We start from the raw sequence: 60,948 nt of genomic DNA, 5'->3' as shown, positions 1-60,948 counted from the left end.
GACGGCTAAACGTTGACATAATAAATGAATTTATTTTCACACTTAATTGATTTTGTTTTTTATGCTGTCCAATTAATCATTTTTTATTTTAGTAGCAGTTGATAGCAACTTAATGCACATTTATCGAGACTGTGCGAATTCGTGTGTATAAACAGAATCACGCCAATGTCAAGCACACGGCTTTTTTTCTCCGTGAGTAGATAAAGTTATTATGAAGTTGACATTTTATCACGCATATTTTGTTAAGTATAAGTCAGGGACTCGGTCAAATTTGGGATTGAAAGCTTATGTGATTCAAAGAGATTGTGGGAAATGGAATCTACTAATTTTTGGACCGGATTCTATCATTTCTTCAGTATAAATGGTCGAAAGTCAGTGTAACAAAAATATCAAAATAACGGAAAGATTCAACCGCTTTTTCTTGGATTTTAGATCATTTTCTGCTCATATATCTAAGATTTGCTGTTATTTGGTCTTCAATTGATCGATCTTTTATGTGCTTTTAACTCTAAGTTAGACTAAATTAAGTTCATAGTTATTTCGATTTCGTGGAGTCCGGACTCCCAAAACGACCAAGTCCATTGAAGTCTGAACTCCATTTTTTAGAGTCCAGACTCCAAAAAAAGGTGTTTGCCAATTCTAGTTAGGTACTTACTTCCTGGAACCATGTAACTATTTGATGACAAATCTTCTGCATTCCTAATTCACATAATTTTGATTCAATTCTGATCGTAGTCCTGCCAATTCTGGAGATCTTAAGAGTCCTGCCAATTTTATTCGAAATTTTGCAGTCCATACACATGAACATCCACCACCTTAAATTGTCATTAAACATTAAATATGTTCCCAAAAGCATCAACATTCCCAACGACAATCCACAGACTAACAGTTTATGCCTGAGTTTATCAAATTCATCAATCAGTCTGATGCAAAAAAACTAAAGTAAATACCTATACAGTCAAATTCTTGATTGCACAATTTATAAAACTATCAGACAGATAAAGTGACAATCACCCCATCTTCCCCAAAAAGCATCACAATTAAAAACTAGCTTCACCAAAAAAAAGCCCAATTCGCAATCAAAAAAGCTGACAATTGCGCAATAAATCAGAAAAAATGTGAACTATTTCGAGTACCAATAATATTATCAAGCTTGCCGAGAGCAAAAAAGGAGAAAAGTTTTCTCTTTAAAGTGGCACTTGGCATTTAATATCAAAATAAGTTGAGTGCACCTACTCGAATTAAATGTGAACGATGCTTATGCTTATTTTTGTCGTGTGTGCTCGAATTTCATGCGACAATGTGAGTTGAGATAAATATTTGCAATGCGGATACAGTGATGGAGTCAGGAGTTTTAGGGGACCTGAAAGAGAAAGTTTGTGTCTAAATTATGGGTTTTTGGACAGTCAAATGCATTTTATTGTCAGTTTTAAGGCGCATTAGCTGAGTGACTCTAATTCGCCATCATACTCATCCTCTCCTTGCTCCACAGTAGGCTGAAACTATCCTTTGAAGCAGTCTTGGCAGGATTTTGGAAATCCGGACTCCAAGTGTCCAAACGGAGCCTCCGCTGGAGTCCAGACTGCAAAAAAGAAGAATTTCGAACTACATGATGTCCAGATTCCACTTATTTTGGTGGCGCCTCAACATTATAAGCCTTCCAACAATGCTTTCAAGCTACACAACATTCAATTGTTGTGCAAAAACAATATTCCGATCAAGTACATCACTGTCAAACGCTCTTAAACACTAATCTTCAAATCAAACATCTCAATTTACGATTGTATCATAATGCACAATGCATTAGTTATAAGACTTGTGAATTAAGATGCAACTAGTGTCTTTGACTCATGTCTAAAATTGAAATTCTAATCATTTCTTAACACGCAATAAAGTCAATGAAGGTGTCTCAATTAGTTTATAGCTTGCAATAAGAACATTCAACAAACTATTAATCAACAATTTTCTGATGGGAATATGCATGAAGAAATTTATTGCTTGCGGTCACGAAATCCGTATGAAATTTATGTACATAACAAGAATGAGAGTCTGACTGGAGTTACATTGGTGTGTAATATTATAATTATAGATGTAATGAACAGTGTCTGTCTCCCTGTGAACAGAATTTTTTCTTATGTATTGATTTATTCATCTACAATTAGCAATTAACACTTATTTATCAGCAGCTAGTGCTAATAATTTATTATTAATAAGCTATTGCTGTCGATTAAACATGATTTATGGATGCAAGTTCAATTTTTTTTATATTTTCGGGAACATAGTTTCTGCTCATATTGGAAATAGTTACTTTAGATTGTGAAAAAATTTAATTAAATATGGAAATGTAAATAAATCAGCGTGACTATGTCCATTAATCATTATAATATGATAAGTTGCTTGGCATAATAATTAGTAGAAACTTGACTTACATTTTTATTATAATTATGTAAATTTACATTGACAACTTCATTAAGAATTTTGTAAGTATGACTTCCTTGTTTGTTAAACTGGGTATGTGGCACAATTTTTGCATTTTTTAGAGATTTTGACCTAATTCGGACAAGTTTTTCATGGCTTTTAGGTGATGGTCAAATAATGTCCAAGGGACAATTATTAAGGTACTTAATAAAACGCCCTTATGGCAACTACCTGTTTGCCAGCAATCGAGTGAGTCCGGACAAATCGTCAAATATTTTCAGATTTTTAGACCGCAACTTAGAAGCTTCGAATCCACAATTTGAAAATAAATCCAACCCAATCAATCGTCACATGTAGAAATGTTGTCACGATGATGACAAGGCTTAGAATCAAGTGGCAAATTCCCAAAAGACTGGCACTTGGTTCTAAGTATGCAATCACCTCGTTGTCTTGATGACAACATTTGAATATGTACCAATCGGGCTAGAAATTTGTTCCTTTTTTGGTAGAACAACTAAATTTAATTAGTCCTGCTTATACTTTTACAAACACTCTTTGTGGACCAAGCATCTGGCTTTGGTTTAGGATTTAATTATGTCAATAAGATACTCTAACCTGAAAATCACAAAATGTTCGTAGATTACAGCTATTTCGCCATATTGACAGTTTGCTGCATTATGTCACTTGAGCTAACATTGCGATAATACAGCTCTGAATCAATGTTTACCCAAATGCACATTAATAACCATCATTTCATACTTAATCACAAAACTATAAATCAAATTCCATCAAATCAGAAACCAAAGCAACCAGTCTAATCAGCAAAGCAATTAACACCATCTCGAAGAAGTACAGAAATATCTCATTAATGAAGATATATTTCTCATTACCTTTTGCTCTCAACCCACACACAAAAATAAAAACTTATTTTCAACGTGTCGCACACTTGACCGTCTGCAAGGTGAATAACCAGCCATCAACCTACCCAATCAGCAATTATTCAACTTTATTGAGCATTAACAACAGCAGAAAGATAAATAATTTAATATAAAATGTACACAAAAGAATTCCCAAACAGAAGTTCATCTAACTTTTTCGTTCGTGTCTTGCCAAAATAATTAGAATTTAGTTTTACGGACCAAAATTTTCCTCTTAATCTAATTTTACTTGATCGAGCTATAGTTATTTCCCAATAGTGTAATTTGTTAAGAATTAATCCAAAAAAGTTCTCAATTTCAATCTTTTATGGATAAATTAAATTTTCTTCATCATCAAGAAACTTTATCAAGCTTTTTCCATCATCTAATGATGAAGAAACGATAAAAATAAATTAAAAATTGAAAATATTGATGCAGAGGTGGGAACTAAGTCATATTGATGTATTGGGTTTTATGAAGGAGTTTTTGAATTTTGGCTTCAATTCTTGACAGCAAATAGACACCTCATTTCTAGGGTTTGTTCCAAATATCGATCGAAAATGCAGACCTGTAGCATTGAACGGATTATAAGATGTATCATGAAATTGCTAAAACGCAGGAAATTCAGGTCTGCGCTTCTTAGCCGAACTCTCCTAAGATGAAGTCAATTACATTTATGGAATTATTGACAAGGTATTTGGGTCTAATTTGGTATGTACCACGAAGATCGAAGATTTGAAACCTATCATTCGAAAATGTGCGTTTTTTTAAGTAGCTAAGATACATTAATGGTTCGAGATAAAGGTAAAATTGAAGCTCTTGGCAGCATTGGATTCTGCAATGGTTCAGATACTTGAATTTGAAGATACTTTGAAATTATGAGTAGAATATTGATAGAATGGGCCTGAGCAGAAAAGTAGCCAAAAGAAAAAGGGGATGTAGTTGTAATTGCTGCTCTGCTTGTTCCTATACGGTTGTACGTCAAGTGATTTTTTTTTTTTGCAAACACTACATTTCTCTTTTACGTTCTAAAACAATGCCTGAATTAATACTATCAATAGCATAATCATACATAATTAGCAAGAAGAATCACATCAAAAATATGCCAACTTTCATGACAACATTTCTTACATCCAACAACTCTGCAATCACAATTTGATGGAAAATGCACACAGAAAAAAAAGCAAATCTTCTGATATTGATAGGCAATCAAAATCAGACGATCAATGTGGTTTTAAACAAAAAATAAGAAGAAACTAAGAGCTTTAGAAATGCACAGCGGGGAGTTGAATGGAAAAATCCTCTTCCTACTCATTGCATCTGTTTCTGTATAAAAGAAGGAAAAACCCTCGATTTCTCGTCTATTAATTAAATGCCAATTAATTTTTAATTTCATTGCAGCGAAGTGTCTCAAGTGCTTTAATATTAATTATATTTTGTCGCTTCCCATCCTCTACATGCTGTTCCTCCTTTTCAAAAGGCTCAACATGTTTGAAAAACAATTTTTTTCGTCATTTTTTACAAGAGTGGATGAGTGGCATCATCATAGAACTTTTTAAAAAGAAGAAACTTTGTTTTTATTCTTCTTTTCTTGTCATGGAGTAATTCAATGCTTAGTTGCTAATGAAAAGAGATCCTGAGAGGTTTCACTTGTAAGTAAGATAGGTTAATAAAGTTTCCAAGTTTTTTTGCCTCAAGAACATGAAAAAAAGAAAATGTTTCTTGTAAAACAAAACTTTTGAGACAGAAGCAGCTATCATGTTGCCATTTTTTTGTGATATATTTGATATCTCATCTGTTTAAGACGTTATAGCTGACAACTGATGGTGGTGGGGTAGATTAAATTTTGTAATTTTATAAAAGTATATAGTAACATCATCATCTTATCAAAGCTGTGATGAGTTCGTTGGTGGAGTCAATTTACTTTAGTTGATGTGATTTTGATATTTTTGAGATAAATTTTTTGAGGAGCTGAATATTCTTTTTTTGAAGAGTTTGGAGTTCAAATGACAGTTTTGATTGAACATTCTTGATCGAAATTTGAGGATTTAAGAAATTTTTGGTTAATTGGAAATTAAATTGTTTTTAAGGAATTTTAAGAACGAATTTCAAATATTTTCAAATAATGCTCTTAAGTAGTAAGGGAAAGTTCAGTGCCATCTTCAGATAGATGCTTTCATTAGGGTACAATCGATTTATTCTAGGTTGAGCAACTAGGCAGAACAGTATTAGCATTGTGTGTATGAAGACATAAATCTCAAAGACATAAAACTTCTGTTTCTTGAAAAATCAATTTTTGTGCAATCATATCATACTTTGTGCTGACAGGGTACCTCAGCTTATATGACGTTTTTTCATTAACAACATGACATGCTTTTGTCCTTGCAACTACGTTTTGCTGCTCGATTATTGAGTTTTAAATACGAGCAAAGCGGAAGACCGAAAATGTCCTGGATTAGATTGATGATAAGTGTTGATAAGGACGCTAGAGTTCTCAATATCCCGAATTGGCAGAAGTTATCGAAAGATAAAATTGTCTACAAACGTTCTTTAAACGCGGTAATGAGCCCCCGTGCGCCAAAGCCAAGAATATAAAGTAAGTAAGTAAAGCATTAATCCCTAGTTTCCAATTCCAATCAGAACTTCTCCCAACAAATTCATAAAGTAATTAATTAATTGTCAATCAAGAGTCAATCTACATATCTGAATTAAGCAACGCAGAACACTTGCAATTCCATAAATGCAAAAAAATATTAAAATTTATTTCAAATTATCAGCATTTAAAATTCACTGAAATCACTCACAGCCACTTTACTAATTGTCAACAAATAAACACATTTAAATGCATTGAAAAGTGCTCTGACAATTAATTAATTGCCTTTGCTTACTCCATACAAAAAATAGTCATTTATTTTTTACCTATGAAGTTTGCTAGACAATAAAATGGAAATTTATAGCTCTAAAGTGCTCATTAAATGGAACAATTTATCGATTCGCATGCGACTAAAATCACATAAATTCATCGTCGACGAAAAAAAAGTAAAAAATTGTCTTCTTATCATCGTTAATTTATCAATGAAGTCGCACTGAATTTAATAAATTTTCATAAACGACATACAGCACAAAAAAAGTTTTTTTTCATTGCCATTTTCGAGTATTGCTATTTTAATGTCTATGCTTTTTATATCTTTTCTTTTTATCTATTTACATTGTCATTAGACTTTTTTTTAATGTCTGCAAAAGTTTGTTTTTTGTTCATTCTCAGTCTCGCGAAGGTGGTTGAGTGGGATTGTTCGTGAGTAATGTCTGTCAAAAAATTGGGGGATTTTGAGCTAAGGTGCTTGAAATGGAGAGAAACGGAACTAGAAGTCTTTTCATTAGAGGCTAAAAAATTGAAGAATTTTGTCCAAAAAGGAGTAGATTGATGGTACTTCCTTTCTAAATATCTCAAAATACTGAACATCCAATATTAATTTATATTAAAGCCTGTCTAAGTCTACAGCAATGGTGAATTTGAAACTAGATGTAAATACTCTTTTTGCCAATCAGACCTCTGAGATCTAGAGCCGCTTGAGAGTCGATTGCTAACATTAGGTACCAAATTATTGAGACATTCCACCACTGAGCAACTCTTTGACATTACTACCTGTGGCCTTCAAAAGGAGGCTATGTTTAAATTTCCAATCTTCATAAGATTCAAAAAGGACAAGACATATAATCTTTCATCCGGATGAAATTTTTGTATGGAGATGAAGGATTCTTTCATCCGGATGAAACGTGTGTCAATGCCTTGAATTTCCTTAAAAATCTCAATTCTCACAGACATCATTTACAATCACCCCCCTTTTATGTAAACATACGAAAAATAATAAATTTGATATGATTTAACTTAAATTTTGCGGTGCTTTTCTTGGTTGCGACAGGTTCATAATTCACAATCTCGTTAATGCTTAGAGATTGCAAGCGATTTCGGTGGGGTAGGTAAAGCGCGATGACAGCATTTAATAAATATTATTGAAATTTTCGCTGATTTCGTGGATGCGATAATAGATTGTGATTTATTGTGAGCCTGATTTTGTGATATGACTTTGTTGGGTAATTTGTATAAATAAATCATTTTTGAGCTTTGTTGCTTAAGTTTTAGAAAATTATGAATGTTTGAAATGACCTTTGGGGTCTTGTGGATATTGAGCAATGCTAGAGTTGCATTAAGGACTTTTCATGTGTACGATATGCCGAAATGTGTCATAATTACTTACTTCGTTGGATGTAGAGTTCAACTGTGATCAAAGAACCTCCCTCAAATGACGCGTAAAGCTGGCTATATTACTGGCTTCCATCTGCCAATTAACAATAGAGTCTCTATGGACAGATTCCTTCCAGGAGTTCATTGGTTGACCTGGAACTCTTTTACCATCCACAAAGTCGAATTTAAAGACCTTGTTTAATGGTGTTCCTAAAAGTGTGTCGTGGTCTGAGAAAATGGACCAATATTGAACCAGACAGAATTCTACCATTATTTCCTTGATGATCTTACAAAAAACACCAAATTCAGACCTAATTAACTCCATTCATTCCTTTTTCATTCCAACTCCATCCTTCACCGCCACTCATTTACTCCAGACGCACCAGACATTCAGAACTTTCACACATCCATAAAGATAATTATTCAATCCTTCAACATAATTACCAAAATAACACAAAATTTAATTTTTTTTTCCTTTGAGACAACTTTATAGCTGAAAAGTCATAGTCATAATAATATGTAGGCATAATGCCAACAAAAAAAATCTCTAATTTGTCCTCATCATCATTGCAATCATCATCGTATGTTTTTTATGCACTAGAGTGTGAAATTGTTTTCACAAAAAAAAGGAAGAGATTCCTCCTTACTCATTTCTCTCCGTTGAGATACCTCGCATCATTTGTTCATAACATTTAATTATAGTCTGCATGATGCAAAGTCTGAACATTTTTTTTTCCTCATTTGCATACCTTTTTGTTCCATCCAAGCGTTATGTTGTTTTATTTCTCATCAGCTTTCATGCTTGTATACATTTTTTCATGCATACTATTTTTCACTGCATGTTGAGTGAGAATGTGAGAATGAGCATTAACATGAAGACATAAATTTTTTTTTTTTTGTATGTTCACATTTTTTTTAAATTTAATTCAACTTAATAAAAATGAAAGAATAAAAAAATTGTTACATTAGTCGACGATTTTCATTATGTTAAATGTCACAGTGTGTGAATGAAAAAGGTACAGTGTATGATAGGACAAGGAATGTGAAATATTTATTCTCATTATGGGGGTTTTAGTATTGGGTGGCTAGGGATGGTAAATTAGAGGATTGTTAGCAGGTATTTAAGTTTCGATTTAATATTTATTTACTTGTTTTACTTGTCCACCTACTTCACTGGCTGTACAGATTAATAGCGATTGATGACTTCTAATAGATGTCTTCTGAAGCTGACTCTATCGCTGACTTCCACATCCCAATTCAACATTTAATTAAATTAAATATGTGGTTAAATATTGTAATCCAAATTTATGGCCAAAAAAGCAATTTAAAAATCACCGACTAATTCTTGCTTGGAGAGACTATATCAAAAGTTCGATAAAGATCAACTCGAATCAGTCACTTGGGAACTATTTGAAAAGCAAGGCGTAAGATCTTCCAAAAATCCCAGAATCTCAAAGAAATCAACTCATCTTAATAGGATTTTTTTAAGAATATTTTAGGAATTCCCACATCTTACTGGCAAGTTATTGCTATCCCGGAAAGCACATGGTATAATAATATCGGAAAATTCGAACGACTGACCGACATTAATCGGGATTGGGGGCCAGATTCTATGAGATCTCACAAAATCTGACATTATTCTAGACTCTCGTGGTTCAGAGTTGGATTTTATGTCTTTTTAAAGCCGTGTTTCTTTCAATTAAGCAGCATTGCCACCTTGTTCTATTTGATTCGAATTATACAGTCAGCTTCGGTAGGGAGGATGCCAACAGGTGCTTTCATGGTTCAGAAAAACCACTAAAATATCTAAATGCGATCTCTTTGCCTATTAGGGTCTGTGAACAATATTCCAATATGTGATTATAGCCACTGTTCCTAAAACTAGATCCTGTATATATCAAAGTGGTAGACAAACATTTTAGACAAATTCCCATCCCCAGAAATCTTTTTTCATCAAAATCATTTTTTCTTCAAAACCTCTCATTTTACTTACATTTTCAGTCACAAAGCAGAATACTTGTCAACTTTTTTGTTGCAGTACAAAAAAAGAACGCGCTTCTGTCGTTAATTAAAAATATAAAAAGTGCCCTGTTGTATATATGAATATGTACACATAAAAATGATGGTGATGATGATGACGAGAAATGAATGAAGGAAATAAAAAAATCTTTTTATGCGAAATATGAAAAAAAAATTGTGAACATGAAGACATATAATTAAATATGCATTATGTACTCATATAAAATAAATAATAGGGGGATCAGTGTTTGCATGCCCGACTGCCATTCTCTCCTCCTTCGTGATTTTTAATTTGTAGAAAAAGGCGCTTTTTATGTCATATCAATCTTATACCTTTGGCTACATATCATGCAGCTTGTGAACTTTGCATTATTAATGCATGAGTGTACAAGGTGTGGGCACTAGGGAGATGGAGCTTCTGTGTTGAGGTAGGTTGGTTTGTTTGGTCATTGTAGGATTATTTGCTGTTTTAATTAGGGAGACCTGAATACCTTCTTTATTTGAACGTTTTTAAGAACACTTATTTAATTTCTTCGCTAGCGCTACAGATCAATTGTGATCCATGACCCACCTTAGATGTCATCTGAAGCTGATCTTATCGATGAGCTATAGCTTGCCAAAAGAGTTTAAAGTAGAAAAGAAATTGGTTTAAGTTTGCCAAATTTGAAAGTAAGTTTTTAAAGGTCCTTTGATCTAGTCAAAGGCGGCTGTTCTAGAGAGACGTCGGTTTCTAGGGCATCCTAGCGCACCATTCCTTTGAACAATGTCGAGTGCCTTAAAAAACGGATTCCGAATCCTGAAAAACATAGATTATAAATTCCATTTCACGAACATGTTGAGGGTACGTCCAATTTAAATTAAATCCGACTTCATGAGTCAGGAGCGTAGCCAAAAGGAGTTTAAAAATTTAGAATCGACCTCAACTCCCCCTGAGCAAACCTCAGTCGTGTATCTTCCAAATGACAAAATCTCTCTCATTTGAGTCAATTGAGAATATTTCCTAGGCCTGATCCTGAATTTTCATGACAAAAGTTAGTGACTCCATTCTAGTCTCAAGTTCAACAACTCACAAAACTCCCAACTCAAGTGTCCATTCCCACCTGACAATGCAATAAAATATGCACAGGGAAAAATCACATATTTTTTTACATCCATAAAAGTTTTTTTTTTTTTTTGCAAATTAAAATTGAAATGAAATGCTCATACAAATAAAAAAAAGGCACAGCAGCCAACAGCTCGCAATTAAATTTATTTTATTCCAACAGCAATCGCCATTTAATAACAAAAAAAAAAGAGATATGAGTATAAAGGAAAAAGAGTGTTGAAATCTTTCGAATCATCTGCTTTAATGAAACTGTTTGCTGCTCAATGTTGAGCATCACAAAAGGAATGAGAAATGAAATAAAATTACAGATTTTTGAATTGACTTTATTTTGAGGATCTCAGTCGCTTAATGTTGCCTGAGCAAAATTGAAAATACAGCAAAATTTTATTGATTTTTTTTGTGTTTTAAAAATGGATTAAGGAAATGAGATAACGATGAAATGGAAGCTGAAATTTATTTCAGCATATTGCTATAATTACGTACGAAAAATACTGATTATTTTAAGTAACGGGGAATATTTTTTGGGAGGAAATTGAAATTTCGAGTTTGAGATTATCTTGGAATGTTGTAAGTTCTCGGATTAAGATTATTTTTTAAGAATTGCATGTGAATTCCTGCATTGAATTTTAATGCTTTGTATGAATTTTTGTGTAAATTGAATCTTAATGTTCAGTATAATTGATCCGGTGCATTAGTAAATGTCACTAAATAACGGTGTTAAAGACATGTTAAAGATATTTTTATAAGGTGGTTAGCACTTGTAGTTAAGTCATTTGAAGCACATGTAAAGCAAATTCCAATAAGCATTAAAATGATGCTAATAATGGCTCATAAACTAGTGTCTGAATGAACATGATTTGGCCGGGATATTTCTGTGCGACACAAAGCTCCATTTGGCAGCTGTACAGGAGTCAAATTGAGTTCGAGCTCTGGTACGAACTGTGTATGCACTCCATGAGGACTTTTCCTCTTACTTTAGGTAGCTTAGAGTTCTAGTTTTTGAGATAAATTCTAATTGTCTATTGCATGTTGATCTTTTATTGACTTGTCTGACATGGCTACTTAAGAGCTTCGTTTTAAAGTTAGGGATAGTTTTATAACGCGGATAATTATTGAACAGAGTCTGATTGTGAGCTTTTTATAAACTTTATAGGTAAATGTCCTAGTGAGAAGATTGAATTTGAAAACAATGAATCAGGTGAGGCTAATAACTCATTTTGGAAGTTACTTATGGAGCATCTGAAGCATAGTAGTTAATTGTTCGACTGGTGACAAATGATTATAGCTCCAAATCATTTTGAACTCCAACAATAATGTGTCCAAGACCTGGTCAATGTATTATGCTACGACAAATCTTTAAAATCGTTTTCCATATGCTCTCAGGGCACGTCCTGTCTTTTTGGCATTCAAAGGTTAACACAGGGACTTAGCGCTGTCCTAACAACTAAATTGTCCTGCAAATGACAATATCTTAACAACACGATTCCTATCACATTAAGTTATTCAGCTCATAAAGTGAATATTCGATAACTAGCCAAAATTCATCGATAAACATCCAAAGACATAAAACCACTTAGCAATAAAAATTGCCTTAAAATTACCCCTTTCAATTTTTATAAAATTCCCAAATTCCTTGATCTCTAAAAAATGCTGCAAAATTGCGACAGAAAAAATTCTTTCGATAATTTGACAACATTAAATATTTAATAGCACGTAAGCTGGTCCAGTCCCATTAAGCAACATATAATTTGTGCAGCAAATTTAAAAATTTATTCAAATGATCTTGAAATTTCTTCAGCCTGAAGTAGGACCTTCAATTCTCATTTTGGTAACACATATTCACTTGAATAATTTACATATGGCAAAATTGATCAAGAGATAAAAAAAGTTACCAAATTTTTACAAAACCATTTCAGCAACAAAAGCAAGTCTTTATATCTTTAAATTAATTTTCAGCTCCAAAAAGCTCTCATTTACAAATTTGACGTTAAAATATATCTTTCATACACAAATGTCATCGAGCGAACTTTCAAAAAATAAAAAAAAAAAATTAATCTTTAAATCCTTCAGCACACAAAGAAGAAAAGAAGAAAGAAAAAAAAAATGCAAAACAAACATTCAATTAGTGACCGCAAGATTAAATCTACACAACAAATTATAAACAATTAACTCAGCAGAAAAATGCTTTTTTCACACACAATTTAAAGTCATTCATGTCGACAATTTTGGATTCATCCTTCAGATTTTGAGTTGAAGAGAATTTGGGTTTGATTTTGGTTGGTGCGCATTTTTGTAAATTTGGGTTAGTTTTGTTCCATGTACTGGACAGCATTACGTGTTGGCATAGGAATTGCTATATCACCTTGTTAATGCTGTGGTGATGGCATCGTGACGGACGATTTTGACCCATTTTTTGGGCAAAAAATGCTATTTTACCCATCGTGTAGAATAATTTGAGTTTTTGGATAGAATCAGAATTTTCTAGATTTTTCAGGAACTGTGTTCTTCAGACTGTCGTATTCTACGCTTTATTTGAAGCCTATAGCACATACTAGAATTCATATAGACTTCTATAGACTAAACGATGGACTAGTTTGAATTCTCTGAACTAATATGGGCTCTATTTTGCCAGAATGTACATAAATGTATGATCAGCACAAGGCATGAACAAACCCTAGACTTAATACAACATTTCTCTTCCTAAACCAACCTTAATTCACTCTAATATTCACCAAACTCATCAATCCAGTCATCCATTCAACACCAAAACCAACTCAACTATTAAAAAACTCTCAAACATCCCAAAATGTCTAACAAATCTACAACATTGAAGTTAAAGAAGAAAGCACACTCTTCCCACTGACGTATCCAATGAAGGCGATTAACCAAAAATACCGAAATATTCGGTATTACAGTAACAACAACAAAAAAAAAATTAAAATACAATTGCATGCAATAGTGGCAATTGTAAATAAAAAAACGAAGAGAATGTGCGGTAGCTTCTTAATTTGATGAAAAAGAAAGGCAGTTCCACTTGATTTAATCAGTCAACTCACGTGATAATGATTCAAGTGCCACTCATGGCTTTCATTTGAAATGAAGATGAAGATGATGGTGAAAGAAGTAAATGCCTTTAGGTGTCGCGCACTTAGCATTTCACTTTTTATTATTTTATACACCGCGATGCATGATAAGAGAATTTTTTTAATTAGGTTTGTTTAGTGAGGGGGAAATTTCTAGTGAAAGAAAGGAGTAGGGGCTTATTCAGGTAGGTGTTGGGAGGTCTAATTGCCCTGCTTTTCCTTAACGTACCCCCTATATAGAGAATAGGTTAAGTACGGTCATTATATGGTTCTTCTTTGATAATAGAAACACTGCATGGATGAAGAGATTATGGAATTCAAAGCTTCCTTCCCTAGGCATACAGATCAATTGTCATCCATAACCATACGTAGCTTAAAACTATCCCTAACAGGCAATGAGCATGCTCTTCAATAGAGTAAGCTAAGAGCACGCTCGAGAGCTCGGTCAATTATTATATTCAACTAGAACAAGCTCTTGAAAGCATGTTCCTTGCTTGTTAGTGTATAGAGAAGTTCATACCTTATAAATGAATCTAAAGGCTGAATAAAAGGAAAGTCAAACAACTCCAAATTGTACCAAACCCAAAAAAATCATACAAGAACCCCTAATTAATCTTCCAGTGGCAATTATGGCTGTTGAAATTCATTTACCAAATTAAACATGTTCTTGTCTCATAAAACTGCAAGCTACACACAGCACAAAACACACAAAAAAAAAACTTTCAGAAGGAAACACAAATAAAAAGAAAACTTTTTTTTAAATTCATAAAAACAAGATAAAAAAAAAACTTCTGGAAACTTGAAACTGCAATGAATTAAGAAAAAAATATGTAATTTAACATAACACATGAATGTCAAGCATGAGCGAATGAAAAGCACATGATGATGTTTAAAAACAGCAAATAATAATGGCATACAAGACAAGAGAGATGTTCTTAAGTAAATTAAAAGGAATGAAAACTTTAAAGTTAAACATCTGTCTCATCCATTCATCCATGCCACACACTAAAAAACTTCTTCTCGTACTTGTTCATCTTATTTACTCATCTGCCGATGCAAACTAAAACATTAAAATAAGTTAAAGATTATTTCAATCTCTTTTCATTTTCTTTAAATTTCCTTGAGGCATTATATCGATGTACTGTATATGTAGTACGTACAAAGCAAGATAGACAAGAACAACAATCACATCCAGGGATGGTATTTGAGTTGCTATGATAGTCAGTTTGGATCGATTTGCATAAAACAAGTAAGTTTCGATCCGAAATTCGGTATCAGGTTGACGTAACTCTGGGTTGATCCTGATGATCAAATCAAATCCACAATTCAGAGTCATGCCGGCTGGATTTTTGATCGATTAACCGATCTATGCTACTCAAGGTTACCTTGATGTGTCGATGCTGAAGTGAATTTAGAGATTTATCTTTATTAGTGATGTCAGCCATACCAAGACGGTTCAAACCAGTAAAAATCTGCGAATCTGAAGCAAATATGACTTTGACTGTCATAGGAATTGTCTTGGTACTGAATATCACTGTTAATGTCTAATTAAGGACTTTGCGGATTTTTACAATAAATTACAAGCCTCGTGTTAATAGCCATCTCAGTATAGACACCCTAGTATGAGTAATCAATCCCCTAATCCAGTGTTATCCAAACTTTTCTGTGTCACGGCACACCTTGCTGATAAGCCTCGACTAAAATCACACATGGCAATTCCGAAAAATTTCAAAAGCACACTAGAGTGCTCGGCACGCAGTATGAACAACATTTCATTGCCTTAATCCCCAAATTCCAACCCTGCTTCCAAACAATATGCAAAGAGTGAGTAAAGCGATGTTTGGCTTTAATTGAATTTTTTTCTTTTCTTTCTTTCTCGGTTGTCTTTCTCTTCTTTCTCTTTCGGTTAAGCTTAAATATTTGAAATATGTTATGATGTGAATGCACACTATACTTATTCAGATGTTATTTGAGAACAATCGACAAATATTGATTCGATTATTAACATTAAAAACTCATGAGTATGTAGAAAATAAATCAATGATGAAGAGTAACAGAAGCGGCGGTTGGGAATAGATGAACGCATGAAGATTTTAAGTTTGATGATGATTACTAAAATATTAGTTCTTGTTGAAGAGTGTGGAGAATGGGAATCAATGGAGTGGGAAATTTTTTTTTTGTTCTTGTTTGATAAATGATATCTTTAATAATTTGGGAATTTTGGGAATCCTTGATACAGTTTCAAAAATAAAGAATGTGTCTTAATGCATTGATGTCCAACCTGACTAGAACAAGCGCTTTCTGGAAACTTATTGAGGAAAACCAGAATTTTTGTACAATTTGAGTAGAATTCCGTGACAATTTCTAGCTATTTTTAGCTGTTAGGAATTAGTCGGTATTGTTATTAACTAGACATTATATCATGCTTGTGTCATACCGAGTTGATCTCGGGTATAGTAAAGTCAATAAAATATTTATATCCCTAATTATTGACAAAGAAAGTGAATTATTTTTCTAATTTAAATAAGTGAAAAATGACATGATTTGTAAAGCTCTTGACTCAAATCTATTGCTATCATGCACATTTTTCATTAATTTCGTAATGGATTATAAACATTGCAAACTCATGGTTAGTCTAGTTTAAGGTCTGTTTTGAACCATATGAAACTTTGCAAGCTTTTTAAAATTATGCAAAGTTGGACAGAAGAATCAGATTTTTGACATGACTAAGCATTTACACAGGATAACCAATATGATACAATTACCACAGAAATGCTAGAACACTCTGGAATCAAAGTTCTCACCACAAAAGAAGGCTCAAAAATCATCAAAATTTTGTGGATCATAGTCCTAAGTTCATCTATATTTGGACTAGGATTCTACATCAAAGTCTGCTACTCAAAATTAAAAATATCACCAGAAATTCTAGTCAACGAAGAATATATTCACAGCTACACAATTCCATTCCCAGCCATTACAATTTGTCCACCAGTTTATATAAAATCTGAATTTTTAAATGTATCAAAACTGCATAATGATCTATTAAGCAACAGAACAATTAAGGATGAGGATAAGAAATTCATACCTTCTTCAATCCACACGTGTGCAAACAACGACAAGCAAGCAATTGTAAATCTTCAACTTAATGTCTTGAAAAATAAGAATTTCGACGAAAAAGTCATGGAAAATATGGACAAAGCAGCTCCATCAATATCCGATACGTTTGCATTTTGTGAAGTCAATGAGTTTAATGGCTGTGAAAGTATATTCATTAGGACCTACACAGACTTCGGTTACTGCTTCACATTCAATTTGATGGGATATAACTCGCTATTCAATGACGACATAAGCACCGACTTTGAGGTTTACAAAAGGAAGAAGATTGTTAAAAATTGGTCACATGATGCTGAAATTGAGTTCCATGATGACTATGAAGATCCGGACGAATCTCCAACATGGACACTTGAAGATGGCTATCCAGCAGGCGATCCTGTCCAGCCTTTAAGATCCACAAAATTACAGTATTTACTTGTTCGAATGAAAGTCAACAGATCTGATGCCTCAAACATCTGTACCGGACCATTTGATTTGTATCGAGTTCTCTTCCATTTACCAAATGAGATTCCATCAATGATGCACAGTTATACAGTGACAGAAATAGAAAACATGAAGCTTACGAGGATTAATGCAAATGTTAAAAATATTGGTGCATCTTTGAAGAGCTTCGCGCCAGCAAAACGAGGCTGTTTTCTTAAGAACGAGAAGCAATTAAGGTTTTTTAAGGCTTACACTAAAAACAACTGCGAATATGAATGCATGACAAACTTTACATTACTCAAATGTGGATGTGTAAAGCATTCAATGCCTAGAACTGAAGATGAGAAAGTTTGTCAGGTTGAGGATGTCAAATGCTACTCAGAAATATCCAAAAACTGGCCGACCAGCTATTATAAGGACAATAGGGTTAGGAAAGTTGAGAATTTATTGAACTTACCTTGCAGTTGTTTGCCACCGTGTACGCAGATTAAGTATAACATTATTAGTGAGCATGCTCGTGACATTCGTGGTGCAAGGTAAGGTATTTTGACTTTTGTGACTCATACTGACAGCACATGACGTAAAAATGGCTGAAAATCCGGCTGCATGCTGACTTAGCTCTGGTCTGAAGCCTAATTTCATTGAATCGTATTTTCAGCCATTTCTGTGTCGTGTGCCTTCCGCCAATAACAGAATATATTCCTAAAATTCCAGCACAAAAACTCACATGTATTCAGGACTTCGAATGCTTTTCATTGACTCACAAATCATCAGAACTACAAATTACGTCACATATGGTATTCAAAATTTCATTGCTGATGTTGGTGGACTTGCTGGATTGTTTCTAGGATTTTCACTGTTGTCACTTTTTGAACTGACGATTAAGTTTTTCATGTTTATTAAAAGAAAGACAGTGAAGAATAAAGTGGATGCTAAAGAGAAAAGTATGCTGAAAAACAGTCGATTTCATAAGATGGATGACGTCATTATAGAAATTTCAAACATGAAGTCATCAAAACATTTTGAGGAGAAGCCAATTAAGGCAAAGGCACAACAAAATATTTCAGTCATTCCAATGGTGCAGAGAAATTTAAGAGAAGATGAAAGAAGATTAATTTTTGTAAGAAATCCTTTTGAAGTATCAGAATAAATTAATTTAAGAGATTCATTAAGTGACTTTGGCATCCCTAATTCCCTCTTTATGTTTCAGAATTTAATTTTCATTTGTTCCTTAACTAGTGTACAACTATTCTCATTGTCTAGTTCTTGGATATTAAAGAATTCAGCAAACCCCTAACAATCAAGACCGTGTCCTAACCCGGAAAGCTTAAGAGTGTGCACCACAACTTAAAAATGGTCAAAATACGACACTCAACTGACTTAACTCTAGCCTGAGGCCGGATTTCATCAAATCCTCCAGGCTGGAGCCAAAGTCATGCTTGATTATGCGTATTATTTTGAATTTACTTATTGCAATAATCATGCTCTTTGTTACTCGATCTGCACAGATCGTTCATGCATCCAATTCACTGTCATAAAAATTTCCGCTTCGATACCACTTGGCCGCCATCTGGTCGTCATCTAAACTCGTACTAATCCTTTATACTGAAGTAATTGAATTCTCATTCGATTGTTTTGCAATTCCAGTTCACAGTGCAATCATTAGAATTTGCATCATACACAGCATCTAAAAAAGTTACACATCATTTATGAACGACCTTAAATCTGAAATACTAAAAATATATAATGATTCCTTATTATATGCTAATTATTGCTAACATAGAAACTTCATTACTGTCAAGTATCTATGAAGGTTGTCATTATATTGTTAAGGGTTATTTAACATGCAATGAAAAATAAAATTTTTATGCAGAACTACGCAAAACTCTGAGTAAAATAGTTGTGCTTTATTAAAATTGTCAATAAAAACAACCATAAAAGTGAGATAATTATGTTTGGGAAGTACAACATCAAAACGATTACAAAACACGAAACTCCAAAAGTTATTAAAATTTCATGGATTCTTGTCCTTTGTGCATCATTTTTCGTCCTGTGTTTCTATGTTCAAGGATGTTACGAGAAACTAGCAATCAAACCTGAAATTTTGGTCAATGAAAAGCACATTCCAAGTTTTGACATTCCATTTCCAGCCATAACAATTTGCTCACCACTGAAAATTAAAATGGAATATTCAAACTTATCAGCTATTCGGGAAGATGTCATGCAAAATAAAAGTTTAAGTCCTGAAGATGAGACAATATTGGCCAGAGCTGCTCACTTCTGCCATTCAGACTTTAATCATTTACAGGAGATACACAAAAATAAAAGTTACAATGAGGATATCCTTAATACATTAAGTGCCCATTCTCCAGATATAAATGAAGCATTTGCTGAATGTTCTCTGTATGAGCATAAATTTAAATGCGAAAATCTCTTCATTAGATCAATGACTGAATACGGATATTGCTATACATTCAACATGATTGGATATAATTCAATGTTTGATGGAAGCTTAGCATCTGAATTTGACATATACAAACGTAAGAAAATCACAAAGTCATGGACGAAGTCAACAGAACAAGAATTTCACGATGACGATGAAGATCCTGAAGACTTGACATTCTCTATCGATAATGGATATTTGGAAGAAATCTACGATGTTCAGCCATTAAGAGCAGCAAAACTGCAAAGTCTCGGATTTAAATTAAAGCTTAACGAAACCGACAGACCGAACAATTGTGAATATCATTCTTTTTCGTATCTATTGTTCGTGCATCTTCCTGTAGATTTACCATCACATTTAAATCAATTTACTATAGCTGAGCTGAATTCCTATAAATTCATCCAAGTATCCGCAACTTTAAAAAACAATGATCAATCACTTAAGGACTTTTCACCTGAAAAGCGTGGCTGCTACTTTGAGGACGAAAGGAAATTGAAGTTTTTCAAGTCTTATTCCAAAACTAAATGCGACTTTGAGTGCATGAGAAACTTTACTTTAATAAAATGCGGATGTGTCAAGTTGTCGTTGTTAAGGACTAAGGATGACAAGCTATGCGATGTAAATAGTCTGAAATGTTACAAAGAAATATCAAAAAGCTGGCCAAACAGCTACTATAAGGATCGAAAAATTAAAAAAGGTGTAATTGATTTTCCTTGTTACTGCTTACCTTCGTGCACGCAAATTAAATATGACATTGTCAATGAACATTCACGAGAATTGAAATATTCCGATCATACCGAGTAAGTTAATTAATTTAAAGTCATTTCCTGCTTAACATGTACCTACATAATCTAATTTGCAGGGATGGATATATTCATTCAATGGTGTCAATAATATTCATTGACTCTGAAATCATCGAAACTACTAATTACATAACGTACAGACTTCAAAATTTCATCTCAGACATTGGAGGACTTGCTGGTTTATTTTTAGGATTTTCACTTCTTACTTTATTTGAATTAATTCTTGGAATAACGAGTTATTGTAGAAAATTGATCAAGAGACTGAAAAATGACAAAGGAAAAAGAGTTCAGAATTCAGTGAAAGTAAAGCATAATGTTAAGAATAAACCACAAATAAGGATTGTTAATGAGAAACCATACAGACCAGAAGTAATTTTGTATGAGACGGAAAGAGAAAGAGGAAACTATGATAAATATGTTCACAATCGATGGTAAACTAGCAAATAAATTATCTGACCTACTATAATAGCCAACTGTTAAAAGTAAGCTAGAAGCTAGTCTGAGTTTACTTACTATAACATTGTCCCTATAAAGTGTTAAAGTAACAATAAAGGGTTTTTGATCTGACTCTGCAACGGATTCTGCCTCCAGGATAATATAGATTCTGTATACACAAAGTTTCATCATTTCTATACCTTACATAGCGTTAGAGCATTAGGACGCCTTTACTCAATTACGAAACTCAATCAAAGTCGATGTCAATTCAAATTCTATGTCCAAATAAATTTAGTGACAAAATTATCTGTCTAAAGTTGAGGAACTATTCAATAAATCGTTCATTTATAACGTCACGCATGCTTTGAAAGTTTAGACTTGAAGATGACAACAAAACTAACCAAAACTGTGAATTTCAATTTAAGGTTTGATCATGTATTCAAGAGTCAATAAATAAGTTAGACTAAGAATTGAGAAGTGATAAGCAAAAACTTGAATGACAAACAAATCCCAATTCATTGAATCCAAATGATTATCCAAATTGCATATAAATATTCATCCCAAAAAAAGCATGTCTAGCATTTTTCCCCATTTTTATCCATTAATTTACCAAAACAATCCAACAACTTTTTTTCCAAACTAAAATTAAAGACCATAATTTATGTAAGACATAATCAATTTCAAGATTACAGAAAAGTTTCAAGCACAAACTTTTCAAATTTCTTCGTCCAAAAAACATAAACTCAGCATCACAGCTTAAAGTTTTTCAACTATCGCACATAAATAAAACTTTCCTGATGAAGAAAAAACTTTATAATCTCCATGCTATGTCAGTCACATACACATGCAAGATGTCTGATAATTTATGTTTCAATGAGGACATCAGTCAAGTTTTATGTGTGTTTGATAAATATTTGCGGAATTAAAAATAAAACTTTTTCTTATGAAAGTTGATAGCAAGTTGCATTAAATTAGGTATGAAGAAACTAAATAATCCTTGTGAAATTAATTTGAATAGAGTCTGTGCAGCTTCTTGACTGCATTATGTCCTTGGAGGGTGTTTTTCTAAATGTTGTGAAAGTTTGAATAATGGTTGTTGACTGGAAAGTTTGTTGGGATAGTTTTTTGAAGAAAATAGCTCATTTTGCAGTGTTCCAGCTAATGTTATGAATACGTCAACTTACGATCAACTTTTGTGAAGTTTCAATGGGATATTATATTCTAGTTTTATTCTAAGGTAGACATAGTAATGAAATAAGTCAAGAAGGGATCAGATCATACATCAAAGCTTTAGCACATGGTTTATGATTTAACAAACTTTAAAGCCAGTGACCAACCCATGACCGAGATATTTTATCATGGGATATCATGTGACTAAGCTCATTGTTTGTTAGAAAAACCCAACAAAAGCCTTTCTAGAATCTTTGCCTTATTAATAATGACTTACTTACTTACTTACTTACTTCGTTGGCTGTACAGATCAAGTTTGATCCATCAACTCCTCCCTCAGTCGGCTCCTAAAGCAGGCTCTATTGCTGGCTACCGCTTGCCAATTAAAATGATGACATATTTGACCAAAAATACAGAATTTTGTATGGTTAGTGTCATCAACCTTTTTGCGGAACATCTTAAATTGCGTAGTACGTCATAGAATATAGTTTATAGAGTAACACTGTCTTTGATAGGATTTTTAATCCCGAGATCAAATTATATGTAATGTTTTATCATTATAGAATTTTATGTATTATCAGGATTTCTACCAGGATCAAATATATTGAATTCCGAGAACGTAGCCCCTAGTTCTAGACAAGGCGGTAAGATTGTATGGTCCGGATGAAAGCGGATGAAGTGTCAATGCCTTGGTTCTAAATGACGAAATTCTTAGAAACAATGACAAACAACATCAATCAAAAACATGTCTGAAGCCGATTGAAGCTCTGAAGTCTATTTCATCAGTCTGACAAATCCTCCATAAGGACCACTCGTCTCACATTTCAAAAAGTAGCAAAAATCTCACAAAAAATTCCAAAATTTAAAGGAAGAAATAAACTTGTCTGCCTCGTCACTAAAGTCATCATCATCATTACAAGCACCAAGACGACTTCAAGATTGAAATTCAAGGGATATAAAAAAAATGTCGAGATGACTTTAAGTTTTTGTGTCGCATGAACATGAAGCTGTGGGAAAAGTTGTAATGACTTTTTTACTTAACTGACATCCTCCCATGCACCCCTTGAGGTTTATTCCTTCATTTTATGTCTCAAGAAACTTATGTTTCTATACTGAACTTCTCCATCTGCACGACACAAAAAAAAATACTTATTGCATTGAAATGAAGAAGGAAACTTGTTGTGGGTGATGTAATAAATTAAGTTTTATGGTGGTGCTTTTTTTTACTAAGAAGCTTTCCATCTTGTTGCTTAAGAGCTTCAAATTGTAAGACGATGGTTTCTTTGAGGATGAAGTTTTTAAGAGAAATGTTATTAAATTGAATAAAAGAAATGAGGAAGAAAAAATGGAAAGTGAGAGAATTTTAAAGTTTTTTTTTCTGTAACTTTTTGGATAACGAACTTTTTTATTTTAAACAAAAGAAGTCGGTAAGTCGTAAATTAACACTTAAATGAAATTAAGGAACTGTGCTGCTCAAAGGAATTTATATAATAAACTTAAAATCTTGGATGAATACCGCCACCACAAACGTAATAAGTGAACGACCTCTTCCTGATCGGCACCAGCTTTTCATCGCAGCCATATTACGGACACATGACATCCAAGTGACAATTTTAATGTTAACTGTCGACTTGGACACCAAGTCAATTACTGGACTGCCATGAATAATTCATGCCGATCGGGCTTTTGACACGCAGTTAATAAATAATAGCAAACTATCAACAACATATTATCATATTTATACTTAAAACCTTGGTGTAAGCTTCAAATTGAATGGCATATCAGTTGCCAACATGAAGTGATTTGTTTTGTCAAACTTAATATCATCAATAGGCTCGTCAGTAAACTCAACACGAAATTTGGCCATAATTGTTGCCAAGCCTAATTTAGTTTGTATTTTTCCCATTCTTTCTCCGATGCAGCGTCTGTAAAGTATTGACTTCAATAAAATACCTCAATTTAAGAATGCAAAATCAAATCTATACCTTGGTCCATCTCCAAATGGCAAATAGAAGGATCCATTTGTGTTTCCACTTCCGGTTGGTGAATCTAAGAATCTTTCAGGAATAAATTCCATTGGATTTTCATAGATATTTGGATCTCGATGGAGAGCAAGAACAGGAATGAGTATCATTGTGCCTTTTTCGACAGTCAAATTAGTGCCAGCAAACGTATAGTCTTTGTTAGACTCACGCAACAAAAGTGGAGCAATTGGATATTTCCTCAAAGATTCATTAACAACGCATTCAAGGTACTTCATGTCATTCATCATGTCATAAGTAAAGTTTCCATCTTCTGAGTTCTCCAAAATTTCATCAATTTCCTTGTGAACTTTGGCCTGAATTTCTGGATTCTTACAAAATTCATAAAGGCAGAAAGTCATGGTGGAGCTTGATGTGTCGAAACCTTAAAGATTATGTTATGTAGATATGTGAATAAACAGTTAAAAGCTTGAATTCGACTCGGATTTTGTATGCAAGTGTCTACTTGACTCCATATTGAATTGGAGTCGACAACGTGCTCTATGACTAGACTATCCTGGAAAGCACATGGCGTAGGACTAATATACGGTCTCAGGTTTGTTAAAATTTGGCATCATGCCAGAATCCAACCACAGACCAGAATTAGTCCTGACATGCAAAGAGAGTGCTCTGAAAAGCTGAGTTAGCTAAGAATAACCCTCGTGGACATGCTCAACTAGTATATTTGAGAAGAATAAGTGCTCTAGAGCTTGCTCATTGCCTGCTAGGATATGTCAGCCTATTCTCAGATTCTCAGCCATTTCTACGCCATGTCCCTTCCGACTCTAAAGCTATGTAACTCACCTCCAATAAAGAATATGTAGCATTGAGCTGCAATATCATTCATCGTGAAGTTCTTAATTTTTTGTTGATCTTCAACTTTTTCATCTCTGTCCACTGATACATATCCATTATTTTTCAATTGAATCAAAAGTTGCATAAGATCTTTGCGCTGTATATTATTCTTTTCACGATATTCAACAGTATCTTTGACCATTCCAGTGACGAAAATTTCATTTGATAATGGAACTGATCTAAATTTCAATTTACTGAATATATTTGGACAAAAGATCATCAAAAATCCAACGACAAACATTCTTAAACTTTTTTCAAATATTTTACTAGCAAAATCTCTAAATGCACTGTTTTTGTCAGTAATGCAATGACCGTCAACACCAAAAGCTACGGACGATATTATATCAATTGTAAGTCGGGCAAGTAAATCACGAAACTCAAAAACGGAATTTCCACTTTTCACATTTTCCGTTAAATATTTTTCTAAAGCTTTTGTATTGTTTTGAATAGTCGGGTACATGCCCTTCAACTTGCCAGATGAAAATACAGGACCTAACTTGACTCTCAAGTCTCTCCATTTCTGACCGGCCAGTGTAAACAAATGACCACTAAGAAGGTCTTTTTCCTCATTTACAGGAAGACCTCGATCATGGAATGTGTTGAAATCTTTTATGAGAACATCTTGGATTAACACTGGATCATTAACAACTAAGACTGGACGATAAGAAAGATAAATTCCAAAAACCTTTGATCCTCTCTTTGCCATGTAAGTATCGTAAAGTATATCGTAAATTGTTGACTTTCCAGTGAACATTTTCTTAATATCACCAATTAAAAAGTTTGGATTATCATTTTGTGGAAATCGACGTCGTCTCCAATAGCTCAAATAGTAGCGATTTAAGAAAAATATAATAAATAAAATGATTACAAGTGTCGTAAAAAATCCCATGATGTTCACAAATCAATAAACTTGTATAAACTGAGTAACAATGACTGAGTAAAATATAATTTATTCTTGCTGGATGCAGAGGTGCTCAATCTTTTTTGTATGATCCACAATTTTAACTGTAAAGTGTCAAAAACGTTCTGTTTTTGTTTATTTAATTAGTTTAAAAATTTGTACTTATTATTATTATTATTATTATCTTTATTAATTTCTGAATTGAAAGAACTTACTTGAAAATGTGTATATATTATTGATGGAGGACCAATTCTCCAGCAGAAGGATATCCTAAAATCGTAACTGATTGGTTGTTCCTGCTGTCTAATGTCTTATGCACTCGATTTACTGACAATTTCAATTAATTAAACTTTTTTGTCACTTCACAATTTTTAGATTCAAAGTTTTAATGGCTGCTGAATTGCTGAATTGAAACAACTTTAAATTTATGTTGACCGTTATTTGTCTCACCTTTGTTTCTCATTTACACTAGTTTGATCCCAAATACACTAGTTTGAAGACCTAATTAATGTCTTCAATGTTCAATAAAATCTAATCTAATCTAATCAACTTTTTCTAAAATTGACATTTGAGAGTCAAAAAGGTTGAGCATCACTTGTTCTGAGAGAATTACTGATATGTTATCAGCAGTGAATGAGACGGCACAAAATATGAGCGGATTTTTTAGTGGATATTCTAGCTTTGTCGAAATCTTATCAATTTTTTTTAGATTCGCTTATCAATCTGTGTATAAACCCTTTATCAATGGATGCAGTAAAGATATAAATATTATATCATTTGCACAAATTGACAAAGCTAATTTTAGATTGACATAATTTGGTTGATTGGGGAATTTTTTATGGAATATAGCAGTTATTAAAGACTGTTGATGCAACCGAATTATCCACGGTGAATGATGCGTAGCCAGATAGAGTTATTAAGGAAGGAGCGAACCCCGCGATTTCCACCGATAAAGCCAGCTTCAGACGCTAACTAAGGAGGCAACGAATCACAAAGTACGCGGTGTAGTGACCACAAATAAGATTTGCTTCAACGGTATCTTGCATATTTTCTGAAGTAAAGATTCAATGCAGTGTATTTAACTTTACTAGAAATAAAAATATTTAATAATTTTCAATCACTACACAAGTCTCACAAGCCCAAAACACATATCCCAACAAAACAAATAAATTTAGACATCAAAAAACACCAAACATGATTTTCTAATTCAATTTTACGTGATCAAGTGTAAATGCGTGATATAATTTCAATATTTCATTCTATTTTGATCACATCACCATGACATGATTAATGGTTTCTCATCATCAAGTCGGGACATTGACATAATGTGCATTGTATAAACAATTACATCTATTGACATACAAACAAAGTAATGAATTGTTTTCATTGGACATGCTGAAAAGTGCTGTAAGTAAACCGCATTATATGAATAATCATCGTCATTTGGGCGTGAAAATTCAAACAAGACAAGCAATTTGTTTATTGTTCAATGAGGTTTCCTTTAATTATATATTAAATAAATAGTTACTGCTGTTTTACAAACGAGTAATTTTCAGTTCCTTATGGCTATGGTTTAACGTTCCACATTTACCGCAAGGATTTTTCAACAAAACTTCCGGAATTTTAATAAATTGTTGTAATTTAAAATAAACCATGGGAAGTAATTTTGTGAAAATTTTCAAAGACTCGTCTATCCGCACGTCGTTTGGCATTTTCTGTGCGAGTAAATTGTAAATTCTTTTATGTGATGATGAAAAATTAGTTTTCATTAATTCCTATCCACAGAGTTATTTTATGTGAATTTTCTCAATAGGAGAATTGATGCTGTTTGGATTTTTCTTTGAACTAAAATTGAGTGTTTGATTTTGTGTCTATTAGGTTTTGAAGAGCTTCCTTCAAATTGTAAGTTATTAGACATGCATAAAAGTAAATGAAAACTATTTTCATAGTCGATCTAAGATTAAAGCTGAACTTTTCGAGATAAATATAGTTTGAAATCCAATTTGATGAATTTTATTGGCTTTATTTAGTGCGTCATGAATTGTTTTTAAGTTTACAGGTTCTTAAGGGATGTCTACGAGATTTTTGATACTTCAAAGAACTCTTTTTAGTTTCGAGCTCAAATTAAGGTACTCCTCAAAATTTTTTAGGAACATCTTTGGTTTTAATTATCCCAAAATATCTAAATTTCTTGAATTTATCCATTTATCCAGATAATGACATCAAATCCATAAGTCTTTGTACTAGTATATGACCCATCCAAAATTCCCTCCCGCTAACAAAATTTTTTGGCCAAGTCCCCTGTTTAACATGGAAGGCACAACCAAAATATTTCGAATACAACATGATACCTCATTAAAGATAACATAATATTTAGGATTAGATTTAATCCGCTAACTATGCAATTAATCAAATACAAATCAAACCATGATCAAAGCGCTTGATGTTAATGAACATCATCAATACATCAGCCTTCCCAACTTACTTAATCATTTGCAAAAAATTGATTATTTATTTTGATTCAATATCCGATCCAAATCATTTCACTCAATTTTGCAGATCTCAAAATACGAAATTTTGTGAATTGAAATTTTCACTTTTCTCCCATTTTTACTTCCTAGCTAGTTCCAAGTATAAAACGCATGTCGTATGTGAGTGAAATCGACATGAAAATTAAATTTACATTTCTACCATAAAATTCGTTGCCGTTGATAGACATTTCTCAGAGTGATTTCCGCTTCTTTTAATAGCACAAAAGCGGCATGGAAGAGAATTTTTCCACACTTGATTCGAAAAAAAAAAATTGAAATGTAAATCGACATTTTAAGATGTTTAAAGGGTTAATTGTGCACATCAAATGAAACAGAGCTATAAACATTATTTCGTTTTTTTTTTTTGCGAAATTATAAGATAAATCGTGAGAGACTTCACTCAATTGAGAAAAATAAAAGCCTTTCAATTGCGAATCTTTATGATGAAAATTAATTTTAATTTTACTGAAAAGTCATTAAATTTTATTGATTTTAGGAAGCATTCGATTAGCTTTTCAATCGTAAAAATTCTGACTGATGAATGAAATGATTTTTTTAGGAACAGGAAAAATCAATAAAGTTTCTGTTTATCTTATAATTATCAGTACACACGTGCATCAGTATTATTTGCAGTAATAATTAATTGTTTATTTGTAATGTACATTGAGTTTAGAAATGGATATTGATGATTATTGGGGTGTGGTACTTACTTAGGAATAAATAATCAACAAACAAAAATAGATGTAGTAATTAGAAATTTACTAACACGAATAGCTCAAGTCGATTAATCTATTTAAAATCTGACACCAGGTCGACGAGAATCTGGTATTTCATATTAAACGTAATACGACATAAAGTCATAGTCACGTCTATCTAGGATCGGGTGTTTGATCAATTAACAGATTTATGTTGTTCGGATAAACTCATTTCTAACATAATTTAAAGCAGAGCTTGTAGTTGACTCGAATTTTATATAACTCCTAGTCCACTTTTCCTTAATAAATCCAAGTTGACTTCGAATTCTGGTTTAGAACAACTTGAGGTTTTCAATTTGACTGCTGTTTCTTGATTTGTTTAATTTTGGTTCATTAGGTGGTGCAAAAACGGCTCAGAGACAGCAATGACATCAAACGAATGGTTTTAACATCAATGTAAACTATGAGTAAGCTGTGGGCAGGGTGACCTACTCCAGAGACATTTTTTTGAGGGTAGTAGAGCTTTTGACCCTCATACCCACCAAATAAATTCCCCCTGTCACATTCTTTTTATTAAATAATCATTAGTCATGAAACGCTATCACAGTTCTGGATCTGACTGATTTAAATACTTAAAAGGTTTTTTTCCAAGATTTGCTGACCTAATACTCATTATAGTCAATTGAATTATTCAATTCCACTTGTCGTTTGCTTAAAATTCTATGCAACTTGCAACTTATTTTTAAATACTTTTTTATCACTTAAAATATTCCAAACCTCAACAAAAGCCATTTTTCAACTTATTAATCCGACCAGAAACCCGTGCACATAAATCTCATAAATTATCAATTTCCTAGTACAACAGTTAACCTAAATTACGTGCAAAATCACAAGGTTATGTTCAAGATAATATTTTTTACAGCACACAAATTTATTACATTGCCAAATTTAAAGCCACAACAAAAAAATACTCAATTCACGTTGGCTTTCTCAAAAAAAAAATTCCCCTCAATTAAATCAAATTCAATTTAAATTTGCTCATATTTTCACTTAATATTCAATTCTTGTTATGCATGAATTTATGAACAAAAGTAAAAGAAATTGAGAATCTTCATCATCATAAAGATTCATTGCACGCCACAAAATGTTTCTTTTTACTTGCCATAAGGAAGAGAGATGATTATGATGTTGTAAGTCATAAAAAATATACCTCAAAAAATATATAATATAAAGTTATAATAATAAACAAAAAAATCTTTCTTTATTTTCACATTGAATGAAAGAAGAATTTTTATTGAATGAAAAAGAAGGCATAAAGGCACAACTAAAAATGCATTTAATGTATGAAAAGGAACAGAAATCCACAAAAGGCCCGGTTATGGTTAGAATTTGATGTTAATACAAAAATAAAACTCCATTAAAATCATGCCTTAACCAAATCACTTTTAGCAGTCGCTCTTTCAATTTTTTTCATTTTATTTTGCTGTTTTTTTTATTCGTGAAATGAATTTTTAAACTGAAATGTTTTCATCAAAAAGAATTGTGAGAAAAAATTAGAGTTAGGAAGGCTCATGGAATGCATGTTTAGAGAAGAGCATGCTGGTGCAGTTTTATATGTTGTGACTCTTCAGGAGCATCGTTGTGGACCGTTTAATTACACTTTTCAATACCCTTAACGTTAATAATTATCATAGAGCCCAAAACAGCTAGGACGTTCTGCATATTGAAGATAAACTAACAAGTTACTGGAACCTGCTTTAAAGCTCCTTTTTAGAGTCTACTTCTTTTGTGCAGATCGAGCACGCAGTTATAAGATATTATGATTTTGTCAAACAATCCCGAATCCGACTAGAATTTCCCTAGGATCGAACCAGGTTAGGGACTGTTGACCGATGCTCTAATCATTACGCCACTGTTGGACAGTCCTACTTCCTCACTGACTAACTTCGCTGTCAATACAGATCAATTTTGATTCGTGGCTTCTCTCAGATGGCACCTAGAGCAGATTCTATCACTGACTTCCGTCTTCCAATTTCCAAAACCAATAGCAACACTGTCTCTATCGAAGACCGTTAAGGGTTCTTTAGGTATTCGTTTTATCCTTAGTGCTTCCTCACAATTCATACTACATATTCATCCCAAATCGACCCAATGCCATCACACCTTTCTCACAAAATCATGTTTGCAATATAAAAAAATTTGTTTCAAATGCAAAGAGCTCGACAAAAGCCGCAATGCGATTATAAGAAAATGCACAGTGAAATAGAACAGACCGATGAAAAAAATAAAAAAAATTCTTTCAAAAGATTAAAAACACATCAAAAAGTTGAAATGAAAAGGGAGAAGAAGAAAGAACCGAGGTGTCCAACAAAATCACTTTTACGAATTTGTAAAGCACTGAATGTTCCTTAATCTTTATTTGACATGACTTTTATATGATAGTTTGCTGTCCTTGACCGTCTTTACATTTTAAATTATTCATGAGATTTTTTTTCGATAAACATTTTTACCTGCTTGGCTGTCTGATTCTTCTTCATAACCCATCATTCCATGCGGATATTATAAAAAATTTGTGACCATTCTTGCAGATGATTATAAAAGGAAGAAATATAATAAAAATGTGGCAGTGTCGCCACGCTCATGAGAATTATTCATAAAGACCTTCGTCAAGGATTTAGACCCAATTATTGCTTGAAATAAAACGGACGGAGTAGAAAAAGCAAGTAAAACATGACAGACATGGTTGCTCCTGTCAGAAATTAGGCATCTTATTATTCTTTTACCGAAATTAATTTATTTGAAAATGAAGTTCTGAAGAAGTCAGTTGCCGTTAAATAAGGTATATTTTGATGCTAATTAGTGAGTCGAGGTGGCTTGGTGGCGAAATGGTTTCGTACTTCGGTAGCTGATTATTGTGATACCGACCCAGTGGTCATTAGTTCGAGACTTGGTAGGAGATACTTTTTCATGTATCCTTTTTCGAATCATATGCTGCGGTAACGCAGCTTGTATTGTCTCTTTGTAGGCTAAATACAATAAGCTGACGATAGCGTCTTCAAGGAAGTGGTTCTGATCGCAATATAAGGACAATGGAGTACTACTGAGTGCAGTGGTCTGGTGTATCCTCACTCGTTGCACAATCATTAGCCGCGAAAGGTTTCAAACCTAACGCTTCTCGGTACTTCTGAGCTTTGCCTAGGCTTTAACATAGTCTACAAGGAAAGGACTTCCCGAGATATCACAATCTTGATCTTACCCAGAAAACCCTGAATCAAATCAATAATTATGACTTAAAATTGGCAAAAAAATCAACAAAAATCAGCTTTCCAAGGTAATTCCATTACTCATTTCTCGTCATCCATTTTCGGTGTTTCATGAACTTTTTTTCAGTTTCTGTTTCCACATTTTCATCAGAACAAGTCCAAATAACTACATTGCCATAATTCCCATTGTATAATTTTCACATAAATTGAATTTATGTCTCAAGATTCTTTAATTTAATTGACAGCATTTTGTCATGTCTACTTATAAGTATATATTATAACAAAATTTATATGTTCGACCCAATTATCGTGCAGCACAAAAAGGCAAGAGTGACTGTCGAAAAACAAAAAAAAATAATAATGAAAAGCTGTCGATAAAAAACTGAAGAAGGACCAAGATTGGCAGCGTCGTAAATCATTAACAAAAAGGCAGATTTTTTTTTTTATTTCCATTCTTCCTTTTTCTTCTGCTTACTAAGGCGTTACCCACGCGTAAAACCTGTGCATCTGTACAGACTCAATTCTGGTTACTTAATAATAAAAACAAACATTCAATGAATCAATTAAAATGAACTTCTTATTAAATACAATTTTTTTCTGATTCATTGCATTTTAGGGGGTCGTTAGGTAGTGACGTCCATAAATGTTAATATTCTTGATATATGTCAGACACAAAATATTCAACTATTCAAATGATTCTTCTGTTTTTAGCGTCTTTTATCTCTTAGACCCCCTTTAATAGACATGTAGGACATCATAATCGAATAAACCCCCTTAACGAAGGTGAATCTTTACTAATAAAAGGAATGTAATGGATATAAGTATTATTATGTATGTGAATCGATGAAGAAACATTAATTAAGATATTTATTGTGAGATAAATAATATACAATCGGGTATAAAATTTCAGTCGTGGCATAATCATCATAAACTCGATATGCTTTTAATGAAGTCTTAGATTGAGAATCTTTGCTGATGTTTGGGATTGAGATGATGGGGAGTATCCAACTATGTGGGTATTTTATGCATAATTATAATCTGACTTAGAATTTATTTTTTCATTAATATTTAGGAAGGTTGGTGTTTTTGGTGCTTTCTTTGGACATGTCTTGTTCCGAGATGGTAGGTTGTAAGCCTTACCATTCCTTTCCTGATTGTTGGGCTGCCACCCTTCAGCCAAAGTTTGGATAGACTCTAAATCTATCATTTTAAGTCCATATCCCGACACTGGGCTCGATCATCAGCGATGTATTTATTGGTATCAGGAAATTCCACGAGCAGGTATGCACTTGACGTTTGGTCCGCTTCGGCATCCGACTTCGGAACGCTTTGACGTAATTTGATGGAAAAGTGTCAAAATATGACATAAAGGTTCACTGTCGGCACTTTGTCACTTAGTTAACCCAATTTATCGACAATGATACGTATTTTTTTACAGCATACCGCTCGTAATTATTGTCAAGGATCATCAGCTTTAAAGTTCTTTAAATAACCAACAATACTCAACCCTTGCAAATCCCATAAATTGAAATCGATCCTTTCAGTTCCACAAAAAAATGTCTTAATTATCAATCTCGATTTTCATTTCCAATTCCAAAGTTACTTTTCGTTTACTTTATCATTTTCTCACATTAAAGCATATAAATGAGCTATATTGCGTTATAAATTGCAATAAATGTGAGAATAATTTGTTTTATACGTTTTTGCGGTCGACTTGGTGCAAAAATGTAAATTAATATTAACGACGCGTCGTAAAACAGCAAAGTTTTGCAAAAAAAAAAAACATTCTTCTTTTTAGTTAACGCTCTCGTGCCTTATCTCGAATCTTTATGTTCTGTAAACTTTTTTTTTTTGCCGAAAATCAGTTTTTAAGTGCCTAATTATAATGGGTATTTATGTACATGATTTCGTTTTAGCTCTGGTTGGTGCGCAAAAAAAAAGAAGATTAAAATGAAAAATTTTTTCGTCGAGAGGAAGTCGAGGACGAAACATATAATTAGTCTTATTTCATTATTGTGGAATCGGCACATTTTTCGGGCCTGGCTTATGCTGGCTTAGAGGATGTTTGTAAGTTAATGATAATTTTTTCTGATAATTCAACAATGCTAATGGAATTTAATGGATGATGATTTTTATATTGTTAGACTGGTGATAAATTGGGTAGTCAGTGTTATGTACAGTTTCAGGTAACATGAACATGGGAGGCAATGAATCACAATTGATATTTTCCTTCAGTGAAGTTTGGGATCGAAATCGGCTCGAATTTTGTATTTAGTCGAGTCATCTCAAGTCGACTTTTCCATACTAAATCCGAGTCGACTTTGAGCTCTGAGTGAAGTGAGCATGCAAGTAAACTGCAATTATTAAGATTTGTCGCTTGATGTTTTAGATTTGAGAACCAGAATTGATGATTCCTTCCTATTGATTCACTGCGAATTGTTAGGCGTTAATAAAGCGGTTCAAGTGATCTCACAATAAATTTGATCAGTTAAAGTAATTATTAATTGAAAATTAAATAGCACACTGGATATTATTACCCATTGTCAATATCAACAATAATTAACTCTTCTATGAATTAATATTAATCATCTTCAATAACCACAATTAGTTACCTTCAAAACATATTTAATTTAAAAATATAAAAGTGCAATTCAACTAAAATAAATGTCTTAAGTCAAATAATAGCCGTGACCATGCAATGGATTATAGCACATAAACGACAACTTTCAATATATTTCATCATCATCCAATCTCTAAGCAAACTACACCCAACATACAATGCAAGCATTGAGACACATAATAAAATTTAATTCATCATTGCCATGTGTAGCTATGATACTCTTCTCATCCATAATAACAAATAATTTATTTCATGTGAATCATTGTTGTCGATAAGGACAATCAGAAGCCATAAAAGAGCCATAATAATTCTTCATTTCATACTTTTTTTATTTCTTCGCACACAAAACTTTTCTTCATAAGACGATAAATTCACATAATAGCATCTCCTATGTTGCATCATGTCCTCACAAATATTTTTCAATATAATTTTTTTTTTTTTTGTGTCGCATGAAAAAAAAGAGAAGAAAAAAAAACGTGCAAAAATTCAATGCCAATGATCTTGTCATCTATTATATTCAATAGAGAGGAATTGCTTCGATCGATGAAATACATAAAATATTATTATTATTTTTGTATGTTTTCGTTCTTTTTTCATTGTTGTGCAGTTTTTTTTTCTCTCTTTAAAAATTGAATACCTTCAGTACACAAAGGTTTTTTACTTTTTTTTCGTTCAAAGAAGGTATTGAGCAGTATAAAATGTGAAAAAAAAGAGAGAGATAAATTGTGTGTGCAGTTTTTTTGTGTGTTGCTGCTGATGCTGTGCTTATTGCCTGCCTTCTTTTTATTCTTTGCTTGCTTTATAATCTCATCGATGAGAAACGATGTTGTTTATTGAATAAACATAAATAATGTTTTAAACGCTTTTTTGATACACAAAAAAAAATCTCTTTTTCTGCGATAATGGAGAGATGGGCAATGTGGGGCAGTTAGTATGGCAGTAAAAATGATTAGAGGGAAAATTAGAGATTAGCTGGTTTAACTGTAAAATTGTTAAAATATGCCATAATAATTATGCAAATCCAGAGACTGTTGTGAAGTGTTGAGTTCTAAATGCCTCAGGTTCGACACATTCTCAGGACAATCCTGAAGCATCTCGATCTCCGACCAATTTCATATTAGTTAGTTTCAATAGTTTCTTGTTTGTTTTTAATTACATCAGCAGATTTTACAGAAATATCAAAACTTGGTATTACTTCTAAGAAGTGGGTTTGGTCAAGAAACACAGGTCAGCCATTCCTGCGTTTTGAACGTACAGAACAGCAGTTTTGGATGTCCCTTATTGTTCGTTAAAGATTTCAGGCTTACTGTTTAAGGCGAGCCCTCTTAGTAAACAGGATTAGATTTGAAAGCAAAGGGAGAGTAACTTGAGAATTTAATTGCATTCTCCCGCATTTACCTACATATCCCACCCCCTTGCTTAAAGCATGATCTCGTTGTCTTCTAGAAATGATCGTAAAATTGTTACAGTATCCCAAAAAGTCTTGCAAATTCTAAATATTGCTAAACATCTTAAGTAACAATATTGATCATACTCTATTCCAACCCTATTCTTCCAATACCATGGATCAGTACCGATACTCAATTAAGCCCAGACAATTTTTATTACGAAAAACTAGATAAACAGCAATAAACTTGACAAAAAAGCCAATAATCTTCTCACATTCTACCTACGCCCACCTTCACAAATATTTCCTAAAAGCAACAACAAAGTCAGAACGTTATTCTTGGTAGCAAGAAGGAGAAACTGCACAAGACAGAATGTATACATGAAGAAAGGAAACAAAAAAGGCAAAGATTGCTAAACGATCATCTTTAAAGGCGATTTTCTTGTCTACATTACCTTTTTGTTCCGTACTTTAATCATTTTGAATGAATATTCTTGTTGTCTTTTGTTACTTCAGAAAAATAACAGAAATTTGTTGCTGTTATTGCTAGCTTGAATGAATTCTTTTCATCCTTTATTTTTCTGAAAGACATCCTACTATGCACATGCACATCTTTATCAATCAAATAGAATTCATTCAATTGCATAATTCTGTGATTTTTTTTGCCTTCTTTTTCTTCTTCCGTCTCTTCTTTGTCTTGCCGATGTTATAGGCAGAGATGGTGAGGCTGTATGATTTTGGAGAGTTTGATGTAGAATTGAGAAGACTTCAGCTGTGTTCAATTCAAGATCTGTGTTTTGATACTCAAATTTGTATTTTCAGCTGAATATGCTTAGAAGAGAAGGTTTGGTTCTTGCAAATCTGATCATATTCCCTAGCAGACAATGAGAATACTCACATAAATAAGTGTGTTGATGAGGATACTCAATAAATATAATTGAGCATGCTTAATTTAGGGAGTGTATTCATGATCATGATCCTAGTCTGTTCCAAATTGAGTTTGAAGTCTAAACCCTGTCCCTGATTTTAATACCAGAGCACAAAGTCGATTCCAATTTGATATAAAGTCATGTAGACTTGAATCCACTTTTCCATATAAAATCCGAGTCGACCTCAACTTCCGTCTAATACCTGATAGCAACCTGATCTCCCAACATTGCATCCCTGCAACATCATCATTTAAGGAATTTCAATTTACCGCAGGAAAAATTCTCCGAACAATGTCAAATTAGGAATGAGAGGCAGATTGTCTTAATGATGCTGTGACATTCCTTCATTCGCTACGTCTAAATCCATACCTTCATCAAATTAAACAATAAATATTACTTTGACGTGTCTATACAGTCTCTTGGATCTGAGAATTTAAATTTATTATTCTCATGCGATTCTGTAAAGAATTTTTTAGCAAGCAATAAAATGACTTTGATGTCTCAAATGCATGTAAAACGTGTGAATTTAATGAAAATATTACATGACATCTAAATATGTAAAAAAAGTTCTATTTAATTATGTCACTAATGCAATTGATTTATTAGCATCATAAATTGAAGTTACAAAGTCAAATAAGCTATAATTCAACGTCAATTTCAATTAGATTTTGTTAATTTATTGAACATTTATACTGTTTGTACATAAGCGAATGTTATGTAAATTAATGCAGGAGAATTGTAGCGAGAATTATTTTAATTAATGGCCGTGTCATGAAGTATTGAAAACATGAGGCACGGAATATTAAAATTGATGGGATGATTGAGATATCATTTGGTGTTGCTTAGAACTTGGATTTTTTATGGCGGTAGGGATTAGTTTGTTGATTTGTTGAAATGTCGGTGAGGTCTACTGGGTAACTGGATTGTTATTAATTATGACCATTAATATTATATATTTATAACATTATTAAATACGCTCAATTATAATTCTTTATTTTCAACAGAGAGTGGTTGGTCATACAAATTTTCGTTTCCTAAATGCTTTTTGCTTAAATATTTAGAACTGAAAATTTGACTTAAATTAAATTGGATTTGAGTTTTGCTGAGATTTTAGACTTAGTAATGATAAACTTATCATTCTTATCCATACATTCCCGAAGGGAAAAAAAAAAGCTTTTTAATTCGATAAGGCAAGCTAATGTCTAGTTGATGGCTAGTTCTTGCGGTCTTTTGTCAACTCGGGTTTAAAGCAAAAAATGCAAATTAAATTTATCTATATAAATTAAATCATGTTGAGTATAATTGCCACTTAGGATAGCAAGTTGAAGCGCTGCATCGACACTGATAATAATGAGAGTAAATTTGACATCATTAAAAGTGATTTGGTGATTTTTGAAAACAGAAAAATCAAAATTCCGATTAATGAATCCCGAATGAGACTCCTACCACTTAAATATAGGGTTTATTTATTATATTGAAAAAGTACCAGATGTTAATTATACAATCTCTTTATCCTACTTACCACTGCAATCCCAATGATCTCCCAGTGAAATTCTGTAGATGGATCATTACAGTAATTCAATTCCAATAGTGATGAAAGCGATTCTATTTTGTCCTTATAGGCTGTATTCAAATTTTGTGCAAAGGCTTAATAAACTTTTGTCAACACCTGTTCACAAATCTCTATTGCAGATTTTTTAAAGTGTCAAAATTAGAAGCGGTCAATGTCGTGAATTTAAAAGAATTAAGATACATTTAAGTTCTAAATAAAGTTCCAGGTTTGAAACTGGTACAGCAGTAATAAAGCATTCATTTACTCTCTAATTTTTTTGCAATCAATTTACTTTTCACTTTTCTAAGAACCAGCATTGCGCTATTTACCACAGCAGTTAAGTTTGTCAGTCACTGCTTCACATTATTCACTAAAGTCTGTCAATATACTTTTTAAATAAGATAAATGTATCAAAACTTAATTTGACATGGCTTTACAATAATTTACATAAATATTCCAATCAACAATTCAACACAACCTCCCTGCAATTTTTATAACTAACCGTTTAAAATATTTTAAAGCATCGATCATGCCCTTAAAAGAGCACTTATGCAGGCACAAACAAAGAAAAAAAAATATTTTGACAAAATTTTTCAATTAGCCGATAACGATCAATTGTCTTACAAGCATAATGATCAAGGTGAAAGACACAAAAAAATAATTTGCTATTCAAATTTATTCCTTAAAAATTCCACACTTATCATTTCTCCCCTTGGCTTCATTTATTAATAATATAAATTTTGCTCTCATGCTGAAAATGTGCAATTTGAAGAAAGAAAAATAAATGTAAATACGTTAAAAAAAAAAGACAAAGGAGCGGCTCGTGCATGCACATAACTAACTAACTAGCTATGCATAACGATACACAAAAAAATATAAAATAATAACGACAGCGCAATATCTTACGACATATGCATCCTATGAATTATTCATTATCTTAGCACAAAATAAAAAAAATCTTTCAATTAAGATACAAATTTGTGTTTTGTTCACAATTTTGTGTAGCGTATGTGCTGTGGAATATGGCGCGAAATATAAAATTTGAGTTGGATTAATTAACATCCGACAAAAAAAAGTTGAATGAATTTTTGTCAACTCTCAACTTTTTTTGTCATGTCCATATATCTACCTATCTATACCATGGATGTCCGCATATGGTGATGCTGATGCTAAGCTGAGTTTCAGTCTTTTTCTAGATGAAAATATTTGCATTTTTATTACTTTAGAAATGAACTATTTTTTTACAATTTTTTGTTATTTATTTATTTGCATACAAATGTACACTGGAGAATGAATATCAAATTAATTTATTTATAAATTCTGTCGTGTGACATATTGGATGTGAGATGATTAATTAATTTCAACTTTTTTATTTATTTCTGACGAGAAGTTTTTTTATTTTATGAAACTTCCATTTTTGAAATCACATTGACATGTGATTTGATTGTATAGCAGGGGTGGATTCAGAGGGTGGTTTTTGGGGTCGAACCCATTCAACCCAAAAGGAAGTCACCCATAAAGAGCCTATTTGGAAAAACTCTTCATTTTACTAGGGTATTTCGGGACAATAATCCCTAAACCCTCCTAAATTTTTCCATGCAAAGATATTGACGGATAAAGTATTTGCAGCAGAATTGCATAAACAGGCGCCTGTGACAGGCGCAGGCAGCAGATCTATCACAGTTTTTGTTGCCTTTTTATAAACAACTCACATCTGATTTGAAGTGAGGTTTGACTTATGGCTTTAGCATGTTCAAAAATATTGATAATCTTATGACAAATTGAGGTATGGAATTATTAGTAGATAACATTTGAAATTTTAAAAATCGAGGTGTCTCCGGAAATTCTTTATTGGCTTGATAACAAATCTTGAATTTAAACATTTCGAGTTTTGCTCTATATCAGCAAATATCAACAATTTGAATAATTCAAATATCATGGAAATGTCATCAAATCCATACAAAATTCTACTGCCGCTCATTCCTTTCAACAAGCATAAAACAATCCATAATAAGCTAATAAACACATTACACTCATAATTTCAGGCAATCATTATTAAGTGTGAAACAGCAGACACATGCCAACATCAGCTTTTGATTCAAAGAATTTAGTCTCCAAAAAGTGCAATAACCTACAAGCATTAATCCAACAGTCATTTACATTACACCTAAATGCATAATTTACATCAGATTTATAATTTAATAACTCGCAAGCAGTCACCAGTACTTTTTTTTTGCTAATTCTGTAAATCAAATCTGATTGCTACTGTCACATGCACCTTAAACGGATTACAAAGAATGACAAAAGAAATATTTCGAAAAATGTTTAAGTCCCTACGAAAATATGAATTGTCATGGATTAAATGACATTACTAAATTTAAAGGTAAGCAATTTTATAATGCAAATTATTAGCCCACTAGAATTATGAATAAATGTGGATTTGGAAAATTTATTTGAGCAAAGGGTTTGTGGATAAGTGACGGGTATTAAGATACTCAAAATAAATATTGTGCCTTTTTTTGAGATTCTTTACTTAATCGGTCCAAGGGAAAAATTTTTAAAAACTCCTAAAAATTCAATTTTATTGTATGACTTCAAGTCGCGAGATTCAGCAAAAATTCATTTGTCATCTCTTTTGGGTCCTTTACCAAGTTCTGTGGTTTTTTACTTCGCGACTAGTTGGTTGAGATCACTTCAAAATCGACTCAGGTTTTATATGTCATACTTGAGTCTTAACAGTTTCCTAACAGACCATGAGACTACTCGCCTAAATTAGCATGCTCAATAGTTTTATCAATCAATATCAGAGCTCGAAGACAACTCAGATTTTGTATGAATTTGTCGATTTAAAAAATCTGGACTTTAGATAAAATTCAAGTCGACTTCGAGAATATATCGACTCATGAGCATACTCATGATCATGACAAGATCATCGTCGTCTACAGTTATTAGTCGTAATTTGTGCACAACCCCAAATAAATGGCTCCAATAAAAAAACATGGAAAAATTTAACAATAATAAAAATGTACAGCTTACCCACAAATATAGTAAATTACAGAAATAGAAAAACTTAGAACACGAAAAGTATAATTTTTTACAGTACACAAAAATTTTAAATTTGGATTTTACAACAATAAAATTTTTCAGCAATATAAGTAAACTTTAAGTTTAACAGCTTACATTCACTCCAGTCATATCTTAATCTTCCTATATTTGGAACATTACAGCTAAGAAGATTTTCTCTGCAAAACAGTAAATTTCGCTAAAAGCAAATATTAATCTACATATGACAAGCTTATTCGTCATCGCTCTAAATTATGAACGACATTTTAGGATTGACAGAGACATCCATAAAGCTGTTTTAGAGTTGATGACTGATAAAAGACTTTTAACACAAGATTTAAATAAATTTTAAGTCCGGAATTTTGAGATTTTACACAAAAAATAAAAATAGCTATTGTAAATTATGGATATGATTACTGACTTAATTTCACATATTTTTTCTATTAATCTAGTTCCATAAATTACACAATTTAATTTTCGCATCATTTTATATACTCCTTCAGATTTTGCCACCCCATTGATTTTATTAAGAGTGGACAATAAGTCATCATTCGCTGTCAAAAATACGCGGAAGCATTAGAAACTCAATGATCCGCTTTATTTTTGAAGGCAACGTCTGCAAAATCAAATTTACTATGATAATCTGAAAATCGTAGAAGATGTTTTGAAGAAGCACTTAAATAAAGTCATACTAAATTATAATATTTCTATTACACTTAGGCAATTGACCTGATTTGGGAGCCAAAATTGGATATATTAAAATATGGTAAGACTAGACTAGTAAGAGAGACCGTCATGACTGCGATATACATCTAGCTAATAAAAATAAATTAAGTAACCCGCAGGGTAATCCAAATGGACAGAAATACGCTAAAGCTTGATTAACTTAAATCAGCTAATCAATGGCCAGCTTGTCTTTGACTTGGTGAAGGATTCGGTTTAAATCCGACACTTTGCCACTGTCAAGTCGACGTGGTACCAAATTTTGAATCAATTAAGCGACTTATGCTATAACTAATTAATGGAAAGTTAATGTCTGGTTGATGTGTAATTCAAACGTTTTTTGACCACTTTGGCAATCTATTTACAAAAGTGAAAATATGTAACAGCCAATTGCAATAATTTAGGGACCAACCACAATCCGCCCTTCAATGCTCAAACAACTATCAGAAAATTGAAACATTTTGCAAATAATTTACATTTTTAATTGAAGAAATTTATTCAAAATTATAAAAAGCAACAAAGTTTACATGACTCTCTGTCTCCCCTGACACTCATTTAATTATGTTTTAGTGGATAAACCAATACTGTTAATTAAGACTGCATCATAATAGATTCTCAGAATTGAAAACTAAACCATTTAACGTTAAATTGTATGCACACACCTTGTGATACCGCAAATTTTTATATTGCCATGTTTCCAAGTCTACAATCATATATATCAAATCTAATAAAACTCTTGCAAACTCACTTTCAATACCTTCCAATGCAAAAGTGTCAACACCTATCAGCTACCGTATTCCAAACTCACAATCGATGTATCATTAGAAATTTTCATAAAACGAACCCTGTCAAACACAACGCCATTCAAAGCACATCCATTTTATTTATTTTAAAAAAGCATTCAATAAATGAAATTTAAATGTAAGTACTATAATAGTACTATAAATACGGTGCTGAGTGTAAAAAAATTCACTTGATTGATCGTTCATTCGTTCAACAATTTCATTCCATACACAATTTTTTTTTTTTTCTTTTCATATCCATTGAGCATTCAATTCATTCAAATATTCAAACAGAAGAAAACTGAATGTATTAAAACAAATTACACACGCTGTGAATTTCAGTCATTTGATGTAGAGGAGAGAAGGAAAAAAAAAGCTGAATAAATTGCGCGCCTCAGTTAAATATCTTTCAACAGATGCCGATCATCCTATTAATATCGAAAAAAAAATAGAGATTTTTATTTTCATCTCTTTTTTTTTCGAAATTAATTTATCATTCCAATCTAACCCATTCACTTCTAATTCAATTAAAAATTGCTGCTATTTTATAAAAGTAATAAAAGGCAATCCGATTATGTCTTTTTTTTCTCAGTAAAAATAAATATGAATATTTTTTCGGTGGACAGAAACTGCACAACAATTGACATCGTGTGGGTTAGAGCCGATACTCAGTAGCATTTTGTTCTCGTAATGTGAGTGTTTTGTGAATTAATTGTACAGATGGCAAGTTTGAGATTAGGTTTGACAGATTGGAATTGAATTTTGGATATTTCATTTATTTCAATTAAACTGATTATTTTGGAAGAGATTTTTTAAGAAAATTGATGAGATTTTGACGTGAAATGGGATAACTCACAGGTAATAGTTGGAATTTCTAGATACAATAGCAATTGTAGATTCAAAGAAGTGATATAGAAGAATTCAATTGCTCGATACATTATATATTGGGTATTAACTGATGAGAACTTTAGTAAAACTAGTGTATAGTAGAATATCTCACAGAATATGACATAGAATATATTTGATCCAATAACCAGACCCTAACAGTATTAAAGTTAAGTTTAAAGGTTCTCGAATCAGGATCGATATTGTCGATATATTGTCCAGAATTGTCTCGATCTCGCCTCAATTTTTCGATTTATAAACAGTCTAGTAATCCTAATACTCAAAATGTCAATGGTTGGATTTTGTCCACACAAGTTAACACACAATTAAACCGTTCTTGATTGGAATCAGCAAGGAGCTCCAAAATCTATATGGCGTAGAACAGTGACGAATGAATGTCAGATTTACGTGCTGACAGAGAATTTGTATAAACTAGGTAACAAAGCCCGCAATAGAGAAAGGTGTAAAATTCCAGTCTAAGTTCCACATAGAAGTATTTCAAAAAGCAAGCAAAAGAAAGTAACCAAGCAGTAAACTGAGCATTTTAAAAAAAAATCAAATTGACAGCCAAAAAAAGGCGCTTATTCTCATTCCTCAATTCAACCATACTCTTATCAACACCCATTATAATTACAATAACATCATACCAGACTAATAAAACAAAATTTCGCCAAGTTATGGCATTAGACAATCACATGTCTCAATGACATTTCAAATTAAATGCAAAGAGACAATAACAGAAAATTAAAATAAGGCAACATTCAACAGAAGCAATGAAAATACAAAAAAAAAGCCATGAGACAACGACTGATTTATAGCTTTTCGCATTCCACAATTTCATTAGCATTAATTTTGTTGTGCACATGACAAACAGCATAAAAAAGTGGCATGTTACATGATCCACAAATATCTAAAATTGCTAATTTTTCTGGATTATATCTTGTAAGAAAGAAGTAATGTATAAAGTTTAAGGTGGTAACATTGAAAATTAACAAAATAAACAAACAAAACAAAACTAGGGTTCGACAAATATGCGCATACATGTGCATACATGCGCATACAATACAAATGTATGCGAATACAGTATGCGCATACAATGCATACACATGCATACAAATTTAAATTAATAATTCGTAAAAATCATTTTTTTAACCTGGTAAATGAAAATTGGAGGTGAAAATCATATTTTTTTGAGTTTTCCATCTTAATTTCATTATAATTAGGCGGAAAAATGCATTAATTAAGGCGTTTATCCTAATTTAAGAAAACTTTTCAGAACATTACATTTTATAGGGTTTTATTCTTCCTAAAATAAGAGAATTAACTGGGAAAATTAGTATTTTCTTGGTTTTTCATATTCATATTAGTTAGTTAATGCTAAAAAACACACTTTCTAGAGTTTTGTAAAAGTTAAATATTGAAAAATCAAAAAAATTGTATTAATTTGTATGCAAACAAAAATGCATACATATGCATATGTATGCGCATATATGCACGCATATGCGTATGCACGCATATGCGCATACAGTTTTGACGAACCCTAAACAAAACTAAAGGTTTTTTAATGTGCTGTTAGTTGTTCCTACATTTCTCACAATACGTGATGGGGGGAAAAAAATGGAATTGAAACGAGAGACGACGGATTGTAATGACTACAAATTTATTCCATGTTAACATAAATGTATACAGTTCCCGCAATAAATAATTTATTATGTATCTTTAGCACCTTCAAGAGAAATTGTTATTTTTTTCTTTCTATATCCAACATTTTGTACCTCATTTCAATCATAACCCTCCTCGATTTCTCAGCTCACAAAAATATTGTGTATATATTACTTTTTCTTTCTTTTTTAAAAATGATGTGTGGAAATAGAAAATGTTTCTCTTTGACAAACTTTCACACATGAAAAATTCTCGGGAAATGAAATGAGATTTACAAATTAGCTTTCTAGATAAATTTCATGAATTAATTATGTGTCAGAGTTTTGTAATGTTTAGATGTGGTGTAATTTGTACCTTTATGTCTGTTGACTTTTTAGAAAAATTAGTTGTTAGTAAAACGGAGTGGATATTACAAGACAAGTAATTATAATGAAGATTTCTGTTTTTTAACTGACTAAAATTAATTAAAGACTTAGCAATTAGGGCAATGGTGGGCACCTGGTGTTCAGTATTGATGTGCATTTGATGTTGTTCAAATATGACTCAATTTTTAAGGAATTCGTTAAAAAAATAAGAATAACAAGAGCAAAATGTAAAGCATTGTACAATGATGTACCTAGAAAAATGTCAGCTGTGCCTTATAGTTCGTCCAAGGCTGCAATCCTGCATTTTTGTACGAACGCTATTAGTTTCCATCATTCATATAGTTTAATTTTCACAGTATTTTAAATTTTTAAAATTTTCTGCATTTTTATCAAAAATAGATCATCCTATGCATAGTGTGTTGTATCCAGAATATTTGAATCCCGCATAACAAAAACACCAAAATTTATCAGCATTTAGTGTTAAATTGCACACTGTATACTGGTTTTGAGTTTTTTTAATTTGCAGTTAAACAAGGGCGGGTAGATTTACCAATAGATTAGGCATAGTGGTCAGAGTCTGATCCTTTGAAAAATACAGTAAAACCCCCTAAATCCCACATCTCCTGATCCTTAATCATTTGATACAAATTCTCATTAATCCATGAATAAAACATCATAAAGCAAAACGTTTTATAATTTATTCTAGATTTATAAATTCCATAATCCATATACCTGAACATTTTATATTCGTGTGAAAAATATTAATCAATCTAAACATTTAAAACCGACATTAAAGGGATAGACACAAGTCACACCTTGCCTATTGAATTTCATATTCCTAATATTCCTGTTAAAAATTCACATAAATTTGAAATATGTATTTCTACATATTTATGAGTCGTAAATGTCTTAAAAATACAAACTTATCAGCTAATATATTTCAAAAAAAATTTATAAATTGAAAATTGTAATATACAAAAAATTTGAGTTTGCGGAAGTTTATGATAATTTTTCAGACATATTTAATGTGAATATTAAGAAAAATAAAACAAACAAATTTATTGAGGTAATAAAAATACTGGACATGGGTTGATGTCATCACTAGGCCATAGATGCGTCCTAGAAACAGAATTAGCACACACAATCCGAATATCTGATAAAATATTACTTTAGTCTAAATTATTCGCAAGAATTATGAAAACAAATCGTATAAAAACCAAAGATCCAGCAGAGATGCTTTAAAATTCATTGAAATATCATCCAACAGTAAGCCCAACCGACCAATTCGCTACCAATAAATCTAATAAGATTCATCAACACCCGACAAATTCACGTCAAATAAATTTATCATTTAGATGTTTTTAAAACTTACTTGGGATTTAAGTTAATGGATCTACATCACTCAATGTTTTTTTTTTTTGATGTGCGGCATTGAGCTGAGAAATGAAAGGAATTAAAGAGAAGTGAGAGAAAGAAAAGGAATGAAAAAAATAAAATCAAAATAAATAAAACATTAAAAATAAAAAAATCTTCTTTAAACACCTGAAAATATTCTCTGTATATATTTTTTGACTTTTCTATTGCTCTGTGAATCGTGTGTCTACGTCTACATAGCATCATGCAGAACAGAAATTTTCATAGTTTAAAGTGAAATAAAATAAACAAAATAGATTCACAGAAATTTCTGTCTTTATTTTTTCTGTACGACCTTAATAAGCACTTTGCTTTGCTTTGGCTTAGGTTAGAGAAATGTTTTCGCATGAGAGATTTTAATATTTCTTTTCATGAGAATAATTACAGTGCATTAATGTTTTTATGTGTGTCTCTGAGTCTGGGAAGAAAAAATAAACAAACATTAGGAGTTATTCACAAATGACGATCAAAACTCAGTGAGGTGATGTTATGAATATTATGTGAATTCTTGAGACTCTATTAATATTAGGAAGTGATTAGGTTCTACTTAAAACAATACGCTTACTTTAGAGGCACACGTCATGAACCAGTCGAAACATATCCAAGTGTACAGAAATACGTCAGATGAACTGGAAATCAATTTGCCATCCACAAGTTAGAACGTATTCATGTTTACTCGGAATAATGTCCTGCTGTCAGCGTAACTCTAGCGTTTGGCTGAATTTTCGTAGAATCAGAATCCAATCCAGAGTCACGTCAACTTGAGGACACCTTATTCTGACTCTTTCACGCCATGTGCAAATCGGGATATGTTCTCAAAAGAAATAGATTAAATCTTATGTATAGTTTACTAATAATTTTGAGACAAACTGCTTAATTACTGGCCGATACTCCAATTAAACTAACTTTATGATAACTTCTCGATACAAGAACATGAGAAGCACCAAAAACATAGTTTTGTACAAACATCACTTCCGAACAACTCCCCAAAAAATTTGGCATGTTATTTTATATTGCTATGACATGGTCATTAGATCCGCTTACCTAAATTTTAGTGATCCAATTCTTTTAAAGCTTTAATTGACACTCATTATTCCCTATGATGCGTTGAAATGTACTTCATGATCTCACAAGTTAAGTCTTTTAAGTACAGAAATGGTGTCGATTGTCGAATTAAGCTGATTATTTGGGGCATGTCTTAAGAAAATTGAGTTAAGTGTGATTTGAAGTTCAAGTGTTTTAAGATTTGTTTCGGCTAGTCCTGACAAATTTAGATCAATAGTTTTGAGTAGGGGGAGGACATTTCAGGTGACAAATTTAGTCACTTTTGTCACATTTTTCTCAATTTTTTCACAAACTTTGTCACTTTTGTTTCATTTTTTTTCACTTTTGTCACCTTAAATACTCGTACTCCGGTTTAGTGAGCTCATAATCTCACAATTTTTCAATGAATCCTTAGTCTCTGCTTCCAAAATGGAAAGAAACAATTTACATCTATCAAACATTATTTGTATATCACACTTACTTTCCAGAACCGTAAATTCATACCATTCTCAATAAAAAATATATAAATTAACAGAGATTTATTAACATCATCATCAAGACACTAAGCATCTAATTAATAAAATGTGTTCAATAACACCCTTTTCATCCATTAGAAAAAGTCACACTTTACACAGATAAATCAATGAAAAATTAAACCACCGATAACCAGTATAATAATTTTTACAGCAAACTTATTATTATCGACGCCAATAAAAATAAATTTTTTATCACGTAAACTTGATCGAGCTTAAAGCGTTTTTATTTATATTTTTTCCGAATGGTCTAATAATAATTCATAACATGAGTTTATGCGGCCGCACTAATTAAGCACTATTAACATTTCATAACTTGCAAATAACTATCATAAATTATGTAGAATATAGCATGTATTATAATAATAATTACTTTTTATAGATATCAACATAGAGACATTTATATGATGCTATAAGAGATATTTTATGCGTGCACATGTTGAATAATAACAAGGCAAAAAAAAATATATTTACATGCTAAAGGCATTCTTTGGATCGTTTAACTACCGTTTATAGACTCATTTGAAAGAAAATAATCTATATAATAAAAATATATTTATTCTAAATATTTCCGTAAATGTAAAATAAAGCAAATTTATTGCATAACAATGTTCATAAATTCTGGCATTATTTATTTATAGTTATTGTTTAACTTTATTGGTTTACTTATTGTCTCTAGTTTACATTGTAGTTTTGAATATTCGGTCACTTTCAAAGCACTTTTACTAGCTATTAAGTATATTAAAATTGACAGTTAATTAGATTAAAGAACGATAAAAATTTGAATTTTTAGAAATGATTTATGAAAATGTCTGAAAGGATTAAATTTTATGATTTTTTGTTGAATATTAATCGGCTCAAGTCGGTAGCAATTTTATTTGAAATCATCTTTTTGAAGATTTTTAATTTTCGAGTTTTGAATGAGTCAGTGGAGCCAATTGGATTCAAGATAAAATTTTATACTAGAAATTTGGATAACAATCACTTTATGAGATTTTACCTTAGGAATAAAGAAACTAAAAGGAATTTAATATTCTGAGTTTAATAAGAATCTCGAATGATAAAATGTAGACAATGCTTGAGACAATGGCAAATGAGGAGAAACTATACAATTATAAATTCACTTTAGCATTTAACTGCAGCCTTGTTTCACTCGGGATAGTTTCAAACGTGCCAAAATAAGAATTGATCTTTAGATTCATGACATCAAGTATTCTTACTAGGAATACTACGAATATAAAACGCTATAAACTTAGGTCTGTAGTTGTCGATAAAGCCCTAATACCTTGAAGAGAATGTGTTTATCCTTGCATACGCTCCTGCACACCTAAGGCAAGTCAGTCCCCCTTGGTTATCCATAGCTCATCATACAAGCTAATTATACCTAAATACATAGCTATTTTCAGATTCCAAAGATACCTCCATCTAACTCTGAGGAACCACAACGACGCTATCTTAATTAATTATTCCTAATCTAAACCTCTTGACCTTATTTCCATCAAATAACAAAATGATTAGTAAAATTATAAATTTAAATATCCATCAAATCTCATATTTTAGTGTACCTATTCAATAAATTAATATTAATCTAATCTACATAAATATCTTAATAAAAATTTATTGTAAATCAAAACAGAGAAAAAAGAAATAAATTCCATAAAAAAATATGAATGATAAATTAGTTCAAAATCCCATTCCATGTTGCATGCATTATCAACAAACAAAAAAAAATGTTCATGTTAAATATGAGCAGATATAAAAAAAAATACATTCACTTTCACAGCAGCAGCAGCGACAATCTTAATTGAAAAACATTTAGTCGATTATTGATTAATATTAATCACAATATGCTTGTTGTTCCAATTCAACCATAAAATGTGTTTGTGTATGGTTAAATAAGAGAAAGATTAAATTTATTAATGCAGTCAATATTTTATAATGCATTTTGTGAATTGGATGGCGCTATTTATCACACTTTGTGGGGCTGTCGATGGACTACTTTATCAATTGGATGAACGGGCATTTGAAGATGTTAATTACTTTGAGCCGGAGTCTGACCTGAAACCGGATTAATTAAATCTGGCCTCATGCTAAAATCATGTCGGTTTTTTGCCGGATGCCGCATTTTCTAAGTCATGTGCCTTCCGGATGAAGTCTATTCAGATATTTAAAGTCTAGGTCAGCGTTGACAGGACTTTGAGAATCCAAACTCCAAAAGAAAGTCCTTCATTGAAGTCAGGACTTGCATGGAGGCTCATCCACATTAAAGTCCTATCAACTCTGTTCAAAACCATTTAGTCAAGAGCCTAGATACGGTTTTGAGGGTATGTCCCTATAATCATCATTAGTATGACAAGTGTATGCCTGAGAAACCATTCCTTGCTGCTCGATTTACCTTGACTACTATCCATAAATATACTTCTGGTCTTTGATCACTGTTTAAAACTAAGAACCTTCCCTGCAATCCAACAATGACAACTACGGCAATCAATAAACTCCAGCGACACATCCTAACTTCATCCGTCATAATATTGATGATGATAAGTTCCTAAGAGCATTAACAGAATGACTGAACTCATTTTTTATTGTCACTTCTTGTATCTTCTATTATTGTCGCTCTACTTCCCATTTTTACTAATAAAAATGAGTTTTTAATTAAGATGGCTTAGAAAGCAAAATTTCCAGAACTTCCTGGATGTAAAACAATTAAAATGCGCCTTAAAACCACAAACTTCCTACAACATCAACATACATCTACCTACCATTACAATACACTGCTTTTCTATGCACTCAATTAATTACATTTCAAATTAAATTAATGCACAAATCAAAAAAAAAATAAAAATCAAAATGATCGAGCCACAAAGTCGAGACGACGAAGAAATGAGAGAAGAAAATGAAAAATAAAGGCAAACATCAGAAAGGGAGGAGATGCAAGATATCTTGCGTGAGTGTGATGTGTCATGATAATCATCAAGATGATGTCAAATTAATTACATCTTGATACTTAATTGATTACAAACAATTTGCAATTGAGATTGTCATTACTCGAGTATCATTCAATAAAGAGTTGCAAGTGAGAATCGACTGCACAAGAACAGATGTTTAACTCATTTGAGATTGTAGTGTGAAGAGAGCTTCATGTCATCAAGAAGTATATAAAATAACATAAAAGAAAATCCGTAAATCACAATCGAAAATGAAGACATTTTAATGCACACGCGTTCATTCTGAGAATGTAATATAAATGCATGAGCATAAAGGCGATAAATTTTTTTTGTTTTTTTTTTTCCTCTCTCATCTTACTCTTTTAGTGTTGATCACTTTAGAGGCAATAAAAATGCACACATAACAATTTACAATCCCAAAAGAAGCGGAAAATGTGAATTTAAATAAATAAACATAAATTTACTTTACTAAGCATCTCATGAATGAAATTTTTTTCTCTTCTTTTGCCTTTTTTTTCATTCTCACTTGCTCACTTTTTTTCTGTAAGATGAATTTATCTTTTTTTGAAATGCTGAATCGAAAATGTGTTAAGAATGTTGTTCCTTTACGGATCAAGTACGGAATTAATAATTTATGAAATTTGTATTTTTTTCGATTTTTTTACTCATCCTGTTTTATGGTGGAAGAAGAATTGAAATTGAGCATAACCTTTAGGGTTGTTTTGTCAGATATATTTTATGAAGTTGGCATTTTTGGTGTAAAGTTGGTACTTTACTACATTCTATGCCAGGTTCTACACTGATTCTGTGGGTTTTGAAGATTGATTGGGATATTTTTGTCATTCACTCTCTTACTTCAATGGCCGTACAGATCAAGCGTGATCTGTTGCCTTCTTGGAGCTGGTTCTATCGCTGGTCAATTACCAATTCTTTTAGCTTTTTGTTCCTTAAATGGGAATTAACCCAAATATCTTAGATTACTCATTTTAAAAGTTCAAGTACTACATCTGCCTCTGATCATTGACTGCTTCTTCCATGACAATCGAATTGATCTTTAGTTATTCAACTAACTCCTATGTTGCATCCTAGCGATCCTAGGTTATCCTACCAAATCCTTCTTAGGTACCCTGGAATAGCTATAGATAGGTTAAAAACCGGCACCTGGTTATAGAATTTGAATAAGCATTGAATAGCAACCAAACATATAAAGCAATCTAATTTATATCCAGCCTAAAGACTTTGCTTTCATGAAGCAAATCTCTCTGATTTGAATTAAGCAAATATTTTAATAACAACTGTCAATGAATTAGTTGGCACAAAGAAAGGTTAAGTGTGCATTTGATACGCTATATTCAATTTAAGAATCTGCCAAAATATTCAAGAGGAATGCTTAAAGATATCCAAGTATTTATTGAAATCGATACGTGTACTTTAAAATATCAGAAAATAAAGTCCTCAATTTAATATTATGCATGTTATTTCTGGAGAATTTATATAAAAAAGCTTTAACACGAAATAATAAATTTTTTATTATGGCAGATCTTACGAATATTAAACAAAAAAGAAACTGAGTAATTTACATGCAATTAGCTAAGTGAATAATAATATTCTCTTATTCAACTCAAAGTTATCAAGTCTTATGAAACACGAGTTAATGATGCATCATCATGATGACCATAAATGTTGAATATAAAATAATTTAAAGACAAAAAGTCAAAGTTTCATAAAGAATTATGAACAATTTTAATAATCAAGATGTCCTTCAGTAGCAATTATGATATTTTGTTTACTTTTCAGTGTCATATCGATTATCGCGTGTTAATGATAACGTCCAACAGTAAATCAACATTGGACATAAACGACAGAGAACTGAAACGAATTGCTGACTGGGTCAACCGTCTAGTCGTATGCAAATAAATCTGTAAAAATCAATGATTTTATTTTTCAAAATTATATCCAATTAATATGATTGTTCCTCTCAAAAAAAAAGCTTAATTTATTTGCTCCAAATTCACAAGCAGCAATCAAAACATTAATTTATCCGACACTTTAAGAAGTGAAATTTTGTTTAATTAACAATATATGAAGCGTAAAAGTAGTAGCGGCAAATTAAAATTTTTTGATGGCGCACCGCCGTATGCCTGTCAAAATTGCGGACTAATACGTATATCATGTGTATGTTGAAGTAGAGTACGACTATGATTAGATTAGTCAATTTCTCTTTAAAGGTTTGAATTTGAGAACCCCCCACGGGATTAGCCTGTGAGTTCAATGTTTTAAATGAAATAGTGGAATTCTGAGAAATATTTTGTTGAACTTGAATCTGTTGGTTGATTTGCAGACTTATACGAGGGTCAGACAACCATCACGGCTGCATCAGAGCAACTTAATATGTCTGCTACTCGGTCAAATTCCAGAGTACAATTTACACATATTTTGTGACATAACTCTAGTTCATAACAACCATACACGCATAAATCACAAACAATCCATCAAAAACTGAGTCAACAACTCAAACACACAATACGCCAACATTCAAAAACTCACTAAAAAGGCGCACATAAACGCACATTGAAAGTCAAAAAAGTGATTCATTATACAATTAAAGTTGAAAACAATTTTAACTGCTTACGTTCCAATTAACAGATGACAACAGTTTCATGCTCACACACTATAATTAATTGCCTCATTTAAGATGCGATTTGCTTGTAATTAAAGACACAAATAAATATTAATCATGCGGCCTTCGTCGTCATACGATATGTGTACCTATCTGATGCACATGCGAATGAGCATTAATGCACATTTCTGTTATGGCGTTAAATGTGATTTTTTTTTAAATCCATTCAACTCTTTGTTGTTTGCTTTAAGAATTAGCAGATAATTGTAATCATAAATTGCTTATTGCAGATTTATATTTTTTCGTTCACTAGTTTCAATCACCACTTAAAGTCAGTCAATAGAGTCAATAAATGTAAAAAAAGAAGTAATATTAAGTATTGCAACAGGCTGAGTAATGCAAATAATGCCCACCACAGATAAGTTGATTTTATTGCAAACTTTGTAGCCAACATGTTTATTCAATCAGCATTAAAGTTTTATTTTATCGACAATTTACCGTGTTGTCTTCACATCTTTTCTTGACACTTGTTTGTTATAGCTGGTGAGTTTGTGTGGATGGTTTGTCAGATTGATCGTGGGCTAGTCAAGAGAATTTGAATTATTATTTGAATAAAATTGTGGAATAATTTTAATTGATGTCTCGACAGAGACTGGAGACTATCAAAATAGACTGATAATTTGAATTTGCATTCTGCTAGCCTTGATGTGAATCATCGATAGCATAATGTTAAGAATTCATGGTATAATATCCTAAGACGCAATTTCGATTCTTATTTGAAGCAACTTTTGGAAAGATGAATTGAGGAAAATCGTCAAAGATTTGATAAATATCTTTTATTAATCCAAAACATTCATTGCGGCATCGCTTAATAAAGTATGCAGAATCAATGGCATTTTACTAAGGGGGGCCCTTAAATTTGAATGATTCATAGAAATTAGTGACAATTCCCAGAAATATTAGCGAGCATTTTATTCTTAATTTCCGTACAAAAACCATTACTGCACTCTGTGGGATTATTGAGTTTACTACATTATACATACATATGTCATCATTTCTACTTCTGCGAATGAAATTAGGGATTATAATAAAAATATTAAAAATTCAAATCTTTAAGATTTTTCAAAACAGATGTTAAAGAACTAAATTATATTTTACGACACATGTTTTGAGTATTTCTCTTGAACTTGAACTCAACTTGACTGTTTGTTCGTACTTTAAGTCAAAAACATAATGAAATTTGAGCAGTTTAACATAATCTCTGTTAATTTCTTAATAATTTCTTACAAACGTTAATTTTATATGAAGCCAAGTCGACTAAAGTCAACCGCTTAATACAAAATTCAAGTCGACTTGAATCTCTGATAGAAATTGCAAAATTAATTACATCCACTGACCTACCGTAAACCAAAAATGCGCTTTTATCTCAAAACTAATTTAAATTCCTTAAAATTCATCTTCTTCTTGCATTTTTATTTTCACTTACTGAATGATGCTAAAAAAATAAACAAATAAAACAGAATAAACGAGGTTTACCCAGTGAATTCATAAAAAAAAATCATTTTACAGTCAAATGTTTGCATTTTTCTTGCCGTGCAATTAATGGCAATAAAAATAAAGTGTTGATAATTGGATGCGGAATCATGAGTATCGAAAATAAATGTTGAAAAGTTTAAACTTAATTTATATTTTTTTTTCTTTCTTTTGTACTCTTTTTTTCCTTGTTGTAATTAAAATGAGAATATATTTCACCAAGTAATGAATTATCCCAGTTAATTAAAATGCATGAAGTTGATAAATTATTTATATTAATTATACTGGGAATAATTTGTTGAAAATATACATATTATGAATTTTTAATTATAATGGGATGAATTTTTTGATTATTTTTGATATTTTGAGGTTCTGGGAGAGCTTATGTTGTTTTAATTTAGCTTTCAGGGCTGGTTTGGCTTTAGATTGTGTTAATTAAGGTGCTATACTACAGTTTTACTGTTTTTAAAATTTCATGAAGCTCATTGCTCAATATTATTTGACGTTAATTCGTTTTCAGACCTAGCCGAACCTTAAATTATGTCGACTAAGGTGCAAACCTAAATCTGCAGTTCAAAAAGAACCCACATCGCAATTTAACAGCACTTAAAATTCATTTACTTCAAAAAAACAGTCACATAATGCCACAAACTCAACTTTATCGTTAAAAACCCATCCAAGTCATTAAAATAAGAAAAATCTAAAATCATCAGCTAGACTAAAAATAATAAAAATCATCTTTAATCCCACTGGGTCATAAATAAGCAATAAAACTTAATCGAATTGACTTTTTTGCACCATTTATTGCCGTTCATGAGACATTTTGAACTGCTCAAGTCAAGTAAGAGTCGAAGTTGTACAAAAAAAAAAATGAAAACTTTTTCTTCTCTTATTCACACGAATTGAGAATTTATTTCAAAGTAAGTAAAAAAAAAACTGGAAATTGATCCTCTATCATTGTTGTAAAAATAAATGTAAAGCTCTTAAGCTCCTCGCTCTCGATTACGATAAGTTGGTAATTTAAAAGAAATGAGTGGAGTAAAAAGTGTGGCACTTTAAATTGTTGTACACATTGCAATTTTTTTATCTTTGAGGTTCTCTCGATATTGAACAAAGAAGAAGAAGGAACAAAGTGAGTAAATTGACAATAATTTAGCGCATAAAAGTTTCTTTTTTCTTTTTTTGAAACTGCATTGATACAGAATTGAGTGAGAAATGAGGGAAACTTTGATGAAGTTGGATTGAAATTTGAGATCAAGATGATATTTTGAGAAAAGTATTGTCGGGAACATTACTCTTAATACGGAAATCAGGACTTACGTTAGGAAAGGGGTCTTAGTGTTAGATTGAGATTTCTGTAATGGTCTACCAACGGTTTATCCTTATAATGCAGCAGTAAGGGGGATAAAGTATATGTTGTAGTCCCGATAACTCAAAAAAACGGAGCATGAGACCGACAATCGTAGAACATAGGTTCAAGTCGATTCGGGATACGTTGGATGAGTCGGCTTTAAACTATTTCATGATACTTTTATTAATACATACACTATATTCTCTAAAATAATGCCATCTCAGTTATGCAGTGAATTAAAGCCACAAGAACTCAACTTCCTGATTCAAAAATTCCCACCCAACTTCACACAAAAATTTTCCAAATGGATTTTTTTAATGGCACAAGTTCAATTTGAGTTTAGTTTATGTATTTTAAGTAACTTTTTTCATAAATTTTAAACAGTAGATGGAAAAAGCAAACAGAATGGAGTAAAAAATTTTTTTGCAGAGCAATTGCACAGAATAAAAAGAGAATAAAATATTATTTATATGACCCATGAGATGGAAGAAGAAATGTTGATAATGGCAAAAAGTTTTGCATTTGTGATAAACTTTCATGACATTAAGCCATCATCATATACAGTACAATGAGCCATTTATGAGGATGACCCTTTTTGCATTTTTTTTTACTGCTTTGTATTTGTAAGAATGTCCATAAAAAGAGAAGAAAAAAAAAATCGATATACTTATATACAATGTCTTCGACTTGTAACCCTTTTTTAATGGTACATGAAAATTGACTATTAAAAAAATTCTTCTTCTCGTATTTTTATTGCTGACTGCTACTCTCTTAATCCCTCCTTTAACGGGTTTAGCATGATGAAATCGTAAAAAAATAATATTCATTTTTTTTTTTTCGGGATTTGTTTGGGAATTTTGTATTGAGGATGAATGTTGTTATTGATGTGGATATACTTTTTATAGTAGAACGTATGAACATTTTTGATCTTGAACTTCTTCTTCACCGTACTTGGGTACTTGGCATGTTAGCATGTATTGTTAGGAAATCATTTTAATATCTTCATTTTGACTGAAGCTTTTACTTAATGGAAGTTTTTATAGCTTGGATATAATCCCTTTAAATTCTTTAATAATCCTAGATGCAACAAAATACTTTGTAGTAAGGAAATGGATAGTAAATAGAGATCCAGTGTTATGGTTATGTCTTGTGACTTTAATTGCAGAAGTTTAGCTTTAATCTCAACAAAATCTGTCTTCTAGACACTCTATTCCTTCAAATTCCAGGATGTTATGACAAATCTCTGTGTCTGAGTCTGGTCTGAGCAATAATTTTAAGTCAACAATATTATTACCAAGCTATAGGCAGGATTACATGCAATATAGCATTTTCATTACAACAGATTCAAAAGTGTCACAAGATTATTAAAAATATGCGAATCTGGATAGAAAAAGTTCAAATGAGTATTTGTATGATTTTGTATAAATATTTTGTCTGAGTTTATTTTTGCATACTATTAAATTCTTAAATCTATATTATGTAAATATAAGCTGTATAACAGCGTAAATTCTACTTTCAACAATTGTGTCCGGTTCCAATTGAAAACTCTTGAAACTTAGATTTTGTTAGTTAAAAGACAACGTAGCGTCACCTTAAAACCAATCATTTTTGTTATTGGTTGCGTTCAGAATTGATATCTCTACTAAAAAACCTTCCTAACTTATTTAAAATTCAAAATCATCCATCCACATAGAAAGTACTTTAAACTTGACATCGATATTTTGTTTTTAAAGACATTCAAGACATTCATCCAACCTAATTTTATATTTCAATGAGATTAAAGACGTGAAACATGTTTCCTTCCTTTAAAATTTTAACGTAAAAAAGACTGTGTAAGAAGATGAACTGAGAAATTGATCTAAATATTTCACAATCATTGACGATGATGAAGTACCGACACTGCCATATAAACAAAAAAAAAATCTCTCTAACTTTTCATCCACTTAATTTCTTTTCATCTTTAACCGTTTCTCAATTAACACAATTCAGACTTAATTAGATTGATTAATTTTAAACTATTTCGACTGTACATCCACGCACCAAGTAGATATTTTTTGCTCACTCGCACAGCACGATAACTATTTACATTTATTGGAAGTGATGATGTTAACAAGTTCTTTATTAACAATTTCCATATGGGATGCTTCAACCATCAAATTGATCATGACGACTGTTCTCTACGTCTTGTTGAAGCTGACTTGCTAATGAAATTTAATATTTGTGTAGAGTAAGATGAGATGCTTCTGATTTTAAGTGATTATTTTTATCGACTTACGAAATCGGAATTGATTTTTTTTTTTTTATTTTCTGTGGAATTTCTGAGGCTTAAACTCGGAAGTTGATATCAATTTAACGCAATAAATTAAATTACGATTTCACGTAGCCTGGAACAATCCCATGAAATGCAATTAATAAATCTGAAATCGTAATAAATATTTGTATCCATTGAGGTATTTTTTTTTTTTTTGGAAAATTTCGTTCATCTCATTCCATAAATATTACATTTAAAACAGGTTTACTCGATGAGATGATATAAAAATTTGCATACAATTGAATTACATCTTTTCTCCTCCTCGCGCAATAAATATAAAAATAAAAATAAAATATGTTGAAATTGTTTATCGGAAATTTTTTGTGAATCTTTCATTTTGGGCCATAAGGTTTAAAGTTTATGAGGTAAGATATTTGGTCAAGTAAATTCGCTTTCTTAAACTGCAATAGGGAAATTTTTATCAAAAATATTTCTGTAAGATGAAGGTGCTCATGTCGTTTGTAGACGGCTTATGCAAGTGCTCATTAACAGGAAGTCGCCATTTTTACGGAAATACATATTTTGCTCTGCATTTGATCAAACACAGTCTAGTCAAATATTTTGCTCGATTTAAGCGAGATTTGCAACAATTTCGGCAGCACACTTGTCCAGTTTCTTATGATTTTGTCTTTTTTTGCCTCCACCCAGATTAAACCTAGACTTACATAGATATGATATTTGGAATATACTGAAAGTGCCACAATTTTCTATGATTGCTAGACCTGAACAATATCTGCGATACTTTGTATAAAATTAAATAAATAATTGATCTTTGGAGAATATTT

At 31.9% G+C, this 60,948-nt stretch overlaps 3 protein-coding genes across 3 annotated transcripts; 2 read left to right on the top strand and 1 right to left on the bottom strand.

Moving 5' to 3' along the window:
* Positions 1–16,560: 16,560 nt before the first annotated feature.
* On the top strand, positions 16,561–18,475 carry LOC139093746 (pickpocket protein 28-like). Its single transcript, XM_070644574.1, has 2 exons — positions 16,561–17,861; positions 18,040–18,475. Exons 1-2 carry the CDS (start codon positions 16,561–16,563, stop codon positions 18,473–18,475), a joined length of 1,737 nt encoding a protein of 578 aa, XP_070500675.1.
* Positions 18,476–19,276: 801 nt separating this feature from the next.
* LOC139093745 (sodium channel protein Nach-like) lies at positions 19,277–21,006 on the top strand. Its single transcript, XM_070644573.1, has 2 exons — positions 19,277–20,568; positions 20,631–21,006. The coding sequence occupies exons 1-2, from the start codon at positions 19,277–19,279 to the stop codon at positions 21,004–21,006; spliced, it is 1,668 nt and encodes a 555-aa protein (XP_070500674.1).
* Positions 21,007–23,545: 2,539 nt separating this feature from the next.
* Positions 23,546–25,956, bottom strand: LOC139093589 (cytochrome P450 6a2-like). The gene is made up of 3 exons (XM_070644348.1): positions 25,002–25,956; positions 24,162–24,582; positions 23,546–24,101 (listed from the first exon to the last, which is right to left on the bottom strand). Exons 1-3 carry the CDS (start codon positions 25,939–25,941, stop codon positions 23,921–23,923), a joined length of 1,542 nt encoding a protein of 513 aa, XP_070500449.1. The 5' UTR covers positions 25,942–25,956; the 3' UTR covers positions 23,546–23,920.
* Between the last annotated feature and the right edge of the window lie 34,992 nt (positions 25,957–60,948).

The sequence above is a fragment of the Chironomus tepperi genome, unplaced genomic scaffold (genome assembly GCF_022539635.2).
Source record: "Chironomus tepperi strain 1889 unplaced genomic scaffold, CSIRO-AGI_Ctep_v1 contig_337, whole genome shotgun sequence".
Taxonomy (NCBI): domain Eukaryota; kingdom Metazoa; phylum Arthropoda; class Insecta; order Diptera; family Chironomidae; genus Chironomus; species Chironomus tepperi.
This window is presented reverse-complemented; position numbering and strand designations above follow the sequence as displayed.

What these genes read in the sequence shown, in the direction of transcription:
- LOC139093746 (XM_070644574.1), top strand. Translation starts at nt 16,561, where the DNA reads ATGCTAGAACACTCTGGAATCAAAGTTCTCACCACAAAAGAAGGCTCA. An exon ending in CGTGACATTCGTGGTGCAAG is followed by an intron (nt 17,862 to 18,039) that starts GTAAGGTATTTT and finishes CTAAAATTCCAG; the next exon opens with CACAAAAACTCACATGTATT.
- LOC139093745 (XM_070644573.1), top strand. Translation starts at nt 19,277, where the DNA reads ATGTTTGGGAAGTACAACATCAAAACGATTACAAAACACGAAACTCCA. An exon ending in AAATATTCCGATCATACCGA is followed by an intron (nt 20,569 to 20,630) that starts GTAAGTTAATTA and finishes TCTAATTTGCAG; the next exon opens with GGATGGATATATTCATTCAA.
- LOC139093589 (XM_070644348.1), bottom strand. Translation starts at nt 25,941, where the DNA reads ATGGGATTTTTTACGACACTTGTAATCATTTTATTTATTATATTTTTC. An exon ending in CTACATATTCTTTATTGGAG is followed by an intron (nt 24,583 to 25,001) that starts GTGAGTTACATA and finishes ATAATCTTTAAG; the next exon opens with GTTTCGACACATCAAGCTCC. An exon ending in CCATTTGGAGATGGACCAAG is followed by an intron (nt 24,102 to 24,161) that starts GTATAGATTTGA and finishes AATACTTTACAG; the next exon opens with ACGCTGCATCGGAGAAAGAA.